Below are 69,769 nucleotides of genomic sequence, written 5' to 3' on the forward strand. Positions count from 1 at the left end.
TCCAAAATGCTAACATCTACAGATAGCTCGCAGCCAGAAGGGGCTAGCCAGGAAAGCTCTTGCTCAGCCTCATCTGCCCATGACACTGCTCGCACAGAGGCACAGAGACTGGGGCTGCTTGCTTGTCTTCCCACCTCAAACTTCAAACGTACCTTAGGTGTCCCGTGCCGGGCACCTCCGGTAGCCCTCTTCTGATAATGTGATCATCTACAAATAGCTCGCAGCCAGAAAGATCTAGCCTGGAAAGCTGTTGCTCAGCCTCGTCTGCCCATGGCACTGCTGGCACAGAGGCACAGAGACTGGTGCTGCTTGCTTGTCTTGCCCCCTCAAACTTCAAACATAGCTTAGGTGTTCCGTGCCGGGCGCCTCCGGCAGCCCTGCTTCAAAAATGCGAACATCTACAGATAGCTCGCAGCCAGAAAGAGCTAGCCTGGAAAGCTGTTGCTTAGCCTCATCTGCCCATGGCACTGCTCGCACAGAGGCACAGAGGCTGGGGCTGCTTGCTTGTCTTGCCACCTCAAACTTCAAACATAACTTTGGGAGTCGGTGCCGGGCGCCTCTGGCAGCCCTTCTCTGAAAATGCGAACGTCTGCAGATAGGTCGCAGCCAGAAAGATCTAGCCTGGAAAGCTGTTGCTCAGCCTCATCTGCCCATGGCACTGCTCACACAGAGGCACAGAGACTGGTGCTGCTTGCTTGACTTGCCCCCTCAAACTTCAAACGTAGCTAATGTGGTCCGTGCCGGGCGCCTCCTACAGCCCTGCTCTGAAAATGCGAACGTGTGCAGATAGCTGTCAGCCAGAAAGAGCTGGCCTGGAAAGCTGTTGCTTAGCCTCATCTGCTCATGGCACTGCTCACACAGAGGCACAGAGACTGGGGCTACTTGCTTGTCTTGCCACCTCAAACTTCAAACGTAGCTTTGGGGTTTCTTGCAGGGGTCCTTAGGCAGCCCTGCTCAGAAAATACGAAAGTCTGCAGATAGCTCGCAGCCAGAAAGAGCTAGCCTGTAATGCTCTTGCTCAGCCTCATCTGCCCATGGCACTGCTCACACAGAGGCACAGAGACTGGGGCTGCTTGCTTGTCTTGCCACCTCCAACTTCAAACGTAGCTTTGGGTTTTCTTGCAGGGGTCCTTAGGCAGCCCTGCTACCAAAATGCGAACGTCTGCATATAGCTCGCAGACAGAAGGGGCTAGCCAGGAATGCTCTTGCTCAGCCTCATCTGCCCATGGCACTGCTCGCACAGAGGCACAGAGACTGGGGCTGCTTGCTTGTCTTGCCACCTCCAACTTCAAACGTAGCTTAGGTGGTCTGTGCCGGGTGCCTCCGGCAGCCCTGCTCTAAAAATGCAAACGTCTGCAGATAGCTCTCAGCCAGAAAGAAATAGCCTGGAAAGCTGTTGCTCAGCCTCATCTGCCCATGGCACTGCTGGCACAGAGGCACAGAGACTGGGGCTGCTTGCTTGTCTTGCCCCCTCAAGCTTCAAACGTATCTTAGGTGTTCCGTGCCGGACGCCTCCGGCAGCCCTGCTCTGATAATGCGAACATCTACAGATACCTCGCAGACAGAAAGAGCTAGCCTGGAAAGCTGTTGCTCACCCTCATCTGCCCATGGCACTGCTCGCCCAGAGGCACAGAGACTGGGGCTGCTTTCTTGTTTTGCCACCTCAAACTTCAAACGTAGCATTGGGGTCCTTGCTGGGCGCCTCGGGCAGCCCTGCTCTAAAAATGCAAACGTCTGCAGATAGATCTAAGCCAGAAAGAACTAGCCTGGAAAGCTGTTGCTCAGCCGCATCTGCCCACGGCACTGCTCGCACAGAGGCACAGAGACTGGGGCTGCTTGCTTGTCTTCCCCCTCAAACTTCAAACGTATCTTAGGTGATCTGTGCTGGGCGCCTACGGCTGCCCTGCTCTAAAAATGCGAACATCTGCAGATAGCTCTCAGCCAGAAAGAGGTAGCCTGGAAAGCTGTTGCTCAACCTCATCTGCCCATGGCACTGCTGGCACAGAGGCACAGAGACTGGTGCTGCTTGCTTGACTTGCCCCCTCAAACTTCAAACGTAGCTAAGGTCTTCCGTGCCGGACGCCTCCGGCAGCCCTTCTCTGAAAATGCGAACGTCTGCAGATAGGTCGCAGCCAGAAAGATCTAGCCTGGAAAGCTGTTGCTCAGCCTCATCTGCCCATGGCACTGCTCACACAGAGGCACAGAGACTGGTGCTGCTTGCTTGACTTGCCCCCTCAAACTTCAAACGTAGCTAATGTGGTCCGTGCCGGGCGCCTCCTACAGCCCTGCTCTGAAAATGCGAACGTGTGCAGATAGCTGTCAGCCAGAAAGAGCTGGCCTGGAAAGCTGTTGCTTAGCCTCATCTGCTCATGGCACTGCTCACACAGAGGCACAGAGACTGGGGCTACTTGCTTGTCTTGCCACCTCAAACTTCAAACGTAGCTTTGGGGTTTCTTGCAGGGGTCCTTAGGCAGCCCTGCTCAGAAAATACGAAAGTCTGCAGATAGCTCGCAGCCAGAAAGAGCTAGCCTGTAATGCTCTTGCTCAGCCTCATCTGCCCATGGCACTGCTCACACAGAGGCACAGAGACTGGGGCTGCTTGCTTGTCTTGCCACCTCCAACTTCAAACGTAGCTTTGGGTTTTCTTGCAGGGGTCCTTAGGCAGCCCTGCTACCAAAATGCGAACGTCTGCATATAGCTCGCAGACAGAAGGGGCTAGCCAGGAATGCTCTTGCTCAGCCTCATCTGCCCATGGCACTGCTCGCACAGAGGCACAGAGACTGGGGCTGCTTGCTTGTCTTGCCACCTCCAACTTCAAACGTAGCTTAGGTGGTCTGTGCCGGGTGCCTCCGGCAGCCCTGCTCTAAAAATGCAAACGTCTGCAGATAGCTCTCAGCCAGAAAGAAATAGCCTGGAAAGCTGTTGCTCAGCCTCATCTGCCCATGGCACTGCTGGCACAGAGGCACAGAGACTGGGGCTGCTTGCTTGTCTTGCCCCCTCAAGCTTCAAACGTATCTTAGGTGTTCCGTGCCGGACGCCTCCGGCAGCCCTGCTCTGATAATGCGAACATCTACAGATACCTCGCAGACAGAAAGAGCTAGCCTGGAAAGCTGTTGCTCACCCTCATCTGCCCATGGCACTGCTCGCCCAGAGGCACAGAGACTGGGGCTGCTTTCTTGTTTTGCCACCTCAAACTTCAAACGTAGCATTGGGGTCCTTGCTGGGCGCCTCGGGCAGCCCTGCTCTAAAAATGCAAACGTCTGCAGATAGATCTAAGCCAGAAAGAACTAGCCTGGAAAGCTGTTGCTCAGCCGCATCTGCCCACGGCACTGCTCGCACAGAGGCACAGAGACTGGGGCTGCTTGCTTGTCTTCCCCCTCAAACTTCAAACGTATCTTAGGTGATCTGTGCTGGGCGCCTACGGCTGCCCTGCTCTAAAAATGCGAACATCTGCAGATAGCTCTCAGCCAGAAAGAGGTAGCCTGGAAAGCTGTTGCTCAACCTCATCTGCCCATGGCACTGCTGGCACAGAGGCACAGAGACTGGTGCTGCTTGCTTGACTTGCCCCCTCAAACTTCAAACGTAGCTAAGGTCTTCCGTGCCGGACGCCTCCGGCAGCCCTGCTCTGAAAATGCGAACATCTGCAGATAGCTCTCAGCCAGAAAGAACTAGCCTGGAAAGCTGTTCCTCAGCCTCATCTGCCCATGGCACTGCTGGCATAGAGGCACAGAGACTGCGGGCTGCTCGCTTGTCTTGCCCCCTCAAACTTCAAACGTAGCTTAGGTTTTCCGTGCCGGGCGCCTCCGGCAGCCCTGCTCTGAAAATGCGAACATCTACAGATAGCTCGCAGCCAGAAAGAGCTAGCCTGGTAAGCTGTTGCTCAGCCTCTACTGCCCATGGCACTGCTCGCACAGAGGCACAGAGACTGGGGCTGCTTGCTTGTCTTCCCACCTCCAACTTCAAAAGTAGCTTTAGGAGTCGGTGCCGGGCGCCTCTGGCAGCCCTACTCTGAAAATGCGAACGCCTGCAGATAGCTCGCAGCCAGAAAGATATAGCCTGGAAAGCTGTTGCTCACCCTCATCTGCCCATGGCACTGCTCACACAGAGGCACAGAGACTGGTGCTGCTTGCTTGACTTGCCCCCTCAAACTTCAAATGTAGCTTTGGGGTTTCTTGCAGGCGTCCTTAGGCAGCCCTGCTTCCAAAATGCTAACATCTACAGATAGCTCGCAGCCAGAAGGGGCTAGCCAGGAAAGCTCTTGCTCAGCCTCATCTGCCAATGACACTGCTCGCACAGAGGCACAGAGACTGGGGCTGCTTGCTTGTCTTCCCACCTCAAACTTCAAACGTACCTTAGGTGTTCCGTGCCGGGCACCTCCGGTAGCCCTCTTCTGATAATGTGATCATCTACAAATAGCTCGCAGCCAGAAAGATCTAGCCTGGAAAGCTGTTGCTCAGCCTCGTCTGCCCATGGCACTGCTGGCACAGAGGCACAGAGACTGGTGCTGCTTGCTTGTCTTGCCCCCTCAAACTTCAAACGTAGCTTAGGTGTTCCGTGCCGGGCGCCTCCGGCAGCCCTGCTTCAAAAATGCGAACATCTACAGATAGCTCGCAGCCAGAAAGAGCTAGCCTGGAAAGCTGTTGCTTAGCCTCATCTGCCCATGGCACTGCTCGCACAGAGGCACAGAGACTGGGGCTGCTTGCTTGTCTTGCCACCTCAAACTTCAAACATAACTTTGGGAGTCGGTGCCGGGCGCCTTTGGCAGCCCTTCTCTGAAAATGCGAACGTCTGCAGATAGCTCGCAGCCAGAAAGATCTAGCCTGGAAAGCTGTTGCTCAGCCTCATCTGCCCATGGCACTGCTCACACAGAGGCACAGAGACTGGTGCTGCTTGCTTGACTTGCCCCCTCAAACTTCAAACGTAGCTAATGTGGTCCGTGCCGGGCGCCTCCTACAGCCCTGCTCTGAAAATGCGAACGTGTGCAGATAGCTGTCAGCCAGAAAGAGCTGGCCTGGAAAGCTGTTGCTTAGCCTCATCTGCTCATGGCACTGCTCACACAGAGGCACAGAGACTGGGGCTACTTGCTTGTCTTGCCACCTCAAATTTCAAACGTAGCTTTGGGGTTTGTTGCAGGAGTCCTTAGGCAGCCCTGCTTCCAAAATGCGAACGTCTGCAGAGGGATCGCAGCCAGAAAGAGCTAGCCTGGAAAGCTGTTGCTCAGCCTCATCTGCCCATGGCACTGCTGGCACAGAGGCACAGAGACTGGGGCTGCTTGCTTGTTTTGCCACCTCAAAATACAGACGTAGCATTGGGGTCCTTGCTGGGAGCCTCCAGCAGCCCTGCTCTAAAAATGCGAACGTCTGCATATAGGTCTCAGCCAGAAAGTACTAGCCTGGAAAGCTATTGCTCAGCCTCATGTGCCCATGGCACTGCTCGCACAGAGGCACAGAGACTGGGGCTGCTTGCTTGTCTTGCCCCCTCAAACTTCAAACGTATCTTAGGTGTTCCGTTCCGGGCGCCTCCGGTAGGTCTGCTCTAAAAATGCGAACGTCTGCAGATAGCTCGCAGCCAGAAAGAACTAGCCTGGAAACCTGTTGCTCAGCCTCATCTGCCCATGGCACTGCTCACACAGAGGCACAGAGACTGGTGCTGCTTGCTTGACTTGCCCCCTCAAACTTCAAACGTAGCTTAGGTGGTCCGTGCCGGGCGCCTCCGGCAGCCCTGCTCTGAAAATGCGAACATCTGCAGATAGCTCGCAGCCAGAAAGAGCTAGCCTGGAAAGCTGTTGCTCAGCCTCATCTGCCCATGGCACTGCTGGCACAGAGGCACAGAGACTGGAGCTGCTTTCTTGTTTTGCCACCTCAAACTTCAGACGTAGCATTGGGGTCCTTGCTGGGCGCCTCCGGCAGCCCTGCTCTAAAAATGCGAACGTCTGCTGATAGCTCTCAGCCAGAAAGAACTAGCTTGGAAAGCTGTTGCTTAGTCTCATCTGCCCATGGCACTTCTCACACAGAGGCACAGAGACTGGGGCTGCTTGCTTGTCTTGCTCCCTCAAACTTCAAACGTAGCTTAGGTTTTCCGTGCCGGGCGCCTCCGGAAGCCCTGCTCTGAAAATGCGAACATCTACAGATAGCTCGCAGCCAGAAAGAGCTAGCCTGGTAAGCTGTTGCTCAGCCTCTACTGCCCATGGCACTGCTCGCACAGAGGCACAGAGACTGGGGCTGCTTGCTTGTCTTGCCACCTCAAACTTCAAACGTAGCTTTAGGAGTCGGTGCCGGGCGCCTCTGGCAGCCCTGCTCTGAAAATGCGAACGCCTGCAGATAGCTCGCAGCCAGAAAGATCTAGCCTGGAAAGTTGTTGCTCAGCCTCATCTGCCCATGGCACTGCTCACACAGAGGCACAGAGACTGGGGCTGCTTGCTTGACTTGCCCCCTCCAACTTCAAACGTAGCTTTGGGGTTTCTTGCAGGGATCCTTAGTCAGCCCCGCTTCCAAAATGCGAACATCTACAGATAGCTCGCAGCCAGAAACAGCTAGCCTGGAAAGCTGTTGCTTAGCCTCATCTGCCCATGGCACTGCTGGCACAGAGGCACAGAGACTGGGGCTGCTTTCTAGTCTTGCTCCCTCAAACTTCAAACGTAGCTTAGGTTTTCCGTGCCGGGCGCCTCCGGCAGCCCTGCTCTGAAAATGAGAACATGTACAGATAGCTCGCAACCAGAAAGATCTAGCCTGGTAAGCTGTTGCTCAGCCTCATCTGCCCATGGCACTGCTGGCACAGAGACTGGGGCTGCTTGCTTGTTTTGCCACCTCAAACTTCAAACGTAGCTTTAGGAGACGTTGCCGGGCGCCTCTGGCAGCCCTGCTCTGAAAATGCGAACGCCTGCAGATAGCTCGCAGCCAGAAAGATCTAGCCTGGAAAGCTGTTGCTCAGCGTCATCTGCCCATGGCACTGCTCACACAGAGGCACAGAGACTGGTGCTGCTTGCTTGTCTTGCCCCCTCAAACTTCAAACGTATCTTAGGTGTTCCGTGCCGGGCGCCTCCTACAGCCCTGCTCTGAAAATGCGAACGTCTGCAGATAGCTCGCAGCCAGAAAGAGCTAGCCTGGAAAGCTGTTGCTTAGCCTCATCTGCCCATGGCACTGCTCACACAGAGGCACAGAGACTGGGGCTGCTTGCTTGTCTTGCCACCTCCAACTTCAAACGTAGCTTTGGGGTTTCTTGCAGGGGTCCTTAGGCAGCCCTGCTTCCAAAATGCGAACGTCTGCATATAGCTCGCAGCCAGAAGGGGCTAGCCAGGAAAGCTCTTGCTCAGCCTCATCTGCCCATGGCACTGCTCGCACAGAGGCACAGAGACTGGGGCTGCTTGCTTGTCTTGCCACCTTCAACTTCAAACGTAGCTTAGGTGGTCCGTGCCGGGCGCCTCCAGCAGCCCTGCTCTGAAAATGCGAACATCTGCAGATAGCTCGCAGCCAGAAAGAGCTAGCCTGGAAAGCTGTTGCTCAGCCTCATCTGCCCATGGTACTGCTGGCACAGAGGCACAGAGACTGGGGGCTGCTTGCTTGTCTTGCCACCTCCAACTTCAAACGTAGCTTTGGGATTTCTTGCAGGGGTCCTTAGGCAGCCCTGCTTCCAAAATGCGAACGTCTGCAGAGAGCTCGCAGCCAGAAAGATCTAGCCTGGAAAGCTGTTGCTCAGCCTCTACTGCCCATGGCACTGCTGGCACAGAGGCACAGAGAGTGGGGGCTGCTTGCTTGTCTTGCCCCCTCCAACTTCAAACGTAGCTTAGGTGTTCTGTGCCGGGCGCCTCTCGCAGCCCTGCTCAGAAAATGCGAAAGTCTGCAGATAGCTCGCAGCCAGAAAGAGCTAGCCTGGAAAGCTGTTGCTTAGCCTCATCTGTCCATGGCACCGCTGGCACAGAGGCACAGAGACTGGGGCTGCTTGCTTGTCTTGCTCCCTCAAACTTCAAACGTAGCTTAGGTTTTCCGTGCCGTTCGCCTCCGGAAGCCCTACTCTGAAAATGCGAACATCTACAGATAGCTCGCAGCCAGAAAGAGCTAGCCTGGTAAGCTGTTGCTCAGCCTCTACTGCCCATGGCACTGCTCGCACAGAGGCACAGAGACTGGGGCTGCTTGCTTGTCTTGCCACCTCAAACTTCAAACGTAGCTTTAGGAGTCGGTGCCGGGCGCCTCTGGCAGCCCTGCTCTGAAAATGCGAACGCCTGCAGATAGCTCGCAGCCAGAAAGATCTAGCCTGGAAAGTTGTTGCTCAGCCTCATCTGCCCATGGCACTGCTCACACAGAGGCACAGAGCCTGGGGCTGCTTGCTTGACTTGCCCCCTCCAACTTCAAACGTAGCTTTGGGGTTTCTTGCAGGGATCCTTAGTCAGCCCCGCTTCCAAAATGCGAACATCTACAGATAGCTCGCAGCCAGAAACAGCTAGCCTGGAAAGCTGTTGCTTAGCCTCATCTGCCCATGGCAGTGCAGGCACAGAGGCACAGAGACTGGGGCTGCTTACTAGTCTTGCTCCCTCAAACTTCAAACGTAGCTTAGGTTTTCCGTGCCGGGCGCCTCCGGCAGCCCTGCTCTGAAAATGCGAACATGTACAGATAGCTCGCAACCAGAAAGAGCTAGCCTGGTAAGCTGTTGCTCAGCCTCTACTGCCCATGGCACTGCTGGCACAGAGACTGGGGCTGCTTGCTTGTTTTGCCACCTCAAACTTCAAACGTAGCTTTAGGAGTCGGTGCCGGGCGCCTCTGGCAGCCCTGCTCTGAAAATGCGAACGCCTGCAGATAGCTCGCAACCAGAAAGATCTAGCCTGGAAAGCTGTTGCTCAGCGTCATCTGCCCATGGCACTACTCACACAGAGGCACAGAGACTGGTGCTGCTTGCTTGTCTTGCCCCCTCAAACTTCAAACGTATCTTAGGTGTTCCGTGCCGGGCGCCTCCTACAGCCCTGCTCTGAAAATGCAAACGTCTGCAGATAGCTCGCAGCCAGAAAGAGCTAGCCTGGAAAGCTGTTGCTTAGCCTCATCTGCCCATGGCACTGCTCACACAGAGGCACAGAGACTGGGGCTGCTTGCTAGTCTAGCCACCTCCAACTTCAAACGTAGCTTTGGGGTTTCTTGCAGGGGTCCTTAGGCAGCCCTGCTTCCAAAATGCGAACGTCTGCATATAGCTCGCAGCCAGAAGGGGCTAGCCAGGAAAGCTCTTGCTCAGCCTCATCTGCCCATGGCACTGCTGGCACAGAGGCACAGAGACTGGGGCTGCTTGCTTGTCTTGCCACCTTCAACTTCAAACGTAGCTTAGGTGGTCCGTGCCGGGCGCCTCCAGCAGCCCTGCTCTGAAAATGCGAACATCTGCAGATAGCTCGCAGCCAGAAAGAGCTAGCCTGGAAAGCTGTTGCTCAGCCTCATCTGCCCATGGTACTGCTGGCACAGAGGCACAGAGACTGGGGGCTGCTTGCTTGTCTTGCCACCTCCAACTTCAAACGTAGCTTTGGGATTTCTTGCAGGGGTCCTTAGGCAGCCCTGCTTCCAAAATGCGAACATCTACGGATAGCTCGCAGCCAGAAAGAGCTAGCCTGGAAAGGTGTTGCTTAGCCTCATCTGCCCATGGCACTGCTGGCACAGAGGCACAGAGACTGGGGCTGCTTGCTTGTCTTGCCCCCTCAAACTTCAAACGTATGTTAGGTGTTCCGAGCTGGGCGCCTCCGGCAGGCCTGCTCTGATAATGCGAATGTCTGCAGATAGCTCGCAGCCAGAAAGAGCTAGCCTGGAAAGCTGTTGCTTAGCCTCATCTGCCCATGGCACTGCTCACACAGAGGCACAGAGACGGGGGGCTGCTTCCTTGTCTTGCCACCTCCAACTTCAAACGTAGCTTTGGGATTTCTTACAGGGGTCCTTAGGCAGCCCTGCTCTGAAAATGCGAACGTCTGCAGATAGCTCGCAGCCAGAATGATCTAGCCTGGAAAGCTGTTGCTCAGCCTCATCTGCCCATGGCACTGCTGGCACAGAGGCACAGAGACTGGGGGCTGCTTCCTTGTCTTGCCACCTCCAACTTCAAACGTAGATTTGGGGTTTCTTGCAGGAGTCCTTAGGCAGCCCTGCTTCCAAAATGCGAACGTCTACAGATAGCTCGGAGCCAGAAAGATCTAGCCTGGAAAGCTGTATCTCAGCCTCATCTGCCCATGGCACTGCTCACACAGAGGCACAGAGACTGGGACTACTTGCTTGTCTTGCCACCTCCAACTTCAAACGTAGCTTAGGTGGTCCGTGCGGGGTGCCTCCGGCAGCCCTGCTCTGAAAATGCGAACGTCTACAGATAGCTTGCAGCCAGAAAGAGCTAGCCTGGAAAGCTGTTGCTCAGCCTCATCTGCCCATGGCACTGCTCGCACAGAGGCACAGAGACTGGGGCTGCTTGCTTGTTTTGCCAGCTGAAACTTCAGACGTAGCATTGGGGTCCTTGCTGGGCGCCTCCGGCAGTCCTGCTCTAAAAATGCGAATGTCTGCTGATAGCGCTCAGCCAGAAAGAACTAGCCTGGAAAGCTGTTGCTCAGCCTCATCTGCCCATGGCACTGCTGGCACAGAGGCACAGAGACTGGGTCTGCTTGCTTGTCTTGCCCCCTCAAACTTCAAACGTATGTTAGGTGTTCCGAGCTGGGCGCCTCCGGCAGGCCTGCTCTGATAATGCGAATGTCTGCAGATAGCTCGCAGCCAGAAAGAGCTAGCCTGGAAAGCTGTTGCTTAGCCTCATCTGCCCATGGCACTGCTCACACAGAGGCACAGAGACGGGGGGCTGCTTCCTTGTCTTGCCACCTCCAACTTCAAACGTAGCTTTGGGATTTCTTACAGGGGTCCTTAGGCAGTCCTGCTCTGAAAATGCGAACGTCTGCAGATAGCTCGCAGCCAGAATGATCTAGCCTGGAAAGCTGTTGCTCAGCCTCATCTGCCCATGGCACTGCTGGCACAGAGGCACAGAGACTGGGGGCTGCTTCCTTGTCTTGCCACCTCCAACTTCAAACGTAGATTTGGGGTTTCTTGCAGGAGTCCTTAGGCAGCCCTGCTTCCAAAATGCGAACGTCTGCAGAGAGCTCTCAGCCAGAAAGATCTAGCCTGGTAAGCTGTTGCTCAGCCTCATCTGCCCATGGCACTGCTGGCACAGAGGCACAGAGACTGGGGCTGCTTGCTTGTTTTGCCACCTCAAACTTCAGACGTAGTATTGGGGTCCTTGCTGGGCGACTTCGGCAGCCCTGCTCTAAAAATGCGAACGTCTGCTGATAGCTCGCAGCCAGAAAGTACTAGCCCGGAAAGCTGTTGCTCAGCCTCATCTGCCCATGGCACTGCTCACACAGAGGCACAGAGACTGGGGCTGCTTGCTTGTCTTGCCCCCTCAAACTTCAAACGTATCTTAGGTGTTCCGTGCTGGGCGCCTCCGGCAGGCCTGCTCTGAAAATGCGAACGTCTGCAGATAGCTCGCAGCCAGAAAGAGCTAGCCTGGAAAGCTGTTGCTTAGCCTCATCTGCCCATGGCACTGCTCACACAGAGGCACAGAGACTGGGGCTGCTTGCTTGTCTTGCCACCTCCAACTTCAATCGCAGCTTTGGGGTTTCTTGCAGGGGTCCTTAGGCAGCCCTGCTTCCAAAATGCGAACGTCTGCATATAGCTCGCAGCCAGAAGGGGCTAGCCAGGAAAGCTCTTGCTCAGCCTCATCTGCCCATGGCACTGCTCGCACAGAGGCACAGAGACTGGGGCTGCTTGCTTGTCTTGCCCCCTCAAACTTCAAACGTATCTTAGGTGGTCCGAGCTGGGCGCCTCCGGCAGGCCTGCTCTGATAAAGCGAACGTCTGCAGATAGCTCGCAGCCAGAAAGATCTAGCCTGGAAAGATGTTGCTCAGCCTCATCTGCCCATGGCACTGCTGGCACAGAGGCACAGAGACTGGGGCTGCTTGCTTGTCTTGCCACCTCCAACTTCAATCGTAGCTTAGGGGTTTCTTGCAGGGGTCCTTAGGCAGCCCTGCTTCAAAAATGCGAACATCTACAGATAGCTCGCAGCCAGAAGGGGCTAGCCTGGAAAGCTGTTGCTCAGCCTCATCTGCCCATGGCACTGCTCACACAGAGGCACAGAGTCTGGGGGCTGCTTGCTTGTCTTGCCACCTCCAACTTCAAACGTAGCTTAGGTGTTCCGTTCCGGGTGCCTCTGGCAGCCCTGCTCTGAAAATGCGAACGTCTACAGATAGCTCGGAGCCAGAAAGATCTAGCCTGGAAAGCTGTATCTCAGCCTCATCTGCCCATGGCACTGCTGGCACAGAGGCACAGAGACTGGGGCTGCTTGCTTGTCTTGCCACCTCCAACTTCAATCGCAGCTTTGGGGTTTCTTGCAGGGGTCCTTAGGCAGCCCTGCTTCCAAAATGCGAATGTCTGCATATAGCTCGCAGACAGAAGGGGCTAGCCAGGAAAGCTGTTGCTCAGCCTCATCTGCCCATGGCACTGCTCGCACAGAGGCACAGAGACTGGGGCTGCTTGCTTGTCTTGACACCTCCAACTTCAAACGTAGCGTAGGTGGTCCGTGCTGGGCGCCTCCGGCAGCCCTGCTCTGAAAATGCAAACGTCTGCAGATAGCTCGCAGCCAGAAAGATCTAGCCTGGAAAGATGTTGCTCAGCCTCATCTGCCCATGGCACTGCTCGCACAGAGGCACAGAGACTGGGGCTGCTTGCTTGTCTTGCCACCTCCAACTTCAAACGTAGCTTTGGGTTTTCTTGCAGGGGTCCTTAGGCAGCCCTGCTTCCAAAATGCGAACATCTACACATAGCTCGCAGCCAGAAAGGGCTAGCCAGGTAAGCTCTTGCTCAGCCTCATCTGCCCATGGCACTGCTCGCACAGAGGCACAGAGACTGGGACTGCTTGCTTGTCTTGCCACCTCCAACTTCAAACGTAGCTTAGGTGGTCCGTGCCGGGTGCCTCCGTCAGCCCTGCTCTGAAAATGCGAACGTCTACAGATAGCTTGCAGCCAGAAAGAGCTAGCCTGGAAAGCTGTTGCTCAGCCTCATCTGCCCATGGCACTGCTCGCACAGATGCACAGAGACTGGGGCTGCTTGCTTGTTTTGCCACCTCAAACTTCAGACGTAGCATTGGGGTCCTTGCTGGGCGCCTCCGGCAGCCCTGCTCTAAAAATGCGAATGTCTGCTGATAGCTCTCAGCCAGAAAGAACTAGCCCGGAAAGCTGTTGCTCAGCCTCATCTGCCCATGGCACTGCTGGCACAGAGGCACAGAGACTGGGTCTGCTTGCTTGTCTTACCCCCTCAAACTTCAAACGTATCTTAGGTGTTCCGTGCCGGGCACCTCCGGTAGCCCTGCTCTGATAATGCGATCATCTACAGATAGCTCGCAGCCAGAAAGAGCTAGCCTGGAAAGCTGTTGCTCAGCCTCATCTGCCCATGGCACTGCTCGCACAGAGGCACAGAGACTGGTGCTGCTTGCTTGACTTGCCCCCTCAAACTTCAAACGTAGCTTAGGTGGTCCGTGCAGGGCGCCTCCGGCAGCCCTGCTGTAAAAATGCGAACGTCTGCAGATAGCTCGCAGCCAGAAAGAGCTAGCCTGGAAAGCTGTTGCTCAGCCTCATCTGCCCATGGCACTGCTCACACAGAGGCACAGAGACTGGGTCTGCTTGCTTGTCTTGCCCCCTCAAACTTCAAACGTATGTTAGGTGTTCCGAGCTGGGCGCCTCCGGCAGGCCTGCTCTGATAATGCGAATGTCTGCAGATAGCTCGCAGCCAGAAAGATCTAGCCTGGAAAGCTGTTGCTTAGCCTCATCTGCCCATGGCACTGCTCACACAGAGGCACAGAGACGGGGGGCTGCTTCCTTGTCTTGCCACCTCCAACTTCAAACGTAGCTTTGGGGTTTCTTGCAGGGGTCCTTAGGCAGCCGTGCTCTGAAAATGCGAACATCTGCAGATAGCTCGCAGCCAGAATGATCTAGCCTGGAAAGCTGTTGCTCAGCCTCATCTGCCCATGGCACTGCTGGCACAGAGGCACAGAGACTGGGGGCTGCTTCCTTGTCTTGCCACCTCCAACTTCAAAAGTAGATTTGGGGTTTCTTACAGGGGTCCTTAGGCAGCCCTGCTTCAAAAATGCGAACATCTACAGATAGCTCGCAGCCAGAAGGGGCTAGCCTGGAAAGCTGTTGCTCAGCCTCATCTGCCCATGGCACTGCTCACACAGAGGCACAGAGACTGGGGGCTGCTTGCTTGTCTTACCCCCTCAAACTTCAAACGTATCTTAGGTGTTCCGTGCCGGGCACCTCCGGTAGCCCTGCTCTGAAAATGCGAACGTCTACAGATAGCTCGGAGCCAGAAAGATCTAGCCTGGAAAGCTGTATCTCAGCCTCATCTGCCCATGGCACTGCTCACACAGAGGCACAGAGACTGGGACTACTTGCTTGTCTTGCCACCTCCAACTTCAAACGTAGCTTAGGTGGTCCGTGCGGGGTGCCTCCGGCAGCCCTGCTCTGAAAATGCGAACGTCTACAGATAGCTTGCAGCCAGAAAGAGCTAGCCTGGAAAGCTGTTGCTCAGCCTCATCTGCCCATGGCACTGCTCGCACAGAGGCACAGAGACTGGGGCTGCTTGCTTGTTTTGCCAGCTGAAACTTCAGACGTAGCATTGGGGTCCTTGCTGGGCGCCTCCGGCAGTCCTGCTCTAAAAATGCGAATGTCTGCTGATAGCGCTCAGCCAGAAAGAACTAGCCTGGAAAGCTGTTGCTCAGCCTCATCTGCCCATGGCACTGCTGGCACAGAGGCACAGAGACTGGGTCTGCTTGCTTGTCTTGCCCCCTCAAACTTCAAACGTATGTTAGGTGTTCCGAGCTGGGCGCCTCCGGCAGGCCTGCTCTGATAATGCGAATGTCTGCAGATAGCTCGCAGCCAGAAAGAGCTAGCCTGGAAAGCTGTTGCTTAGCCTCATCTGCCCATGGCACTGCTCACACAGAGGCACAGAGACGGGGGGCTGCTTCCTTGTCTTGCCACCTCCAACTTCAAACGTAGCTTTGGGATTTCTTACAGGGGTCCTTAGGCAGTCCTGCTCTGAAAATGCGAACGTCTGCAGATAGCTCGCAGCCAGAATGATCTAGCCTGGAAAGCTGTTGCTCAGCCTCATCTGCCCATGGCACTGCTGGCACAGAGGCACAGAGACTGGGGGCTGCTTCCTTGTCTTGCCACCTCCAACTTCAAACGTAGATTTGGGGTTTCTTGCAGGAGTCCTTAGGCAGCCCTGCTTCCAAAATGCGAACGTCTGCAGAGAGCTCTCAGCCAGAAAGATCTAGCCTGGTAAGCTGTTGCTCAGCCTCATCTGCCCATGGCACTGCTGGCACAGAGGCACAGAGACTGGGGCTGCTTGCTTGTTTTGCCACCTCAAACTTCAGACGTAGTATTGGGGTCCTTGCTGGGCGACTTCGGCAGCCCTGCTCTAAAAATGCGAACGTCTGCTGATAGCTCGCAGCCAGAAAGTACTAGCCCGGAAAGCTGTTGCTCAGCCTCATCTGCCCATGGCACTGCTCACACAGAGGCACAGAGACTGGGGCTGCTTGCTTGTCTTGCCCCCTCAAACTTCAAACGTATCTTAGGTGTTCCGTGCTGGGCGCCTCCGGCAGGCCTGCTCTGAAAATGCGAACGTCTGCAGATAGCTCGCAGCCAGAAAGAGCTAGCCTGGAAAGCTGTTGCTTCGCCTCATCTGCCCATGGCACTGCTCACACAGAGGCACAGAGACTGGGGCTGCTTGCTTGTCTTGCCACCTCCAACTTCAATCGCAGCTTTGGGGTTTCTTGCAGGGGTCCTTAGGCAGCCCTGCTTCCAAAATGCGAACGTCTGCATATAGCTCGCAGCCAGAAGGGGCTAGCCAGGAAAGCTCTTGCTCAGCCTCATCTGCCCATGGCACTGCTCGCACAGAGGCACAGAGACTGGGGCTGCTTGCTTGTCTTGCCCCCTCAAACTTCAAACGTATCTTAGGTGGTCCGAGCTGGGCGCCTCCGGCAGGCCTGCTCTGATAAAGCGAACGTCTGCAGATAGCTCGCAGCCAGAAAGATCTAGCCTGGAAAGATGTTGCTCAGCCTCATCTGCCCATGGCACTGCTGGCACAGAGGCACAGAGACTGGGGCTGCTTGCTTGTCTTGCCACCTCCAACTTCAAACGTAGCTTAGGGGTTTCTTGCAGGGGTCCTTAGGCAGCCCTGCTTCAAAAATGCGAACATCTACAGATAGCTCGCAGCCAGAAGGGGCTAGCCTGGAAAGCTATTGCTCAGCCTCATCTGCCCATGGCACTGCTCACACAGAGGCACAGAGTCTGGGGGCTGCTTGCTTGTCTTGCCACCTCCAACTTCAAACGTAGCTTAGGTGTTCCGTTCCGGGTGCCTCTGGCAGCCCTGCTCTGAAAATGCGAACGTCTACAGATAGCTCGGAGCCAGAAAGATCTAGCCTGGAAAGCTGTATCTCAGCCTCATCTGCCCATGGCACTGCTGGCACAGAGGCACAGAGACTGGGGCTGCTTGCTTGTCTTGCCACCTCCAACTTCAATCGCAGCTTTGGGGTTTCTTGCAGGGGTCCTTAGGCAGCCCTGCTTCCAAAATGCGAATGTCTGCATATAGCTCGCAGACAGAAGGGGCTAGCCAGGAAAGCTGTTGCTCAGCCTCATCTGCCCATGGCACTGCTCGCACAGAGGCACAGAGACTGGGGCTGCTTGCTTGTCTTGACACCTCCAACTTCAAACGTAGCGTAGGTGGTCCGTGCGGGGTGCCTCCGGCAGCCCTGCTCTGAAAATGCAAACGTCTGCAGATAGCTCGCAGCCAGAAAGATCTAGCCTGGAAAGATGTTGCTCAGCCTCATCTGCCCATGGCACTGCTCGCACAGAGGCACAGAGACTGGGGCTGCTTGCTTGTCTTGCCACCTCCAACTTCAAACGTAGCTTTGGGTTTTCTTGCAGGGGTCCTTAGGCAGCCCTGCTTCCAAAATGCGAACATCTACACATAGCTCGCAGCCAGAAAGGGCTAGCCAGGTAAGCTCTTGCTCAGCCTCATCTGCCCATGGCACTGCTCGCACAGAGGCACAGAGACTGGGACTGCTTGCTTGTCTTGCCACCTCCAACTTCAAACGTAGCTTAGGTGGTCCGTGCCGGGTGCCTCCGTCAGCCCTGCTCTGAAAATGCGAACGTCTACAGATAGCTTGCAGCCAGAAAGAGCTAGCCTGGAAAGCTGTTGCTCAGCCTCATCTGCCCATGGCACTGCTCGCACAGATGCACAGAGACTGGGGCTGCTTGCTTGTTTTGCCACCTCAAACTTCAGACGTAGCATTGGGGTCCTTGCTGGGCGCCTCCGGCAGCCCTGCTCTAAAAATGCGAATGTCTGCTGATAGCTCTCAGCCAGAAAGAACTAGCCCGGAAAGCTGTTGCTCAGCCTCATCTGCCCATGGCACTGCTGGCACAGAGGCACAGAGACTGGGTCTGCTTGCTTGTCTTACCCCCTCAAACTTCAAACGTATCTTAGGTGTTCCGTGCCGGGCACCTCCGGTAGCCCTGCTCTGATAATGCGATCATCTACAGATAGCTCGCAGCCAGAAAGAGCTAGCCTGGAAAGCTGTTGCTCAGCCTCATCTGCCCATGGCACTGCTCGCACAGAGGCACAGAGACTGGTGCTGCTTGCTTGACTTGCCCCCTCAAACTTCAAACGTAGCTTAGGTGGTCCGTGCAGGGCGCCTCCGGCAGCCCTGCTGTAAAAATGCGAACGTCTGCAGATAGCTCGCAGCCAGAAAGAGCTAGCCTGGAAAGCTGTTGCTCAGCCTCATCTGCCCATGGCACTGCTCACACAGAGGCACAGAGACTGGGTCTGCTTGCTTGTCTTGCCCCCTCAAACTTCAAACGTATGTTAGGTGTTCCGAGCTGGGCGCCTCCGGCAGGCCTGCTCTGATAATGCGAATGTCTGCAGATAGCTCGCAGCCAGAAAGATCTAGCCTGGAAAGCTGTTGCTTAGCCTCATCTGCCCATGGCACTGCTCACACAGAGGCACAGAGACGGGGGGCTGCTTCCTTGTCTTGCCACCTCCAACTTCAAACGTAGCTTTGGGGTTTCTTGCAGGGGTCCTTAGGCAGCCGTGCTCTGAAAATGCGAACATCTGCAGATAGCTCGCAGCCAGAATGATCTAGCCTGGAAAGCTGTTGCTCAGCCTCATCTGCCCATGGCACTGCTGGCACAGAGGCACAGAGACTGGGGGCTGCTTCCTTGTCTTGCCACCTCCAACTTCAAAAGTAGATTTGGGGTTTCTTACAGGGGTCCTTAGGCAGCCCTGCTTCAAAAATGCGAACATCTACAGATAGCTCGCAGCCAGAAGGGGCTAGCCTGGAAAGCTGTTGCTCAGCCTCATCTGCCCATGGCACTGCTCACACAGAGGCACAGAGACTGGGGGCTGCTTGCTTGTCTTACCCCCTCAAACTTCAAACGTATCTTAGGTGTTCCGTGCCGGGCACCTCCGGTAGCCCTGCTCTGATAATGCGATCATCTACAGATAGCTCGCAGCCAGAAAGAGCTAGCCTGGAAAGCTGTTGCTCAGCCTCATCTGCCCATGGCACTGCTCGCACAGAGGCACAGAGACTGGGACTGCTTGCTTGTCTTGCCACCTCCAACTTCAAACGTAGCTTAGGTGGTCCGTGCCGGGTGCCTCCGTCAGCCCTGCTCTGAAAATGCGAACGTCTACAGATAGCTTGCAGCCAGAAAGAGCTAGCCTGGAAAGCTGTTGCTCAGCCTCATCTGCCCATGGCACTGCTCGCACAGATGCACAGAGACTGGGGCTGCTTGCTTGTTTTGCCACCTCAAACTTCAGACGTAGCATTGGGGTCCTTGCTGGGCGCCTCCGGCAGCCCTGCTCTAAAAATGCGAATGTCTGCTGATAGCTCTCAGCCAGAAAGAACTAGCCCGGAAAGCTGTTGCTCAGCCTCATCTGCCCATGGCACTGCTGGCACAGAGGCACAGAGACTGGGTCTGCTTGCTTGTCTTACCCCCTCAAACTTCAAACGTATCTTAGGTGTTCCGTGCCGGGCACCTCCGGTAGCCCTGCTCTGATAATGCGATCATCTACAGATAGCTCGCAGCCAGAAAGAGCTAGCCTGGAAAGCTGTTGCTCAGCCTCATCTGCCCATGGCACTGCTCGCACAGAGGCACAGAGACTGGGGCTGCTTGCTTGACTTGCCCCCTCAAACTTCAAACGTAGCTTAGGTGGTCCGTGCAGGGCGCCTCCGGCAGCCCTGCTGTAAAAATGCGAACGTCTGCAGATAGCTCGCAGCCAGAAAGAGCTAGCCTGGAAAGCTGTTGCTCAGCCTCATCTGCCCATGGCACTGCTCACACAGAGGCACAGAGACTGGGGCTGCTTGCTTGTCTTGCCACCTCCAACTTCAAACGTAGCTTTGGGGTTTCTTGCAGGGGTCCTTAGGCAGCCCTGCTCTGAAAATGCGAACATCTGCAGATAGCTCGCAGCCAGAATGATCTAGCCTGGAAAGCTGTTGCTCAGCCTCATCTGCCCATGGCACTGCTGGCACAGAGGCACAGAGACTGGGGGCTGCTTCCTTGTCTTGCCACCTCCAACTTCAAACGTAGATTTGGGGTTTCTTACAGGGGTCCTTAGGCAGCCCTGCTTCAAAAATGCGAACATCTACAGATAGCTCGCAGCCAGAAGGGGCTAGCCTGGAAAGCTGTTGCTCAGCCTCATCTGCCCATGGCACTGCTCACACAGAGGCACAGAGACTGGGGGCTGCTTGCTTGTCTTGCCACCTCCAACTTCAAACGTAGCTTAGGTGGTCCGTTCCGGGTGCCTCTGGCAGCCCTGCTCTGAAAATGCGAAAGTCTACAGATAGCTCGGAGCCAGAAAGATCTAGCCTGGAAAGCTGTTGCTCAGCCTCATCTGTCCATGGCACTGCCGGCACAGAGGCACAGAGACTGGGGCTGCTTGCTTGTCTTGCCCCCTCAAACTTCAAACGTAGCTTAGGTGGTCTGTGCAGGGCGCCTCCGGCTGCCCTGCTCTGAAAATGCGAACGTCTGCAGATAGCTCTCAGCCAGAAAGAACTAGCCTGGAAAGCTGTTGCTTAGCCTCATCTGCCCATGGCACTGCTCACACAGAGGCACAGAGACTGGGGCTGCTTGCTTGTCTTGCCACCTCCAACTTCAAACGTAGCTTTGGGTTTTCTTGCAGGGGTCCTTAGGCAGCCCTGCTTCCAAAATGCGAACATCTACAGATAGCTCGCAGCCAGAAAGGGCTAGCCAGGTAAGCTCTTGCTCAGCCTCATCTGCCCATGGCACTGCTCGCACAGAGGCACAGAGACTGGGACTGCTTGCTTGTCTTGCCACCTCCAACTTCAAACGTAGCTTAGGTGGTCCGTGCCGGGTGCCTCCGGCAGCCCTGCTCTGAAAATGCGAACGTCTACAGATAGCTTGCAGCCAGAAAGAGCTAGCCTGGAAAGCTGTTGCTTAGCCTCATCTGCCCATGGCACTGCTCGCACAGAGGCACAGAGACTGGGGCTGCTTGCTTGTTTTGCCACCTCAAACTTCAGACGTAGCATTGGGGTCCTTGCTGGGCGCCTCCGGCAGCCCTGCTCTAAAAATGCGAATGTCTGCTGATAGCTCTCAGCCAGAAAGAACTAGCCTGGAAAGCTGTTGCTCAGCCTCATCTGCCCATGGCACTGCTGGCACAGAGGCACAGAGACTGGGTCTGCTTGCTTGTCTTACCCCCTCAAACTTCAAACGTATCTTAGGTGTTCCGTGCCGGGCACCTCCGGTAGCCCTGCTCTGATAATGCGAACATCTACAGATAGCTCGCAGCCAGAAAGAGCTAGCCTGGAAAGCTGTTGCTCAGCCTCATCTGCCCATGGCACTGCTAGCACAGAGGCACAGAGACTGGGGCTGCTTGCTTGACTTGCCCCCTCAAACTTCTAAAGTAGCTTAGGTGGTCCGTGCAGGGCGCCTCCGGCAGGCCTGCTGTAAAAATGCGAACGTCTGCAGATAGCTCGCAGCCAGAAAGAGCTAGCCTGGAAAGCTGTTGCTTAGCCTCATCTGCCCATGGCACTGCTGGCACAGAGGCACAGAGACTGGGGCTGCTTGCTTGTCTTGCCCCCTCAAACTTCAAACTTATCTTAGGTGGTCTGTGCAGGGCGCCTCCGGCTGCCCTGCTCTAAAAATGCGAACGTCTGCAGATAGCTCTCAGCCAGAAAGAACTAGCCTGGAAAGCTGTTGCTCAGCCGCATCTGCCCATGGCACTGCTCGCACAGAGGCACAGAGAATGGGGCTGCTTGCTTGTCTTGCCCCCTCAAACTTCAAACGTATCTTAGGTGTTCCGTGACGGGCGTCTCCGGCAGCCCTGCTCTGATAATGCGAACATCTACAGATAGCTCGCAGCCAGAAAGAGCTAGCCTGGTAAGCTGTTGCTCAGCCTCATCTGCCCATGGCACTGCTCGCACAGAGGCACAGAGACTGGGGCTGCTTGCTTGTTTTGCCACCTCAAACTTCAGACGTAGCATTGTGGTCCTTGCTTGGCGCCTCTGGCAGCCCTGCTCTAAAAATGCGAACGTCTGCTGATAGCTCTCAGCCAGAAAGTACTAGCCTGGAAAGCTGTTGCTCAGCCTCATCTGCCCATGGCACTGCTCGCACAGAGGCACAGAGACTGGGGCTGCTTGCTTGTCTTGCCCCCTCAAACTTCAAACGTATCTTAGGTGTTCCGAGCTGGGCGCCTCCGGCAGGCCTGCTCTGATAATGCGAATGTCTGCAGATAGCTCGCAGCCAGAAAGATCTAGCCTGGAAAGCTGTATCTCAGCCTCATCTGCCCATGGCACTGCTCGCACAGAGGCACAGAGACTGGGGCTGCTTCCTTGTCTTGCCACCTCCAACTTCAAACGTAGCTTTGGGGTTTCTTGCAGGGGTCCTTAGGCAGCCCTGCTTCCAAAATGCGAACATCTACAGATAGCTCGCAGCCAGAATGATCTAGCCTGGAAAGCTGTTGCTCAGCCTCATCTGCCCATGGCACAGCTGGCACAGAGGCACAGAGACGGGGGGCTGCTTCCTTGTCTTGCCACCTCCAACTTCAAACGTAGATTTGGGGTTTCTTGCAGGGGTCCTTAGGCAGCCCTGCTTCCAAAATGCGAACATCTACAGATAGCTCGCAGCCAGAAAGAGCTAGCCTGGAAAGCTGTTGCTCAGCCTCATCTGCCCATGGCACTGCTGGCACAGAGGCACAGAGACTGGTGCTGCTTGCTTGACTTGCCCCCTCAAACTTCAAACGTAGCTTAGGCGGTCCGTGCCGGGCGCCTCTGGCAGCCCTGCTCTAAAAATGCGAATGTCTGCTGATAGCTCTCAGCCAGAAAGAACTAGTCTAGAAAGCTGTTGCTCAGCCTCATCTGCCCATGGCACTGCTGGCACAGAGGCACAGAGACTGGGGGCTGCTTCCTTGTCTTGCCACCTCCAACTTCAAAAGTAGATTTGGGGTTTCTTACAGGGGTCCTTAGGCAGCCCTGCTTCAAAAATGCGAACATCTACAGATAGCTCGCAGCCAGAAGGGGCTAGCCTGGAAAGCTGTTGCTCAGCCTCATCTGCCCATGGCACTGCTCACACAGAGGCACAGAGACTGGGGGCTGCTTGCTTGTCTTACCCCCTCAAACTTCAAACGTATCTTAGGTGTTCCGTGCCGGGCACCTCCGGTAGCCCTGCTCTGATAATGCGATCATCTACAGATAGCTCGCAGCCAGAAAGAGCTAGCCTGGAAAGCTGTTGCTCAGCCTCATCTGCCCATGGCACTGCTCGCACAGAGGCACAGAGACTGGGACTGCTTGCTTGTCTTGCCACCTCCAACTTCAAACGTAGCTTAGGTGGTCCGTGCCGGGTGCCTCCGTCAGCCCTGCTCTGAAAATGCGAACGTCTACAGATAGCTTGCAGCCAGAAAGAGCTAGCCTGGAAAGCTGTTGCTCAGCCTCATCTGCCCATGGCACTGCTCGCACAGATGCACAGAGACTGGGGCTGCTTGCTTGTTTTGCCACCTCAAACTTCAGACGTAGCATTGGGGTCCTTGCTGGGCGCCTCCGGCAGCCCTGCTCTAAAAATGCGAATGTCTGCTGATAGCTCTCAGCCAGAAAGAACTAGCCCGGAAAGCTGTTGCTCAGCCTCATCTGCCCATGGCACTGCTGGCACAGAGGCACAGAGACTGGGTCTGCTTGCTTGTCTTACCCCCTCAAACTTCAAACGTATCTTAGGTGTTCCGTGCCGGGCACCTCCGGTAGCCCTGCTCTGATAATGCGATCATCCACAGATAGCTCGCAGCCAGAAAGAGCTAGCCTGGAAAGCTGTTGCTCAGCCTCATCTGCCCATGGCACTGCTCGCACAGAGGCACAGAGACTGGGGCTGCTTGCTTGACTTGCCCCCTCAAACTTCAAACGTAGCTTAGGTGGTCCGTGCAGGGCGCCTCCGGCAGCCCTGCTGTAAAAATGCGAACGTCTGCAGATAGCTCGCAGCCAGAAAGAGCTAGCCTGGAAAGCTGTTGCTCAGCCTCATCTGCCCATGGCACTGCTCACACAGAGGCACAGAGACTGGGGCTGCTTGCTTGTCTTGCCACCTCCAACTTCAAACGTAGCTTTGGGGTTTCTTGCAGGGGTCCTTAGGCAGCCCTGCTCTGAAAATGCGAACATCTGCAGATAGCTCGCAGCCAGAATGATCTAGCCTGGAAAGCTGTTGCTCAGCCTCATCTGCCCATGGCACTGCTGGCACAGAGGCACAGAGACTGGGGGCTGCTTCCTTGTCTTGCCACCTCCAACTTCAAACGTAGATTTGGGGTTTCTTACAGGGGTCCTTAGGCAGCCCTGCTTCAAAAATGCGAACATCTACAGATAGCTCGCAGCCAGAAGGGGCTAGCCTGGAAAGCTGTTGCTCAGCCTCATCTGCCCATGGCACTGCTCACACAGAGGCACAGAGACTGGGGGCTGCTTGCTTGTCTTGCCACCTCCAACTTCAAACGTAGCATAGGTGGTCCGTTCCGGGTGCCTCTGGCAGCCCTGCTCTGAAAATGCGAAAGTCTACAGATAGCTCGGAGCCAGAAAGATCTAGCCTGGAAAGCTGTTGCTCAGCCTCATCTGTCCATGGCACTGCCGGCACAGAGGCACAGAGACTGGGGCTGCTTGCTTGTCTTGCCCCCTCAAACTTCAAACGTAGCTTAGGTGGTCTGTGCAGGGCGCCTCCGGCTGCCCTGCTCTGAAAATGCGAACGTCTGCAGATAGCTCTCAGCCAGAAAGAACTAGCCTGGAAAGCTGTTGCTTAGCCTCATCTGCCCATGGCACTGCTCACACAGAGGCACAGAGACTGGGGCTGCTTGCTTGTCTTGCCACCTCCAACTTCAAACGTAGCTTTGGGTTTTCTTGCAGGGGTCCTTAGGCAGCCCTGCTTCCAAAATGCGAACATCTACAGATAGCTCGCAGCCAGAAAGGGCTAGCCAGGTAAGCTCTTGCTCAGCCTCATCTGCCCATGGCACTGCTCGCACAGAGGCACAGAGACTGGGACTGCTTGCTTGTCTTGCCACCTCCAACTTCAAACGTAGCTTAGGTGGTCCGTGCCGGGTGCCTCCGGCAGCCCTGCTCTGAAAATGCGAACGTCTACAGATAGCTTGCAGCCAGAAAGAGCTAGCCTGGAAAGCTGTTGCTTAGCCTCATCTGCCCATGGCACTGCTCGCACAGAGGCACAGAGACTGGGGCTGCTTGCTTGTTTTGCCACCTCAAACTTCAGACGTAGCATTGGGGTCCTTGCTGGGCGCCTCCGGCAGCCCTGCTCTAAAAATGCGAATGTCTGCTGATAGCTCTCAGCCAGAAAGAACTAGCCTGGAAAGCTGTTGCTTAGCCTCATCTGCCCATGGCACTGCTGGCACAGAGGCACAGAGACTGGGGCTGCTTGCTTGTCTTGCCCCCTCAAACTTCAAACTTATCTTAGGTGGTCTGTGCAGGGCGCCTCCGGCTGCCCTGCTCTAAAAATGCGAACGTCTGCAGATAGCTCTCAGCCAGAAAGAACTAGCCTGGAAAGCTGTTGCTCAGCCGCATCTGCCCATGGCACTGCTCGCACAGAGGCACAGAGAATGGGGCTGCTTGCTTGTCTTGCCCCCTCAAACTTCAAACGTATCTTAGGTGTTCCGTGACGGGCGTCTCCGGCAGCCCTGCTCTGATAATGCGAACATCTACAGATAGCTCGCAGCCAGAAAGAGCTAGCCTGGTAAGCTGTTGCTCAGCCTCATCTGCCCATGGCACTGCTCGCACAGAGGCACAGAGACTGGGGCTGCTTGCTTGTTTTGCCACCTCAAACTTCAGACGTAGCATTGTGGTCCTTGCTTGGCGCCTCTGGCAGCCCTGCTCTAAAAATGCGAACGTCTGCTGATAGCTCTCAGCCAGAAAGTACTAGCCTGGAAAGCTGTTGCTCAGCCTCATCTGCCCATGGCACTGCTCGCACAGAGGCACAGAGACTGGGGCTGCTTGCTTGTCTTGCCCCCTCAAACTTCAAACGTATCTTAGGTGTTCCGAGCTGGGCGCCTCCGGCAGGCCTGCTCTGATAATGCGAATGTCTGCAGATAGCTCGCAGCCAGAAAGATCTAGCCTGGAAAGCTGTATCTCAGCCTCATCTGCCCATGGCACTGCTCGCACAGAGGCACAGAGACTGGGGCTGCTTCCTTGTCTTGCCACCTCCAACTTCAAACGTAGCTTTGGGGTTTCTTGCAGGGGTCCTTAGGCAGCCCTGCTTCCAAAATGCGAACATCTACAGATAGCTCGCAGCCAGAATGATCTAGCCTGGAAAGCTGTTGCTCAGCCTCATCTGCCCATGGCACAGCTGGCACAGAGGCACAGAGACGGGGGGCTGCTTCCTTGTCTTGCCACCTCCAACTTCAAACGTAGATTTGGGGTTTCTTGCAGGGGTCCTTAGGCAGCCCTGCTTCCAAAATGCGAACATCTACAGATAGCTCGCAGCCAGAAAGAGCTAGCCTGGAAAGCTGTTGCTCAGCCTCATCTGCCCATGGCACTGCTGGCACAGAGGCACAGAGACTGGTGCTGCTTGCTTGACTTGCCCCCTCAAACTTCAAACGTAGCTTAGGCGGTCCGTGCCGGGCGCCTCTGGCAGCCCTGCTCTAAAAATGCGAATGTCTGCTGATAGCTCTCAGCCAGAAAGAACTAGTCTAGAAAGCTGTTGCTCAGCCTCATCTGCCCATGGCACTGCTGGCACAGAGGCACATAGGCTGGGTCTGCTTGCTTGTCTTACCCCCTCAAACTTCAAACGTATCTTAGGTGTTCCGTGCCGGGCACCTCCGGTAGCCCTGCTCTGATAATGCGATCATCTACAGATAGCTCGCAGCCAGAAAGAGCTAGCCTGGAAAGCTGTTGCTCAGCCTCATCTGCCCATGGCACTGCTCACACAGAGGCACAGAGACTGGGGCTGCTTGCTTGTCTTGCCCCCTCAAACTTCAAACGTAGCTTAGGTGGTCCGTGCAGGGCGCCTCCGGCAGCCCTGCTCTGAAAATGCGAATGTCTGCTGATAGCTCTCAGCCAGAAAGAACTAGCCTGGAAAGCTGTTGCTCAGCCTCATCTGCCCATGGCACTGCTGGCACAGAGGCACAGAGACTGGGTCTGCTTGCTTGTCTTACCCCCTCAAACTTCAAACGTATCTTAGGTGTTCCGTGCCGGGCACCTCCGGTAGCCCTGCTCTGATAATGCGATCATCTACAGATAGCTCGCAGCCAGAAAGAGCTAGCCTGGAAAGCTGTTGCTCAGCCTCATCTGCCCATGGCACTGCTGGCACAGAGGCACAGAGACTGGTGCTGCTTGCTTGACTTGCCCCCTCAAACTTCAAACGTAGCTTAGGTGGTCCGTGCAGGGCGCCTCCGGCAGGCCTGCTGTAAAAATGCGAACGTCTGCAGATAGCTCGCAGCCATCAAGAGCTAGCCTGGAAAGCTGCTGCTTAGCCTCATCTGCCCATGGCACTGCTGGCACAGAGGCACAGAGACTGGGGCTACTTGCTTGTCTTGCCCCCTCAAACTTCAAACTTATCTTAGGTGGTCTGTGCAGGGCGCCTCCGGCTGCCCTGCTCTAAAAATGCGAACGTCTGCAGATAGCTCTCAGCCAGAAAGAACTAGCCTGGAAAGCTGTTGCTCACCCTCATCTGCCCATGGCACTGCTCGCACAGAGGCACAGAGACTGGGGCTGCTTGCTTGTTTTGCCACCTCAAACTTCAAACGTAGCATTGTGGTCCTTGCTTGGCGCCTCCGGCAGCCCTGCTCTAAAAATGCGAACGTCTGCTGATAGATCTCAGCCAGAAAGTACTAGCCTGGAAAGCTGTTGCTCAGCCGCATCTGCCCATGGCACTGCTCGCACAGAGGCACAGAGACTGGGGCTGCTTGCTTGTTTTGCCACCTCAAACTTCAAACGTAGATTTGGGGTTTCTTGCAGGGGTCCTTAGGCAGCCCTGCTTCCAAAATGCGAACATCTACAGATAGCTCGAAACCAGAAGGGGCTAGCCAGGAAAGCTGTTGCTCAGCCTCATCTGCCCATGGCACTGCTCACACAGAGGCACAGAGAATGGGGCTGCTTGCTTGACTTGCCCCCTCAAACTTAAAACGTAGCTTAGGTGTTCCGCGCCGGGCGCCTCCGGCAGCCCTGCTCTGATAATGCGAACATCTACAGAGAGCTCGCAGCCAGAAAGAGCTAGCCTGGAAAGCTGTTGCTTAGCCTCATCTGCCCATGGCACTGCTCACACAGAGGCACAGAGACTGGGGCTGCTTGCTTGTCTTGCCACCTCCAACTTCAAACGTAGCTTTGGGGTTTCTTGCAGGGGTCCTTAGGCAGCCGTGCTTCCAAAATGCGAACATCTACAGATAGCTCGCAGCCAGAAGGGGCTAGCCTGGAAAGCTGTTGCTCAGCCTCATCTGCCCATGGCACTGCTCGCATAGAGGCACAGAGACTGGGGGCTGCTTGCTTGTCTTGCCACCTCCAACTTCAAACGTAGCTTAGGTGGTCCGTTCCGCGTGCCTCTGGCAGCCCTGCTCTGAAAATGCGAACATCTACAGATAGCTCGCAGCCAGAAAGAGCTAGCCTGGAAAGCTGTTGCTCAGCCTCATCTGCCCATGGCACTGCTAGCACAGAGGCACAGAGACTGGGGCTGCTTGCTTGACTTGCCCCCTCAAACTTCAAAAGTAGCTTAGGTGGTCCGTGCAGGGCGCCTCCGGCAGCCCTGCTGTAAAAATGCGAACGTCTGCAGATAGCTCGCAGCCAGAAAGAGCTAGCCTGGAAAGCTGTTGCTTAGCCTCATCTGCCCATGGCACTGCTGGCACAGAGGCACAGAGACTGGGGCTGCTTGCTTGTCTTGACCCCTCAAACTTCAAACTTATTTTAGGTGGTCTGTGCAGGGCGCCTCCGGCTGCCCTGCTCTAAAAATGCGAACGTCTGCAGATAGCTCTCAGCCAGAAAGAACTAGCCTGGAAAGCTGTTGCTCAGCCGCATCTGCCCATGGCACTGCTCGCACAGAGGCACAGAGAATGGGGCTGCTTGCTTGTCTTGCCCCCTCAAACTTCAAACGTATCTTAGGTGTTCCGTGACGGGCGTCTCCGGCAGCCCTGCTCTGATAATGCGAACATCTACAGATAGCTCGCAGCCAGAAAGAGCTAGCCTGGTAAGCTGTTGCTCAGCCTCATCTGCCCATGGCACTGCTCGCACAGAGGCACAGAGACTGGGGCTGCTTGCTTGTTTTGCCACCTCAAACTTCAGACGTAGCATTGTGGTCCTTGCTTGGCGCCTCTGGCAGCCCTGCTCTAAAAATGCGAACGTCTGCTGATAGCTCTCAGCCAGAAAGTACTAGCCTGGAAAGCTGTTGCTCAGCCTCATCTGCCCATGGCACTGCTCGCACAGAGGCACAGAGACTGGGGCTGCTTGCTTGTCTTGCCCCCTCAAACTTCAAACGTATCTTAGGTGTTCCGAGCTGGGCGCCTCCGGCAGGCCTGCTCTGATAATGCGAATGTCTGCAGATAGCTCGCAGCCAGAAAGATCTAGCCTGGAAAGCTGTATCTCAGCCTCATCTGCCCATGGCACTGCTCGCACAGAGGCACAGAGACTGGGGCTGCTTCCTTGTCTTGCCACCTCCAACTTCAAACGTAGCTTTGGGGTTTCTTGCAGGGGTCCTTAGGCAGCCCTGCTTCCAAAATGCGAACATCTACAGATAGCTCGCAGCCAGAATGATCTAGCCTGGAAAGCTGTTGCTCAGCCTCATCTGCCCATGGCACTGCTGGCACAGAGGCACAGAGACGGGGGGCTGCTTCCTTGTCTTGCCACCTCCAACTTCAAACGTAGATTTGGGGTTTCTTGCAGGGGTCCTTAGGCAGCCCTGCTTCCAAAATGCGAACATCTACAGATAGCTCGCAGCCAGAAAGATCTAGCCTGGAAAGCTGTTGCTCAGCCTCATCTGCCCATGGCACTGCTGGCACAGAGGCACAGAGACTGGTGCTGCTTGCTTGACTTGCCCCCTCAAACTTCAAACGTAGCTTAGGTGGTCCGTGCCGGGCGCCTCTGGCAGCCCTGCTCTGAAAATGCGAACGTCTGCAGATAGCTCGCAGCCAGAAAGATCTAGCCTGGAAAGCTGTTTCTTAGCCTCATCTGCCCATGGCACTGCTCGCACAGATGCACAGAGACTGGGGCTGCTTGCTTGTTTTGCCACCTCAAACTTCAGACGTAGCATTGGGGTCCTTGCTGGGCGCCTCCGGCAGCCCTGCTCTAAAAATGCGAATGTCTGCTGATAGCTCTCAGCCAGAAAGAACTAGCCCGGAAAGCTGTTGCTCAGCCTCATCTGCCCATGGCACTGCTGGCACAGAGGCACAGAGACTGGGTCTGCTTGCTTGTCTTACCCCCTCAAACTTCAAACGTATCTTAGGTGTTCCGTGCCGGGCACCTCCGGTAGCCCTGCTCTGATAATGCGATCATCTACAGATAGCTCGCAGCCAGAAAGAGCTAGCCTGGAAAGCTGTTGCTCAGCCTCATCTGCCCATGGCACTGCTCGCACAGAGGCACAGAGACTGGGGCTGCTTGCTTGACTTGCCCCCTCAAACTTCAAACGTAGCTTAGGTGGTCCGTGCAGGGCGCCTCCGGCAGCCCTGCTGTAAAAATGCGAACGTCTGCAGATAGCTCGCAGCCAGAAAGAGCTAGCCTGGAAAGCTGTTGCTCAGCCTCATCTGCCCATGGCACTGCTCACACAGAGGCACAGAGACTGGGGCTGCTTGCTTGTCTTGCCACCTCCAACTTCAAACGTAGCTTTGGGGTTTCTTGCAGGGGTCCTTAGGCAGCCCTGCTCTGAAAATGCGAACATCTGCAGATAGCTCGCAGCCAGAATGATCTAGCCTGGAAAGCTGTTGCTCAGCCTCATCTGCCCATGGCACTGCTGGCACAGAGGCACAGAGACTGGGGGCTGCTTCCTTGTCTTGCCACCTCCAACTTCAAACGTAGATTTGGGGTTTCTTACAGGGGTCCTTAGGCAGCCCTGCTTCAAAAATGCGAACATCTACAGATAGCTCGCAGCCAGAAGGGGCTAGCCTGGAAAGCTGTTGCTCAGCCTCATCTGCCCATGGCACTGCTCACACAGAGGCACAGAGACTGGGGGCTGCTTGCTTGTCTTGCCACCTCCAACTTCAAACGTAGCTTAGGTGGTCCGTTCCGGGTGCCTCTGGCAGCCCTGCTCTGAAAATGCGAAAGTCTACAGATAGCTCGGAGCCAGAAAGATCTAGCCTGGAAAGCTGTTGCTCAGCCTCATCTGTCCATGGCACTGCCGGCACAGAGGCACAGAGACTGGGGCTGCTTGCTTGTCTTGCCCCCTCAAACTTCAAACGTAGCTTAGGTGGTCTGTGCAGGGCGCCTCCGGCTGCCCTGCTCTGAAAATGCGAACGTCTGCAGATAGCTCTCAGCCAGAAAGAACTAGCCTGGAAAGCTGTTGCTTAGCCTCATCTGCCCATGGCACTGCTCACACAGAGGCACAGAGACTGGGGCTGCTTGCTTGTCTTGCCACCTCCAACTTCAAACGTAGCTTTGGGTTTTCTTGCAGGGGTCCTTAGGCAGCCCTGCTTCCAAAATGCGAACATCTACAGATAGCTCGCAGCCAGAAAGGGCTAGCCAGGTAAGCTCTTGCTCAGCCTCATCTGCCCATGGCACTGCTCGCACAGAGGCACAGAGACTGGGACTGCTTGCTTGTCTTGCCACCTCCAACTTCAAACGTAGCTTAGGTGGTCCGTGCCGGGTGCCTCCGGCAGCCCTGCTCTGAAAATGCGAACGTCTACAGATAGCTTGCAGCCAGAAAGAGCTAGCCTGGAAAGCTGTTGCTTAGCCTCATCTGCCCATGGCACTGCTGGCACAGAGGCACAGAGACTGGGGCTGCTTGCTTGTCTTGCCCCCTCAAACTTCAAACTTATCTTAGGTGGTCTGTGCAGGGCGCCTCCGGCTGCCCTGCTCTAAAAATGCGAACGTCTGCAGATAGCTCTCAGCCAGAAAGAACTAGCCTGGAAAGCTGTTGCTCAGCCGCATCTGCCCATGGCACTGCTCGCACAGAGGCACAGAGAATGGGGCTGCTTGCTTGTCTTGCCCCCTCAAACTTCAAACGTATCTTAGGTGTTCCGTGACGGGCGTCTCCGGCAGCCCTGCTCTGATAATGCGAACATCTACAGATAGCTCGCAGCCAGAAAGAGCTAGCCTGGTAAGCTGTTGCTCAGCCTCATCTGCCCATGGCACTGCTCGCACAGAGGCACAGAGACTGGGGCTGCTTGCTTGTTTTGCCACCTCAAACTTCAGACGTAGCATTGTGGTCCTTGCTTGGCGCCTCTGGCAGCCCTGCTCTAAAAATGCGAACGTCTGCTGATAGCTCTCAGCCAGAAAGTACTAGCCTGGAAAGCTGTTGCTCAGCCTCATCTGCCCATGGCACTGCTCGCACAGAGGCACAGAGACTGGGGCTGCTTGCTTGTCTTGCCCCCTCAAACTTCAAACGTATCTTAGGTGTTCCGAGCTGGGCGCCTCCGGCAGGCCTGCTCTGATAATGCGAATGTCTGCAGATAGCTCGCAGCCAGAAAGATCTAGCCTGGAAAGCTGTATCTCAGCCTCATCTGCCCATGGCACTGCTCGCACAGAGGCACAGAGACTGGGGCTGCTTCCTTGTCTTGCCACCTCCAACTTCAAACGTAGCTTTGGGGTTTCTTGCAGGGGTCCTTAGGCAGCCCTGCTTCCAAAATGCGAACATCTACAGATAGCTCGCAGCCAGAATGATCTAGCCTGGAAAGCTGTTGCTCAGCCTCATCTGCCCATGGCACAGCTGGCACAGAGGCACAGAGACGGGGGGCTGCTTCCTTGTCTTGCCACCTCCAACTTCAAACGTAGATTTGGGGTTTCTTGCAGGGGTCCTTAGGCAGCCCTGCTTCCAAAATGCGAACATCTACAGATAGCTCGCAGCCAGAAAGAGCTAGCCTGGAAAGCTGTTGCTCAGCCTCATCTGCCCATGGCACTGCTGGCACAGAGGCACAGAGACTGGTGCTGCTTGCTTGACTTGCCCCCTCAAACTTCAAACGTAGCTTAGGCGGTCCGTGCCGGGCGCCTCTGGCAGCCCTGCTCTAAAAATGCGAATGTCTGCTGATAGCTCTCAGCCAGAAAGAACTAGTCTAGAAAGCTGTTGCTCAGCCTCATCTGCCCATGGCACTGCTGGCACAGAGGCACATAGGCTGGGTCTGCTTGCTTGTCTTACCCCCTCAAACTTCAAACGTATCTTAGGTGTTCCGTGCCGGGCACCTCCGGTAGCCCTGCTCTGATAATGCGATCATCTACAGATAGCTCGCAGCCAGAAAGAGCTAGCCTGGAAAGCTGTTGCTCAGCCTCATCTGCCCATGGCACTGCTCACACAGAGGCACAGAGACTGGGGCTGCTTGCTTGTCTTGCCCCCTCAAACTTCAAACGTAGCTTAGGTGGTCCGTGCAGGGCGCCTCCGGCAGCCCTGCTCTGAAAATGCGAATGTCTGCTGATAGCTCTCAGCCAGAAAGAACTAGCCTGGAAAGCTGTTGCTCAGCCTCATCTGCCCATGGCACTGCTGGCACAGAGGCACAGAGACTGGGTCTGCTTGCTTGTCTTACCCCCTCAAACTTCAAACGTATCTTAGGTGTTCCGTGCCGGGCACCTCCGGTAGCCCTGCTCTGATAATGCGATCATCTACAGATAGCTCGCAGCCAGAAAGAGCTAGCCTGGAAAGCTGTTGCTCAGCCTCATCTGCCCATGGCACTGCTGGCACAGAGGCACAGAGACTGGTGCTGCTTGCTTGACTTGCCCCCTCAAACTTCAAACGTAGCTTAGGTGGTCCGTGCAGGGCGCCTCCGGCAGGCCTGCTGTAAAAATGCGAACGTCTGCAGATAGCTCGCAGCCATCAAGAGCTAGCCTGGAAAGCTGCTGCTTAGCCTCATCTGCCCATGGCACTGCTGGCACAGAGGCACAGAGACTGGGGCTGCTTGCTTGTCTTGCCCCCTCAAACTTCAAACTTATCTTAGGTGGTCTGTGCAGGGCGCCTCCGGCTGCCCTGCTCTAAAAATGCGAACGTCTGCAGATAGCTCTCAGCCAGAAAGAACTAGCCTGGAAAGCTGTTGCTCACCCTCATCTGCCCATGGCACTGCTCGCACAGAGGCACAGAGACTGGGGCTGCTTGCTTGTTTTGCCACCTCAAACTTCAAACGTAGCATTGTGGTCCTTGCTTGGCGCCTCCGGCAGCCCTGCTCTAAAAATGCGAACGTCTGCTGATAGATCTCAGCCAGAAAGTACTAGCCTGGAAAGCTGTTGCTCAGCCGCATCTGCCAATGGCACTGCTCGCACAGAGGCACAGAGACTGGGGCTGCTTGCTTGTTTTGCCACCTCAAACTTCAAACGTAGATTTGGGGTTTCTTGCAGGGGTCCTTAGGCAGCCCTGCTTCCAAAATGCGAACATCTACAGATAGCTCGAAACCAGAAGGGGCTAGCCAGGAAAGCTGTTGCTCAGCCTCATCTGCCCATGGCACTGCTCACACAGAGGCACAGAGAATGGGGCTGCTTGCTTGACTTGCCCCCTCAAACTTAAAACGTAGCTTAGGTGTTCCGCGCCGGGCGCCTCCGGCAGCCCTGCTCTGATAATGCGAACATCTACAGAGAGCTCGCAGCCAGAAAGAGCTAGCCTGGAAAGCTGTTGCTTAGCCTCATCTGCCCATGGCACTGCTCACACAGAGGCACAGAGACTGGGGCTGCTTGCTTGTCTTGCCACCTCCAACTTCAAACGTAGCTTTGGGGTTTCTTGCAGGGGTCCTTAGGCAGCCGTGCTTCCAAAATGCGAACATCTACAGATAGCTCGCAGCCAGAAGGGGCTAGCCTGGAAAGCTGTTGCTCAGCCTCATCTGCCCATGGCACTGCTCGCATAGAGGCACAGAGACTGGGGGCTGCTTGCTTGTCTTGCCACCTCCAACTTCAAACGTAGCTTAGGTGGTCCGTTCCGCGTGCCTCTGGCAGCCCTGCTCTGAAAATGCGAACATCTACAGATAGCTCGCAGCCAGAAAGAGCTAGCCTGGAAAGCTGTTGCTCAGCCTCATCTGCCCATGGCACTGCTAGCACAGAGGCACAGAGACTGGGGCTGCTTGCTTGACTTGCCCCCTCAAACTTCAAAAGTAGCTTAGGTGGTCCGTGCAGGGCGCCTCCGGCAGCCCTGCTGTAAAAATGCGAACGTCTGCAGATAGCTCGCAGCCAGAAAGAGCTAGCCTGGAAAGCTGTTGCTTAGCCTCATCTGCCCATGGCACTGCTGGCACAGAGGCACAGAGACTGGGGCTGCTTGCTTGTCTTGACCCCTCAAACTTCAAACTTATTTTAGGTGGTCTGTGCAGGGCGCCTCCGGCTGCCCTGCTCTAAAAATGCGAACGTCTGCAGATAGCTCTCAGCCAGAAAGAACTAGCCTGGAAAGCTGTTGCTCAGCCGCATCTGCCCATGGCACTGCTCGCACAGAGGCACAGAGAATGGGGCTGCTTGCTTGTCTTGCCCCCTCAAACTTCAAACGTATCTTAGGTGTTCCGTGACGGGCGTCTCCGGCAGCCCTGCTCTGATAATGCGAACATCTACAGATAGCTCGCAGCCAGAAAGAGCTAGCCTGGTAAGCTGTTGCTCAGCCTCATCTGCCCATGGCACTGCTCGCACAGAGGCACAGAGACTGGGGCTGCTTGCTTGTTTTGCCACCTCAAACTTCAGACGTAGCATTGTGGTCCTTGCTTGGCGCCTCTGGCAGCCCTGCTCTAAAAATGCGAACGTCTGCTGATAGCTCTCAGCCAGAAAGTACTAGCCTGGAAAGCTGTTGCTCAGCCTCATCTGCCCATGGCACTGCTCGCACAGAGGCACAGAGACTGGGGCTGCTTGCTTGTCTTGCCCCCTCAAACTTCAAACGTATCTTAGGTGTTCCGAGCTGGGCGCCTCCGGCAGGCCTGCTCTGATAATGCGAATGTCTGCAGATAGCTCGCAGCCAGAAAGATCTAGCCTGGAAAGCTGTATCTCAGCCTCATCTGCCCATGGCACTGCTCGCACAGAGGCACAGAGACTGGGGCTGCTTCCTTGTCTTGCCACCTCCAACTTCAAACGTAGCTTTGGGGTTTCTTGCAGGGGTCCTTAGGCAGCCCTGCTTCCAAAATGCGAACATCTACAGATAGCTCGCAGCCAGAATGATCTAGCCTGGAAAGCTGTTGCTCAGCCTCATCTGCCCATGGCACTGCTGGCACAGAGGCACAGAGACGGGGGGCTGCTTCCTTGTCTTGCCACCTCCAACTTCAAACGTAGATTTGGGGTTTCTTGCAGGGGTCCTTAGGCAGCCCTGCTTCCAAAATGCGAACATCTACAGATAGCTCGCAGCCAGAAAGAGCTAGCCTGGAAAGCTGTTGCTCAGCCTCATCTGCCCATGGCACTGCTGGCACAGAGGCACAGAGACTGGTGCTGCTTGCTTGACTTGCCCCCTCAAACTTCAAACGTAGCTTAGGTGGTCCGTGCCGGGCGCCTCTGGCAGCCCTGCTCTGAAAATGCGAACGTCTGCAGATAGCTCGCAGCCAGAAAGATCTAGCCTGGAAAGCTGTTTCTTAGCCTCATCTGCCCATGGCACTGCTCACACAGAGGCACAGAGACTGGGGCTGCTTGCTTGTCTTGCCACCTCCAACTTCAGACGTAGCATTGGGGTCCTTGCTGGGCGCCTCCAGCAGCCCTGCTCTAAAAATGCGAATGTCTGCTGATAGCTCTCAGCCAGAAAGAACTAGTCTAGAAAGCTGTTGCTCAGCCTCATCTGCCCATGGCACTGCTGGCACAGAGGCACATAGGCTGGGTCTGCTTGCTTGTCTTACCCCCTCAAACTTCAAACGTATCTTAGGTGTTCCGTGCCGGGCACCTCCGGTAGCCCTGCTCTGATAATGCGATCATCTACAGATAGCTCGCAGCCAGAAAGAGCTAGCCTGGAAAGCTGTTGCTCAGCCTCATCTGCCCATGGCACTGCTCACACAGAGGCACAGAGACTGGGGCTGCTTGCTTGTCTTGCCCCCTCAAACTTCAAACGTAGCTTAGGTGGTCCGTGCAGGGCGCCTCCGGCAGCCCTGCTCTAAAAATGCGAATGTCTGCTGATAGCTCTCAGCCAGAAAGAACTAGCCTGGAAAGCTGTTGCTCAGCCTCATCTGCCCATGGCACTGCTGGCACAGAGGCACAGAGACTGGGTCTGCTTGCTTGTCTTACCCCCTCAAACTTCAAACGTATCTTAGGTGTTCCGTGCCGGGCACCTCCGGTAGCCCTGCTCTGATAATGCGATCATCTACAGATAGCTCGCAGCCAGAAAGAGCTAGCCTGGAAAGCTGTTGCTCAGCCTCATCTGCCCATGGCACTGCTGGCACAGAGGCACAGAGACTGGTGCTGCTTGCTTGACTTGCCCCCTCAAACTTCAAACGTAGCTTAGGTGGTCCGTGCAGGGCGCCTCCGGCAGGCCTGCTGTAAAAATGCGAACGTCTGCAGATAGCTCGCAGCCAGAAAGAGCTAGCCTGGAAAGCTGTTGCTTAGCCTCATCTGCCCATGGCACTGCTGGCACAGAGGCACAGAGACTGGGGCTGCTTGCTTGTCTTGCCCCCTCAAACTTCAAACTTATCTTAGGTGGTCTGTGCAGGGCGCCTCCGGCTGCCCTGCTCTAAAAATGCGAACGTCTGCAGATAGCTGTCAGCCAGAAAGAACTAGCCTGGAAAGCTGTTGCTCAGCCGCATCTGCCCATGGCACTGCTCGCACAGAGGCACAGAGACTGGGGCTGCTTGCTTGTTTTGCCACCTCAAACTTCAAACGTAGCATTGTGGTCCTTGCTTGGCGCCTCCGGCAGCCCTGCTCTAAAAATGCGAACGTCTGCTGATAGATCTCAGCCAGAAAGTACTAGCCTGGAAAGCTGTTGCTCAGCCGCATCTGCCCATGGCACTGCTCGCACAGAGGCACAGAGACTGGGGCTGCTTGCTTGTTTTGCCACCTCAAACTTCAAACGTAGATTTGGGGTTTCTTGCAGGGGTCCTTAGGCAGCCCTGCTTCCAAAATGCGAACATCTACAGATAGCTCGAAACCAGAAGGGGCTAGCCAGGAAAGCTGTTGCTCAGCCTCATCTGCCCATGGCACTGCTCACACAGAGGCACAGAGAATGGGGCTGCTTGCTTGACTTTCCCACTCAAACTTAAAACGTAGCTTAGGTGTTCCGTGCCGGGCGCCTCTGGCAGCCCTGCTCTGATAATGCGAACATCTACAGAGAGCTCGCAGCCAGAAAGAGCTAGCCTGGAAAGCTGTTGCTTAGCCTCATCTGCCCATGGCACTGCTCACACAGAGGCACAGAGACTGGGGCTGCTTGCTTGTCTTGCCACCTCCAACTTCAAACGTAGCTTTGGGGTTTCTTGCAGGGGTCCTTAGGCAGCCGTGCTTCCAAAATGCGAACATCTACAGATAGCTCGCAGCCAGAAGGGGCTAGCCTGGAAAGCTGTTGCTCAGCCTCATCTGCCCATGGCACTGCTCGCATAGAGGCACAGAGACTGGGGGCTGCTTGCTTGTCTTGCCACCTCCAACTTCAAACGTAGCTTAGGTGGTCCGTTCCACGTGCCTCTGGCAGCCCTGCTCTGAAAATGCGAACGTCTACAGAGAGCTCGGAGCCAGAAAGATCTAGCCTGGAAAGCTGTTGCTCAGCCTCATCTGCCCATGGCACTGCTGGCACAGAGGCACAGAGACTGGGGCTGCTTGCTTGTCTTGCCCCCTCAAACTTCAAACGTAGCTTAGGTGGTCTGTGCAGGGCGCCTCCGGCTGCCCTGCTCTGAAAATGCGAACGTCTGCAGATAGCTCTCAGCCAGAAAGAACTAGCCTGGAAAGCTGTTGCTTAGCCTCATCTGCCCATGGCACTGCTCACACACAGGCACAGAGACTGGGGCTGCTTGCTTGTCTTGCCACCTCCAACTTCAAACGTAGCTTTGGGTTTTCTTGCAGGGGTCCTTAGGCAGCCCTGCTTCCAAAATGCGAAAATCTACAGATAGCTCGCAGCCAGAAAGGGCTAGCCAGGTAAGCTCTTGCTCAGCCTCATCTGCCCATGGCACTGCTCGCACAGAGGCACAGAGACTGGGACTGCTTGCTTGTCTTGCCACCTCCAACTTCAAACGTAGCTTAGGTGGTCCGTGCCGGGTGCCTCCGGCAGCCCTGCTCTGAAAATGCGAACGTCTACAGATAGCTTGCAGCCAGAAAGAGCTAGCCTGGAAAGCTGTTGCTCAGCCTCATCTGCCCATGGCACTGCTCGCACAGAGGCACAGAGACTGGGGCTGCTTGCTTGTTTTGCCACCTCAAACTTCAGACGTAGCATTGGGGTCCTTGATGGGCGCCTCCGGCAGCCCTGCTCTGAAAATGCGAATGTCTGCTGATAGCTCTCAGCCAGAAAGAACTAGTTAGGAAAGCTGTTGCTCAGCCTCTTCTACCCATGGCACTGCTGGCACAGAGGCACAGAGACTGGGTCTGCTTGCTTGTCTTGCCCCCTCAAACTTCAAACGTATCTTAGGTGTTCCGTGCCGGGCACCTCCGGTAGCCCTGCTCTGATAATGCGATCATCTACAGATAGCTCGCAGCCAGAAAGAGCTAGCCTGGAAAGCTGTTGCTCAGCCTCATCTGCCCATGGCACTGCTGGCACAGAGGCATAGAGACTGGTGCTGCTTGCTTGACTTGCCCCCTCAAACTTCAAACGTATATTAGGTGGTCCGTGCAGGGCGCCTCCGGCAGCCCTGCTGTAAAAATGCGAACGTCTGCAGATAGCTCGCAGCCAGAAAGAGCTAGCCTGGAAAGCTGTTGCTTAGCCTCATCTGCCCATGGCACTGCTGGCACAGAGGCACAGAGACTGGGGCTGCTTGCTTGTCTTGCCCCCTCAAACTTCAAACGTATCTTAGGTGGTCTGTGCAGGGCGCCTCTGGCTGCCCTGCTCTGATAATGCGAACATCTGCAGATAGCTCGCAGCCAGAAAGAGCTAGCCTGGAAAGCTGTTGCTTAGCCTCATCTGCCCATGGCACTGCTCGCACAGAGGCACAGAGACTGGGGCTGCTTGCTTGTCTTGCCACCTCCAACTTCAGTCGTAGCTTTGGGGTTTCTTGCAGGGGTCCTTAGGCAGCCCTGCTTCCAAAATGCGAACATCTACAGATAGCTTGCAGCCAGAAGGGGCTAGCCTGGAAAGCTGTTGCTCATCCTCATCTGCCCATGGCACTGCTCGCACAGAGGCACAGAGACTGGGGGCTGCTTGCTTGTCTTGCCACCTCCAACTTCAAACGTAGCTTAGGTGGTCCGTTCCGGGTGCCTCTGGCAGCCCTGCTCTGAAAATGCGAACGTCTACAGAGAGCTCGGAGCCAGAAAGATCTAGCCTGGAAAGCTGTTGCTCAGCCTCATCTGCCCATGGCACTGCTCGCACAGAGGCACATAGACTGGGGCTGCTTGCTTGTCTTGCCCCCTCAAACTTCAAACGTAGCTTAGGTGGTCTGTGCAGGGCGCCTCCGGCTGCCCTGCTCTGAAAATGCGAACGTCTGCAGATAGATCTCAGCCAGAAAGAACTAGCCTGGAAAGCTGTTGCTTAGCCTCATCTGCCCATGGCACTGCTCACACAGAGGCACAGAGACTGGGGCTGCTTGCTTGTCTTGCCCCCTCAAACTTCAAACGTAGCTTTGGGTTTTCTTGCAAGGGTCCTTAGGCAGCCCTGCTTCCAAAATGCGAACATCTACAGATAGCTTGCAGCCAGAAAGAGCTAGCCTGGAAAGCTGTTGCTCAGCCTCTTCTGCCCATGGCACTGCTGGCACAGAGGCACAGAGACTGGGTCTGCTTGCTTGTCTTGCCCCCTCAAACTTCAAACGTATCTTAGGTGTTCCGTGCCGGGCACCTCCGGTAGCCCTGCTCTGATAATGCGATCATCTACAGATAGCTCGCAGCCAGAAAGAGCTAGCCTGGAAAGCTGTTGCTCAGCCTCATCTGCCCATGGCACTGCTGGCACAGAGGCACAGAGAGTGGTGCTGCTTGCTTGACTTGCCCCCTCAAACTTCAAACGTAGCTTAGGTGGTCCGTGCAGGGCGCCTCCGGCAGCCCTGCTGTAAAAATGCGAACGTCTGCAGATAGCTCGCAGCCAGAAAGAGCTAGCCTGGAAAGCTGTTGCTTAGCCTCATCTGCCCATGGCACTGCTGGCACAGAGGCACAGAGACTGGGTCTGCTTGCTTGTCTTGCCCCCTCAAACTTCAAACGTAGCTTAGGTGGTCTGTGCAGGGCGCCTCCGGCTGCCCTGCTCTAAAAATGCGAACGTCTGCAGATATCTCGCAGCCAGAAAGAACTAGCCTGGAAAGCTGTTGCTCAGCCGCATCTGCCCATGGCACTGCTGGCACAGAGGCACAGAGACTGGGCCTGCTTGCTTGTCTTGCCCCCTCAAACTTCAAACGTATCTTAGGTGTTCCGTGCCGGGCGCCTCCGGCAGCCCTGCTCTGATAATGCGAACGTCTGCAGATAGCTCTCAGCCAGAAAGAGCTAGCCTGGAAAGCTGTTGCTCAGCCTCATCTGCCCATGGCACTGCTCGCACAGAGGCACAGAGACTGGGGCTGCTTGCTTGTTTTGCCACCTCAAACTTCAGACGTAGCATTGTGGTCCTTGCTTGGCGCCTCCGGCAGCCCTGCTCTAAAAATGCGAACGTCTGCTGATAGCTCTCAGCCAGAAAGTACTAGCCTGGAAAGCTGTTGCTCAGCCTCATCTGCCCATGGCACTGCTCGCACAGAGGCACAGAGACTGGGTCTGCTTGCTTGTCTTGCCCCCTCAAACTTCAAACGTATCTTAGGTGTTCCGAGCTGGGCGCCTCCGGCAGCCCTGCTCTGATAATGCGAATGTCTGCAGATAGCTCGCAGCCAGAAAGAGCTAGCCTGGAAAGCTGTTGCTTAGCCTCATCTGCCCATGGCACTGCTCGCACAGAGGCACAGAGACTGGGGCTGCTTCCTTGTCTTGCCACCTCCAACTTCAAACGTAGCTTTGGGGTTTCTTGCAGGGGTCCTTAGGCAGCCCTGCTTCCAAAATGCGAACATCTACAGATAGCTCGCAGCCAGAAAGAGCTACCCTGGAAAGCTGTTGCTCAGCCTCATCTGCCCATGGCATTGCTCGCAGAGAGGCACAGAGACTGGTGCTGCTTGCTTGACTTGCCCCCTCAAACTTCAAACGTAGCTTAGGTGGTCCGTGCCGGGCGCCTCCGGCAGCCCTGCTCTGAAAATGCGAACGTCTGCAGATAGCTCGCAGCCAGAAAGATCTAGCCTGGAAAGCTGTTTCTTAGCCTCATCTGCCCATGGCACTGCTCACACAGAGGCACAGAGACTGGGGCTGCTTGCTTGTCTTGCCACCTCCAACTTCATACATAGATTTCGGGTTTCTTGCAGGGGTCCTTAGGCAGCCCTGCTTCCAAAATGCGAACATCTACAGATAGCTCGAAACCAGAAGGGGCTAGCCAGGAAAGCTGTTGCTTAGCCTCATCTGCCCATGGCACTGCTCGCACAGAGGCACAGAGAATGGGGCTGCTTGCTTGACTTGCCTCCTCAAACTTCAAACGTAGCTTAGGTGTTCCGTGCCGGGCGCCTCCGGCAGCCCTGCTCTGATAATGCGAACATCTACAGATAGCTCGCAGCCAGAAAGAGCTAGCCTGGAAAGATGTTGCTCAGCCTCATCTGCCCATGGCACTGCTCGCACAGAGGCACAGAGACTGGGGCTGCTTGCTTGACTTGCCCCCTCCAACTTCAAACGTAGCTAAGGTGGTCCGTGCCGGGTGCCTCCGGCAGCCCTGCTCTGAAAATGCGAACGTCTGCAGATAGCTCGCAGCCAGAAAGAGCTAGCCTGGAAAGCTGTTGCTTAGCCTCATCTGCCCATGGCACTGCTGGCACAGAGGCACAGAGACTGGGGCTGCTTGCTTGTCTTGCCACCTCCAACTTCAAACGTAGCTTTGGGGTTTGTTGCAGGAGTTCTTAGGCAGACCTGCTTCCAAATAGCGAACGTGTGCAGAGAGCTCGCAGCAACAAAGATCTACCCTGGAAAGCTGTTGCTCAGCCTCATCTGCCCATGGCACTGCTGGCACAGAGGCACAGAGACTGGGGCTGTTTGCTTGTCTTGCTCCCTTAAACTTCAAACGTAGCTTAGGTTTTCCGTGTCGGGCGCCTCCGGCAGCCCAGCTCTGAAAATGCAAACATCTACAGATAGCTCGCAGCCAAAAAGAGCTAGCCTGGAAAGCTGTTGATCAGCCTCTACTGCCCATGGCACTGCTCACACAGAGGCACAGAGACTGGGGCTGCTTGCTTGTCTTGCCCCCTCAAGCTTCAAACGTATCTTAGGTGTTCCGTGCCGGACGCCTCCGGCAGCCCTGCTCTGAAAATGCAAACGTCTGCAGATAGCTCGCAGCCAGAAAGATCTAGCCTGGAAAGGTGTTGCTTAGCCTCATCTGCCCATGGCACTGCTCACACAGAGGCACAGAGACTGGGGCTGCTTGCTTGTCTTGCCACCTCCAACTTCAAACGTAACTTTGGGGTTTCTTGCAGGGGTCCTTAGGCAGCCCTGCTTCCAAAATGCGAACATCTACAGATAGCTCGCAACCAGAAGGGGCTAGCCAGGAAAGCTGATGCTTAGCCTCATCTGCCCATGGCACTACTCACACAGAGGCACAGAGACTGGGGCTGTTTGCTTGTCTTGCTCCCTATAACTTCAAACGTAGCTTAGGTGGTCCGTGCCGGGCGCCTCCGGCAGCCCTGCTCTGAAAATGCCAAAGTCTGCAGATAGCTGGTAGCCAGAAAGAGCTAGCCTGGAAAGCTGTTGCTCAGCCTCATCTGCCCATGGCACTGCTCGCACAAAGGCACAGAGACTGGGGCTGCTTGCTTGTCTTGCCACCTCAAACTTCAAACGTAACTTTGGGAGTCCGTGCCGGGCGCCTATGGCAGCCCTGCTCTGAAAATGCGAACGTCTGCAGATAACTCGCAGCCAGAAAGAGCTAGCCTGGAAAGCTGTTGCTCAGCCTCATCTGCCCATGGCACTGCTCACACAGAGGCACACAGACTGGTGCTGCTTGCTTGACTTGCCCCCTCAAACTTCAAACGTATCTTAGGTGGTCCGTGCCGGGCGCCTCCGGCAGCCCTGCTCTGAAAAGGCAAACGTCTGCAGATAGTCTGCAGCCAGAAAGAGCTAGCCTGGAAAGCTGTTGCTTAGCCTCATCTGCCCATGGCACTGCTCACACAGAGGCACAGAGACTGGGGCTGCTTGCTTGTCTTGCCACCTCCAACTTCAAACGTAGCTTTGGGGTTTCTTGCAGGGGTCCTTAGGCAGCCCTGCTTCCAAAATGCGAACATCTACAGATAGCTCGCAGCCAGAAGGGGCTAGCCAGGAAAGCTCTTGCTCAGCCTCATCTGCCCATGGCACGGCTTGCACAGAGGCACAGAGACTGGGGCTGCTTGCTTGTCTTGCCACCTCCAACTTCAAACGTAGCTTTGGGGTTTGTTGCAGGAGTCCTTAGGCAGACCTGCTTCCAAGTATCGAACGTCTGCAAAGAGCTCGCAGCAAGAAAGATCTACCCTGGAAAGCTGTTGCTCAGCCTCATCTGCCCATGGCACTGCTGGCACAGAGGCACAGAGACTGGGGCTGCTTGCTTGTCTTGCTCCCTCAAACTTCAAACGTAGCTTAGGTTTTCCGTGACGGACACCTCTGGCAGCCCTGCTCTGAAAATGCAAACATCTACAGATAGCTTGAAACCAGAAGGGGCTAGCCAGGAAAGCTGTTGCTTAGCCTCATCTGCCCATGGCACTGCTTGCGCAGAGGCACAGAGACTGGGGCTGCTTGCTTGTCTTGCCACCTCCAACTTCAAACGTAGCTTCGGTGGTCCGTGCCGGGTGCCTCCGGCAACCCTGCTCTGAAAATGCGAACATCTACCGATAGCTCTCAGCCAGAAAGAGCTAGACTGGAAAGCTGTTGCTCAGCCTCATCTGCCCATGGCACTGCTCACACAGAGGCACAGAGACTGGTGCTGCTTGCTTGTCTTGCCCCCTCAAACTTCAAACGTATCTTAGGTGGTCTGTGCAGGGCGCCTCCGGCTGCCCTGCTCTAAAAATGCGAACGTCTGCAGATAGCACTCAGCCAGAAAGAACTAGCCTAGAAAGCTGTTGCTCAGCCTCATCTGCCCATGGCGCTGCTGGCACAGAGGCACAGAGACTGGGGGCTGCTTGCTTGTCTTGCCACCTCAAACTTCAAACGTAGCTTTGGGGTTTCTTGCAGGGGTCCTTACGCAGCCCTGCTTCCAAAATGCGAACGTCTACAGATAGCTCGCAGCCAGAAAGAGCTAGCCTGGAAAGCTATTGCTCATCCTCATCTGATTATGGCACTGCTGGCACAGAGGCACAGAGACTGGTGCTGCTTGCGTGACTCGCACCCTCAAACTTCAAACGTAGCTTAGGTGGTCCGTGCCGGTCGCCTCCGGCAGCCCTGCTCTGAAAATGCGAACGTCTGCAGATAGCTCGCAGCCAGAAAGATCTAGCCTGGAAAGGTGTTGCTTAGCCTCATCTGCCCATGGCACTGCTCACACAGAGACACAGAGACTGGGGCTGCTTGCTTGTCTTGCCACCTCCAACTTCAAACGTACCTTTGGGGTTTCTTGCTGGGGTCCTTAGGCAGCCCTGCTTCCAAAATGCGAACATCTACAGATAGCTCGCAACCAGAAGGGGCTAGCCAGGAAAGCTGATGCTTAGCCTCATCTGCCCACGGCACTACTCGCACAGAGGCACAGAGACTGGGGCTGCTTGCTTGTCTTGCCACCTCCAACTTCAAACGTAGCTTACTGGTCCGTGCCGGGTGCCTCCGGCAGCCCTGCTCTGAAAATGCGAACATCTACAGATAGCTCGCAGCAAGAAAGAGCTACCCTGGAAAGCTGTTGCTCAGCCTCATATGCCCATGGCACTGCTCGCACAGAGGCACAGAGACTGGGGCTGCTTGCTTGTCTTGCCCCCTCAAACTTCAAACGTATCTTAGGTGTTCCGTGCTGGGCACCTCCGGCAGCCCTGCTCTGATAATGCGATCATCTACAGATAGCTCTCAGCCAGAAAGAGCTAGCCTGGAAAGCTGTTGCTCAGCCTCATCTGCCCATGGCACTGCTCGCACAGAGGCACAGAGACTGGGGCTGCTTGCTTGACTTGCCCCCTCAAACTTCAAACGTAGCTTAGGTGGTCTGTGCCGGGCGCCTCCGGCAGCCCTGCTCTGAAAAAGCGAACGTCTGCAGATAGCTCGCAGCCAGAAAGAACTAGCCTGGAAAGCTGTTGCTCAGCCTCATCTGCCCATGGCACTGCTCACACAGAGGCACAGAGACTGGGGCTGCTTGCTTGTCTTGCCACCTCCAACTTCAAACGTAGATTTGGGGTTTCTTGCAGGGGTCCTTAGGCAGCCCTGCTTCCAAAATGAGAACGTCTGCATATAGCTCACAGCCAGAAGGGGCTAGCCAGGAAAGCTCCTGCTCAGCCTCATCTGCCCATGGCACTGCTCGCACAGAGGCACAGAGACTGGGGCTGCTTGCTTGTCTTGGCACCTCCAACTTCAAACGTAGCTTAGGTGGTCCGTGCCGGGCGCCTCCGGCAGCCCTGCTGTAAAAATGCGAACGTCTGCAGATATCTCGCAGCCAGAAGGAGCTAGCCTGGAAAGCTGTTGCTTAGCCTCATCTGCCCATGGCACTGCTCGCATAGAGGCACAGAGACTGGGGCTGCTTGCTTGACTTGCCCCCTCAAACTTCAAACGTAGCTTAGGTGGTCCGTGCCGGGCGCCTCCGGCAGCCCTGCTCTGAAAAGGCAAACGTCTGCAGATAGCTTGCAGCCAGAAAGAGCTAGCCTAGAAAGCTGTTGCTTAGCCTCATCTGCCCATGGCACTGCTCACACAGAGGCACAGAGACTGGGGCTGCTTGCTTGTCTTGCCACCTCCAACTTCAAACGTAGCTTTGGGGTTTCTTGCAGCGGTCCTTAGGCAGCCCTGCTTCCAAAATGCGAACATCTACAGATAGCTCGCAGCCAGAAGGGGCTAGCCAGGAAAGCTCTTGCTCAGCCTCATCTGCCCATGGCACTGCTGGCACAGAGGCACAGAGACTGGGGCTGCTTGCTTGTCTTGCCACCTCCAACTTCAAACGTAGCTTCGGTGGTCCGTGCCGGGTGCCTCCGGCAGCCCTGCTCTGAAAATGCGAACGTCTACAGATAGCTCGCAGCAAGAAGTTTTAGACTGGAAAGCTGTTGCTCAGCCTCATCTGCCCATGGCACTGCTTGCACAGAGGCACAGAGACTGGTGCTGCTTGCTTGACTTGCCCCCTCAAACTTCAAACGTAGCTTAGGTGGTCCGTGCCGGGCGCCTCCGGCAGCCCTGCTGTAAAAATGCGAACGTCTGCAGATAGCTCGCAGCCAGAAAGAGCTAGCCTGGAAAGCTGTTGCTTAGCCTCATCTGCCCATGGCACTGCTCGCACAGAGGCACAGAGACTGGGGCTGCTTGCTTGTCTTGCCCCCTCAAACTTCAAACGTATCTTAGGTGGTCTGCGCAGGGCGCCTTCGGCTGCCCTGCTCTAAAAATGCGAACGTCTGCAGATTGCACTCAGCCAGAAAGAACTAGCCTAGAAAGCTGTTGCTCAGCCTCATCTGCCCATGGCACTGCTGGCACAGAGGCACAGAGACTGGGGGCTGCTTGCTTGTCTTGCCGCCTCAAATTTCAAACGTACCTTTGGGAGTCCGTGCAGGGGGCCTCCGGCAGCCCTGCTCTGAAAATGCGAACGTCTGCAGATAGCTCGCAGCCAGAAAGAGCTAGCCTGGAAAGCTGTTGCTCAGCCTCATCTGCCCATGGCACTGCTCCACAGAGGCACAGAGACTGGTGCTGCTTGCTTGACTTGCCCCCTCAAACTTCAAACGTAGCTTAGGTGGTCCGTGCCGGGCGCCTCCGGCAGCCCTGCTCTGAAAAGGCGAACGTCTGCAGATAGCTCGCAGCCAGAAAGAGCTAGCCTGGAAAGCTGTTGCTTAGCCTCATCTGCCCATAGCACTGCTCACACAGAGGCACAGAGACTGGGGCTGCTTGCTTGTCTTGCCACCTCCAACTTCAAACGTAGCTTTGGGGTTTCTTGCAGGGGTCCTTAGGCAGACCTGCTTCCAAAATGCGAACATCTACAGACAGCTCGCAGCCAGAAGGGGCTAGTCAGGAAAGCTCTTGCTCAGCCTCATCTGCCCATGGCACTGCTCGCACAGAGGCACAGAGACTGGGGCTGCTTGCTTGTCTTGCTCCCTATAGCTTCAAACGTAGCTTAGGTGGTCCGTGCCGGGTGCCTCCGGCAGCTCTGCTCTGAAAATGCGAACGTCTGCAGATAGCTCGCAGCCAGAAAGAGCTAGCCTGGAAAGCTGTTGCTTAGCCTCATCTGCCCATGGCACTGCTGGCACAGAGGCACAGAGACTGGGGCTGCTTGCTTGTCTTGCCACCTCCAACTTCAAACGTAGCTTTGGGGTTTGTTGCAGGAGTCCTTAGGCAGACCTGCTTCCAAATAGCGAACGTCTGCAGAGAGCTCGCAGCAAGAAAGATCTACCCTGGAAAGCTGTTGCTCAGCCTCATCTGCCCATGGCACTGCTGGCACAGAGGCACAGAGACTGGGGCTGTTTGCTTGTCTTGCTCCCTTAAACTTCAAACGTAGCTTAGGTTTTCCGTGTCGGGCGCCTCCGGCAGCCCAGCTCTGAAAATGCAAACATCTACAGATAGCTCGCAGCCAAAAAGAGCTAGCCTGGAAAGCTGTTGATCAGCCTCTACTGCCCATGGCACTGCTCACACAGAGGCACAGAGACTGGGGCTGCTTGCTTGTCTTGCCCCCTCAAGCTTCAAACGTATCTTAGGTGTTCCGTGTCGGACGCCTCCGGCAGCCCTGCTCTGAAAATGCAAACGTCTGCAGATAGCTCGCAGTCAGAAAGAGCTAGCCTGGAAAGCTGTTGCTCAGCCTCATCTGATTATGGCACTGCTGGCACAGAGGCACAGAGACTGGTGCTGCTTACTTGACTTGCCCCCTCAAACTTCAAACGTAGCTTAGGCGGTACGTGCCGGTCGCCTCCGGCAGCCCTGCTCTGAAAATGCGAACGTCTGCAGATAGCTCGCAGCCAGAAAGATCTAGCCTGGAAAGCTGTTGCTTAGCCTCATCTGCCCATGGCACTGCTCACACAGAGGCACAGAGACTGGGGCTGCTTGCTTGTCTTGCCACCTCCAACTTCAAACGTAACTTTGGGGTTTCTTGCAGGGGTCCTTAGGCAGCCCTGCTTCCAAAATGCGAACATCTACAGATAGCTCGCAACCAGAAGGGGCTAGCCAGGAAAGCTGATGCTTAGCCTCATCTGCCCATGGCACTACTCGCACAGAGGCACAGAGACTGGGGCTGTTTGCTTGTCTTGCTCCCTATAACTTCAAACGTAGCTTAGGTGGTCCGTGCCGGGCGCCTCCGGCAGCCCTGCTCTGAAAATGCCAACGTCTGCAGATAGCTCGCAGCCAGAAAGAGCTAGCCTGGAAAGCTGTTGCTTAGCCTCATCTGCCCATGGCACTGCTCGCACAGAGGCACAGAGACTGGGGCTGCTTGCTTGTCTTGCCACCTCCAACTTCAAATGTATCTTAGGTGGTCTGTGCACGGCGCCTCCGGCTGCCCTGCTCTAAAAATGCGAACGTCTGCAGATAGCTCGCAGCCAGAAAGAGCTAGCCTGGAAAGCTGTTGCTCAGCCTCATCTGCCCATGGCACTGCTCACACAGAGGCACAGAGACTGGTGCTGCTTGCTTGACTTGCCCCCTCAAACTTCAAACGTAGCTTAGGTGGTCCGTGCCGGGCGCCTCCGGCAGCCCTGCTCTGAAAAGGCAAACGTCTGCAGATAGCCTGCAGCCAGAAAGAGCTAGCCTGGAAAGCTGTTGCTCAGCCTCATCTGCCCATGGCACTGCTCACACAGAGGCACAGAGACTGGGGCTGCTTGCTTGTCTTGCCACCTCCAACTTCAAACGTAGCTTTGGGGTTTGTTGCAGGAGTCCTTAGGCAGCCCTGCTTCCAAAATGCGAACATCTACAGATAGCTCGCAGCCAGAAGGGGCTAGTCAGGAAAGCTCTTGCTCAGCCTCATCTGCCCATGGCACTGCTGGCACAGAGGCACAGAGACTGGGGCTGCTTGCTTGTCTTGCTCCCTCAAACTTCAAACGTAGCTTAGGTTTTCCGTGACGGGCGCCTCTGGCAGCCCTGCTCTGAAAATGCAAACATCTACAGATAGCTTGAAACCAGAAGGGGCTAGCCAGGAAAGCTGTTGCTTAGCCTCATCTGCCCATGGCACTGCTTGCGCAGAGGCACAGAGATTGGGGCTGCTTGCTTGTCTTGCCACCTCCAACTTCAAACGTAGCTTCGGTGGTCCGTGCCGGGTGCCTCCGGCAACCCTGCTCTGAAAATGCGAACGTCTACAGATAGCTCGCAGCAAGAAAGATTTAGACTGGAAAGCTGTTGCTCAGCCTCATCTGCCCATGGCACTGCTCACACAGAGGCACAGAGACTGGTGCTGCTTGCTTGACTTGCCCCCTCAAACTTCAAACGTAGCTTAGGTGGTCCGTGCCGGGCGCCTCCGGCAGCCCTGCTGTAAAAATGCGAACGTCTGCAGATAGCTCGCAGCCAGAAAGAGCTAGCCTGGAAAGCTGTTGCTTAGCCTCATCTGCCCATGGCACTGCTCGCACAGAGGCACAGAGACTGGGGCTGCTTGCTTGTCTTGCCCCCTCAAACTTCAAACGTATCTTAGGTGGTCTGTGCAGGGCGCCTTCGGCTGCCCTGCTCTAAAAATGCGAACGTCTGCAGATAGCACTCAGCCAGAAAGAACTAGCCTAGAAAGCTGTTGCTCAGCCTCATCTGCCCATGGCACTGTTGGCACAGAGGCACAGAGACTGGGGGCTGCTTGCTTGTCTTGCCGCCTCAAACTTCAAACGTACCTTTGGGAGTCCGTGCAGGGGGCCTCCGGCAGCCCTGCTCTGAAAATGCGAACGTCTGCAGATAGCTCGCAGCCAGAAAGAGCTAGCCTGGAAAGCTGTTGCTCAGCCTCATCTGCCCATGGCACTGCTCCACAGAGGCACAGAGACTGGTGCTGCTTGCTTGACTTGCCCCCTCAAACTTCAAACGTAGCTTAGGTGGTCCGTGCCGGGCGCCTCCGGCAGCCCTGCTCTGAAAAGGCGAACGTCTGCAGATAGCTCGCAGCCAGAAAGAGCTAGCCTGGAAAGCTGTTGCTTAGCCTCATCTGCCCATAGCACTGCTCACACAGAGGCACAGAGACTGGGGCTGCTTGCTTGTCTTGCCACCTCCAACTTCAAACGTAGCTTTGGGGTTTCTTGCAGGGGTCCTTAGGCAGACCTGCTTCCAAAATGCAAACATCTACAGACAGCTCGCAGCCAGAAGGGGCTAGTCAGGAAAGCTCTTGCTCAGCCTCATCTGCCCATGGCACTGCTCGCACAGAGGCACAGAGACTGGGGCTGCTTGCTTGACTTGCCCCCTCCAACTTCAAATGTATCTTAGGTGGTCTGTGCAGGGTGCCTCCGGCTGCCCTGCTCTAAAAATGCGAACGTCTGCAGATAGCTCGCAGCCAGAAAGAGCTAGCCTGGAAAGTTGTTGCTCAGCCTCATCTGCCCATGGCACTGCTCACACAGAGGCACAGAGACTGGTGCTGCTTGCTTGACTTGCCCCCTCAAACTTCAAACGTAGCTTAGGTGGTCCGTGCCGGGCGCCTCGGGCAGCCCTGCTCTGAAAAGGCAAACGTCTGCAGATAGCCTGCAGCCAGAAAGAGCTAGCCTGGAAAGCTGTTTCTTAGCCTCATCTGCCCATGGCACTGCTCACACAGAGGCACAGAGACTGGGGCTGCTTGCTTGTCTTGCCACCTCCAACTTCAAACGTAGCTTTGGGGTTTCTTGCAGCGGTCCTTAGGCAGCCCTGCTTCCAAAATGCGAACATCTACAGATAGCTCGCAGCCAGAAGGGGCTAGTCAGGAAAGCTCTTGCTCAGCCTCATCTGCCCATGGCACTGCTGGCACAGAGGCACAGAGACTGGGGCTGCTTGCTTGTCTTGCCCCCTCAAACTTCAAACGTAGCTTAGGTTTTCCGTGACGGGCGCCTCTGGCAGCCCTGCTCTGAAAATGCAAACATCTACAGATAGCTTGAAACCAGAAGGGGCTAGACAGGAAAGCTGTTGCTTAGCCTCATCTGCCCATGGCACTGCTTGCGCAGAGGCACAGAGATTGGGGCTGCTTGCTTGTCTTGCCACCTCCAACTTCAAACGTAGCTTCGGTGGTCCGTGCCGGGCGCCTCCGGCAGCCCTGCTGTAAAAATGCGAACGTCTGCAGATAGCTCGCAGCCAGAAAGAGCTAGCCTGGAAAGCTGTTGCTTAGCCTCATCTGCCCATGGCACTGCTCGCACAGAGGCACAGAGACTGGGGCTGCTTGCTTGTCTTGACCCCTCAAACTTCAAACTTATCTTAGGTGGTCTGTGCAGGGCGCCTCCGGCTGCCCTGCTCTAAAAATGCGAACGTCTGCAGATAGCACTCAGCCAGAAGGAACTAGCCTAGAAAGCTGTTGCTCAGCCTCATCTGCCCATGGCGCTGCTGGCACAGAGGCACAGAGACTGGGGGCTGCTTGCTTGTCTTGCCACCTCAAACTGCAAACGTAACTTTGGGAGTCAGTGCTGGGCGCCTCCGTCAGCCCTGCTCTGAAAATGCGAACGTCTACAGATAGCTCGCAGCCAGAAAGAGCTAGCCTGGAAAGCTGTTGCTCAGCCTCATCTGATTATGGCACTGCTGGCACAGAGGCACAGAGACTGGTGCTGCTTACTTGACTTGCCCCCTCAAACTTCAAACGTAGCTTAGGTGGTTCGTGCCGGTCGCCTCCGGCAGCCCTGCTCTGAAAATGTGAACGTCTGCAGATAGCTCGCAGCCAGAAAGATCTAGCCTGGAAAGCTGTTGCTTAGCCTCATCTGCCCATGGCACTGCTCACACAGAGGCACATAGACTGGGGGCTGCTTGCTTGTCTTGCCACCTCAGACTTCAAACGTAGCTTTGGGGTTTGTTGCAGGGGTCCTTAGGCAGACCTGCTTCCAAATACTGAACGTCTGCAGATAGCTCGCAGCAAGAAAGATCTACACTGGAATGCTGTTGCTCAGCCTCATCTGCCCATGGCACTGCTCGCACAGAGGCACAGAGACTGGGGCTGCTTGCTTGTCTTGCCACCTCCAACTTCAAAAGTAGCTTAGGTGGTCTGTGCCGGGCGCCTCTCGCAGCCCTGCTCTAAAAATGCGAACATCTGCAGATAGCTCGCAGCCAGAAAGATCTAGCCTGGAAAGCTGTTGCTCAGCCTCATCTGCCCATGGCACTGCTGGCACAGAGGCACAGAGACTGGGGCTGCTTGCTTGTCTTGCCCCCTCAAACTTCAAACGTAGCTTCGGTGTTCCGTGCCGGGCGGTCCGGCAGCCCTGCTCTGATAATGCGAACATCTACAGATAGCTCGCAGCCAGAAAGAGCTAGCCTGGAAAGCTGTTGCTTAGCCTCATCTGCCCATGGCACTGCTCGCACAAAGGCACAGAGACTGGGGGCTGCTTGCTTGTCTTGCCACCTCAAACTTCAAACGTAACTTTGGGAGTCCGTGCCGGGCGCCTCTGGCAGCCCTGCTCTGAAAATGCGAATGTCTGCAGATAGCTCACAGCCAGAAAGTGGTAGCCTGGAAAACTGTTGCTCAGCCTCATCTGCCCATGGCACTGCTCACACAGAGGCACAGAGACTGGTGCTGCTTGCTTGACTTGCCCCCTCAAACTTCAAACGTAGCTTAGGTGGTCCGTGCCGGGCGCCTACGGCAGCCCTGCTCTGAAAAGGCGAACGTCTGCAGATAGCTTGCAGCCAGAAAGAGCTAGCCTGGAAAGCTGTTGCTTAGCCTCATCTGCCCATGGCACTGCTCGCACAGAGGCACAGAGACTGGGGCTGCTTGCTTGTCTTGCCCCCTCAAACTTCAAACGTAGCTTAGGTGGTCTGTGCAGGGCGCCTCCGACTGCCCTGCTCTGAAAATGCAAACGTCTGCAGATAGCTCTCAGCCAGAAAGATCTAGCCTGGAAAGCTGTTGCTCAGCCTCATCTGCCCATGGCACTGCTGGCACAGAGGCACAGAGGCTGGGGCTGCTTGCTTGTCTTGCCCCCTCAAACTTCAAACGTAGCTTAGGTGTTCCGTGCCGGGCGCCTCCGGCAGCCCTGCTCTGAAAATGCGAACATCTACAGATAGCTCGCAGCCAGAAAGAGCTAGCCTGGAAAGCTGTTTCTTAGCCTCATCTGCCCATGGCACCGCTCGCACAGAGGCACAGAGACTGGGGCTGCTTGCTTGTCTTGTCACCTCAAACTTCAAACGCAGCTTTGGGGTTTGTTGCAGGAGTCCTTAGGCAGCCCCGCTTCCAAAATGAGAACGTCTGCAGATAGCTCGCAGCCAGAAAGATCTAGCCTGGAAAGCTGTTGCTCAGCCTCATCTGCCCATGGCACTGCTGGCACAGAGGCACAGAGACTGGGGCTGCTTGCTTGTCTTGCCCCCTCAAACTTCAAACGTAGCTTCGGTGTTCCGTGCCGGGCGGTCCGGCAGCCCTGCTGTGATAATGCGAACATCTACAGATAGCTCGCAGCCAGAAAGAGCTAGCCTGGAAAGCTGTTGCTTAGCCTCATCTGCCCATGGCACTGCTCGCACAAAGGCACAGAGACTGGGGGCTGCTTGCTTGTCTTGCCACCTCAAACTTCAAACGTAACTTTGGGAGTCCGTGCCGGGCGCCTCTGGCAGCCCTGCTCTGAAAATGCGAATGTCTGCAGATAGCTCACAGCCAGAAAGTGGTAGCCTGGAAAGCTGTTGCTCAGCCTCATCTGCCCATGGCACTGCTCACACAGAGGCACAGAGACTGGTGCTGCTTGCTTGACTTGCCCCCTCAAACTTCAAACGTAGCTTAGGTGGTCCGTGCCGGGCGCCTACGGCAGCCCTGCTCTGAAAAGGCGAACGTCTGCAGATAGCTTGCAGCCAGAAAGAGCTAGCCTGGAAAGCTGTTGCTTAGCCTCATCTGCCCATGGCACTGCTCACACAGAGGCACAGAGACTGGGGCTGCTTGCTTGTCTTGCCACCTCCAACTTCAAACGTAGCTTTGGGATTTCTTGCAGGGGTCCTTAGGCAGCCCTGCTTCCAAAATGCGAACATCTACAGATAGCTCGCAGCCAGAAGGGGCTAGCCAGGAAAGCTCTTGCTCAGCCTCATCTGCCCATGGCACTGCTGGCACAGAGGCACAGAGACTGGGGCTGCTTGCTTGTCTTGCCACCTCCAACTTCAAACGTAGCTTTGGGGTTTGTTGCAGGAGTCCTTAGGCAGACCTGCTTCCAAGTAGCGAACGTCTGCTGAGAGCTCGCAGCAAGAAAGATCTACCCTGGAAAGCTGTTGCTCAGCCTCATCTGCCCATGGCACTGCTGGCACAGAGGCACAGAGACTGGGGCTGCTTGCTTGTCTTGCTCCCTCAAACTTCAAACGTAGCTTAGGTTTTCCGTGCCGGGCGCCTCCGGCAGCCCAGCTCTAAAAATGCAAACATCTACAGATAGCTCGCCGCCAAAAAGAGCTAGCCTGGAAAGCTGTTGCTCAGCCTCTACTGCCCATGGCACTGCTCGCACAGAGGCACAGAGACTGGGGGCTGCTTGCTTGTTTTGCCACCTCGAACTTCAAACGTAGCTTTGGGGTCTCTTAGAGGGGTCCTTAGGCAGCCCTGCTTCCAAAATGCTAACATCTACAGATAGCTTGAAACCAGAAGGGGCTAGCCAGGAAAGCTGTTGCTTAGCCTCATCTGCCCATGGCACTGCTTGTGCAGAGGCACAGAGACTGGGACTGCTTGCTTGTCTTGCCACCTCCATCTTGAAACGTATCTTCGGTGGTCCGTGCCGGGTGCCTCCGGCAGCCCTGCTCTGAAAATGCGAACATCTACAGATAGCTTGCAGCAAGAAAGAGCTAGACTGGAAAGCTGTTGCTCAGCCTCATCTGCCCATGGCACTGCTCACACAGAGGCACAGAGACTGGTGCTGCTTGAGTGACTTGCCCCCTCAAACTTCAAACGTAGCATAGGTGGTCCGTGCCGGGCGCCTCCGGCAGCCCTGCTGTAAAAATGCGAACGTCTGCAGATAGCTCGCAGCCAGAAAGAGCTAGCCTGGAAAGCTGTTGCTTAGCCTCATCTGCCCATGGCACTGCTCGCACAGAGGCACAGAGACTGGGGCTGCTTGCTTGTCTTGCCCCCCCAAACTTCAAACGTATATTAGGTGGTCTGTGCTGGGCGCCTCCGGCTGCCCTGCTCTAAAAATGCGAACGTCTGCAGATAGCACTCAGCCAGAAAGAACTAGCCTAGAAACCTGTTGCTCAGCCTCATCTGCCCATGGCACTGCTGGCACAGAGGCACAGAGACGGGGGTGTTTGCTTGTCTTGCTCCCTTAAACTTCAAACGTAGCTTAGGTTTTCCGTGCCGGGCGCCTCCGGCAGCCAAGCTCTGAAAATGCAAACATCAACAGATAGCTCGCAGCCAGAAAGAGATAGGCTGGAAAGCTGTTGCTCAGCCTCTACTGCCCATGGCACTGCTCCCACAGAGGCACAGAGACTGGGGGCTGCTTGCTTCTTTTGCCACCTCAAACTTCAGACGTAGAATTGGGGACCTTGCTGGGCGCCTCGGGCAGCCTTGCTCTAAAAATGCGAACGTCTACTGATAGCTCGCAGCCAGAAAGAGCTAGCCTGGAAAGCTGTTGCTCAGCCTCATCTGCCCATGGCACTGCTGGCACAGAGGCACAGAGACTGGGGCTGCTTCCTTGTCTTGCCCCCTCAAGCTTCAAACGTATCTTAGGTGTTCCGTGCCGGACGCCTCCGGCAGCCCTGCTCTGAAAATGCGAACGTCTACTGATAGCTCGCAGCCAGAAAGAGCTAGCCTGGAAAGCTGTTGCTCAGCCTCATCTTATTATGGCACTGCTGGCACAGAGGCACAGAGACTGGTGCTGCTTACTTGACTTGCCCCCTCAAACTTCAAAAGTAGCTTAGGTGTTCCGTGCCGGTCGCCTCCGGCAGCCCTGCTCTGAAAATGCGAACGTCTGCAGATAGCTCGCAGCCAGAAAGATCTAGCCTGGAAAGCTGTTGCTTAGCCTCATCTGCCCATGGCACTGCTGGCACAGAGGCACAGAGACTGGGGGTGCTTGCTTGTCTTGCCACCTCAAACTTCAAACATAACTTTGGGAGTTCGTGCCGGGCGCCTCCGGCAGCCCTGCTCTGAAAATGCGAACGTCTGCAGATAGCTCTCAGCCAGAAAGAGCTAGCCTGGAAAGCTGTTGCTTAGCCTCATCTGCCCATGGCACTGCTCGCACAGAGGCACAGAGACTGGGTCTGCTTGCTTGTCTTGCCACCTCAAACTTCAAACGCAGCTTTGGGGTTTGTTGCAGGAGTCCTTAGGCAGACCTGCTTCCAAATAGCGAACGTCTGCAGATAGCTCGCAGCAAGAAAGATCTACACTGGAAAGCTGTTGCTCAGCCTCATCTGCCCATGGCACTGCTCGCACAGAGGCACAGAGACTGGGGCTGCTTGCTTGTCTTGCCCCCTCAAACTTCAAACGTAGCTTAGGTGGTCTGTGCAGGGCGCCTCCGACTGCCCTGCTCTGAAAATGCAAACGTCTGCAGATAGCTCTCAGCCAGAAAGATCTAGCCTGGAAAGCTGTTGCTCAGCCTCATCTGCCCATGGCACTGCTGGCACAGAGGCACAGAGACTGGGGCTGCTTGCTTGTCTTGCCCCCTCAAACTTCAAACGTAGCTTAGGTGTTCCGTGCCGGGCGCCTCCGGCAGCCCTGCTCTGAAAATGCGAACATCTACAGATAGCTCGCAGCCAGAAAGAGCTAGCCTGGAAAGCTGTTTCTTAGCCTCATCTGCCCATGGCACCGCTCGCACAGAGGCACAGAGACTGGGGCTGCTTGCTTGTCTTGTCACCTCAAACTTCAAACGCAGCTTTGGGGTTTGTTGCAGGAGTCCTTAGGCAGCCCCGCTTCCAAAATGAGAACATCTACAGATAGCTCGCAGCCAGAAAGAGCTAGCCTGGAAAGCTGTTGCTCAGCCTCATCTGCCCATGGCACTGCTGGCACAGAGGCACAGAAATAGGGGGCTGCTTGCTTGTCTTGCCCCCTCTAACTTCAAACGTAGCTTAGGTGTTCTGTGCCGGGCGCCTCTCGCAGCCCTGCTCTGATAATGCGATCATCTACAGATAGCTCGCAGCCAGAAAGAGCTAGCCTGGAAAGCTGTTGCTTAGCCTCATCTGCCCATGGCACTGCTCGCACAGAGGCACAGAGACTGGGGGTTGCATGCTTGTCTTGCCACCTCAAACTTCAAATGTAACTTTGGGAGTCCGTGCCGGGCGCCTCCGGCAGCCCTGCTCTGAAAATGCGAACGTCTGCAGATAGCTCTCAGCCACAAAGATCTAGCCTGGAAAGATGTTGCTCAGCCTCATCTGCCCATGGCACTGCTCGCACAGAGGCACAGAGACTGGGGCTGCTTGCTTGACTTGCCCCCTCAAGCTTCAAGCTTATCTTAGGTGTTCCGAGCTGGGCGCCTACGGCAGGCCTGCTCTGATAATGCGAACGTCTGCAGATAGCTCGCAGCCAGAAAGAGCTAGCCTGGAAAGCTGTTGCTTAGCCTCATCTGCCCATGGCACTGCTCACACAGAGGCACAGAGACTGGGGCTGCTTGCTTGTCTTGCCACCTCCAACTTCAAACGTAGCTTTGGGTTTTCTTGCAGGGGTCCTTAGGCAGCCCTGCTTCCAAAATGCGAACATCTACAGATAGCTCTCAGCCAGAAAGAACTAGACTGGTAAGCTGTTGCTTAGCCTCATCTGCCCATGGCACTGCTCGCACAGAGGCACAGAGGCTGGGGCTGCTTGCTTGTCTTACCCCCTCAAATTTCAAACATAACTTTGGGAGTCCGTGCCGGGCGCCTCCGGCAGCTCTGCTCTGAAAATGCGAACGTCTGCAGATAGCTCGCAGCCAGAAAGAGCTAGCCTGGAAAGCTGTTGCTTAGCCTCATCTACCCATGGCACTGCTCACACAGAGGCACAAAGACTGGGGCTGCTTGCTTGTCTTGCCACCTCCAACTTCAAACGTAGCTTTGGGTTTTCTTGCAGGGATCCTTAGGCAGCCCTGCTTCCAAAATGCGAACATCTACAGATAGCTCTCAGCCAGAAAGAACTAGCCTGGAAAGCTGTTGCTCAGCCTCATCTCCCCATGGCACTGCTCGCACAGAGGCACTGAGACTGGGGCTGCTTGCTTGTCTTGCCCCCTCAAATTTCAAACATAACTTTGGGAGTCCGTGCCGGGCGCCTCCGGCAGCCCTGCACTGAAAATGCGAACGTCTGCAGATAGCTCGCAGCCAGAAAGAGCTAGCCTGGAAAGCTGTTGCTCAGCCTCATCTGCCCATGGCACTGCTCTCACAGAGGCACAGAGAATTGGGCTGCTTGCTTGTCTTGCCCCCTCAAACTTCAAACGTAGCTTAGGTGGTCCGTGCCGGGCGCCTCCGGCAGCCCTGCTGTAAAAATGCAAACGTCTGCAGATAGCTCGCAGCCAGAAATATCTAGCCTGGAAAGCTGTTGCTCAGCCTCATCTGCCCATGGCACTGCTGGCACAGAGGCACAGAGACTGGGGCTGCTTGCTTGTCTTGCCCCCTCAAACTTCAAACGTAGCTTTGGGGTTTCTTGCAGGGGTCCTTAGGCAGCCCTGCTTCCAAAATGAGAACGTCAGCATATAGCTCACAGCTAGAAAGATCTAACCTGGAAAGCTGTTGCTCAGCCTCATCTGCCCATGGCACTGCTCTCACAGAGGCACAGAGAATTGGGCTGCTTGCTTGTCTTGCCCCCTAAAACTTCAAACGTAGCTTAGGTGGTCTGTGCAGGGCGCCTCCGGCTGCCCTGCTCTAAAAATGCGAACGTCTAAAGATAGCTGGCAGCCAGAAATAGCTAGCCAGGAAAGCTGTTGCTCAGCCTCATCTGCCCATGGCACTGCTCACACAGAGGCACAGAGACTGGGGCTGCTTGCTTGTCTTGCCACCTCCAACTTCAAACGTAGCTTTGGGGTTTCTTGCAGGGGTCCTTAGGCAGCTCTGCTTCCAAAATGAGAACGTCTGCATATAGCTCACAGCCAGAAGGGGCTAGCCAGGAAAGCTCCTGCTCAGCCTCATCTGCCCATGGCAGTGCTCGCACAGAGGCACAGAGACTGGGGCTGCTTGCTTGTCTTGCCCCCTCAAACTTCAAACGTATATTAGTTGTTCCGTGCCGGGCGCCTCCGGTAGCCCTGCTCTGATAATGCGATCATCTACAGATAGCTCGCAGCCAGAAAGAGCTAGCCTGGAAAGCTGTTGCTTAGCCTCATCTGCCCATGGCACTGCTCGCACAAAGGCACAGAGACTGGGGGCTACTTGCTTGTCTTGCCACCTCAAACTTCAAAGATAACTTTGGGAGTCCGTGCCGGGTGCCTCCGGCAGCCCTGCTCTGAAAATGCGAATGTCTGCAGATAGCTCGCAACCAGAAAGGTCTAGCCTGGAAAGATGTTGCTCAGCCTCATCTGCCCATGGCACTGCTCACACAGAGGCACAGAGACTGGTGCTGCTTGCTTGACTTGCCCCCTCAAACTTCAAACGTAGCTTAGGTGGTCCGTGACGGGCGCCTCCGGCAGCCCTGCTGTAAAAATGCGAACGTCTGCAGATAGCTCGCAGCCAGAAAGATCTAGCCTGGAAAGCTGTTGCTCAGCCTCATCTGCCCATGGCACTGCTCGCAGAGAGGCACAGAGACTGGGGCTGCTTGCTTGTCTTGCCCCCTCAAACTTCAAATGTAGCTTAGGTGGTCGGTGCAGGGCGCCTCCGGCTGCCCTGCTCTAAAAATGCGAACGTCTGCAGATAGCTCTCAGCCAGAAAGAACTAGCCTGGAAAGCTGTTGCTCAGCCTCATCTGCCCATGGCACTGCTGGCACAGAGGCACAGAGACTGGGGCTGCTTGCTTGTCTTGCCACATCAAACTTCAAACGTAACTTTGGGAGTCCGTGCCGGGCGCCTCCGGCAGCCCTGCTCTGAAAATGCAAACGTCTGCAGATAGCTAGCAGCCAGAAATATCTAGCCTGGAAAGCTGTTGCTTAGCCTCCTCTGTCCATGGCACTGCTCACACAGAGGCACAGAGACTGGGGCTGCTTGCTTGTCTTGCCACCTCCAACTTCAAACGTAGCTTTGGGGTTTCTTGCAGGGGTCCTTACGCAGCCCTGCTTCCAAAATGCGAACGTCTGCATATAGCTCGCAGCCAGAAAGGGCTAGCCTGGAAAGTTCTTGCTCAGCCTCATCTGCCCATGGCACTGCTCGCACAGAGGCACAGAGACTGGGGCTGCTTGCTTGTCTTGCCACCTACAACTTCAAACGTAACTTTGGGAGTCCGTGCCGGGCGCCTCCGGCAGCACTGCTCTGAAAATGCGAACGTCTGCAGATAGCTAGCAGCCAGAAAGATCTAGCCTGGAAAGCTGTTTCTCAGCCTCATCTGCCCATGGCACTGCTCGCACAGAGGCACAGAGAATGGGGCTGCTTGCTTGACTTGCCACCTCCAACTTCAAATGTATCTTAGGTGTTCCGAGCTGGGCGCCTACGGCAGGCCTGCTCTGAAAATGCGAACGTCTGCAGATAGCTCGCAGCCAGAAAGAGCTAGCCTGGAAAGCTGTTGCTTAGCCTCATCTGCCCATGGCACTGCTCGCACAGAGGCACAGAGACTGGGGCTGCTTGCTTGTCTTGCCACCTCCAACTTCAAACGTAGCTTAGGTGGTCTGTGCAGGGTGCCTCCGGCTGCCCTGCTCTAAAAATGCGAACGTCTGCAGATAGCTCACAGCCAGAAGGGGCTAGCCAGGAAAGCTCTTGCTCAGCCTCATCTGCCCATGACACTGCTGGCACAGAGGCACAGAGACTGGGGCTGCTTGCTTGTCTTGCCACCTCCAACTTCAAACGTAGCTTTGGGGTTTCTTGCAGGGGTCCTTAGGCAGCCCTTCTTCCAAAATGCGAACATCTACAGATAGCTCACAGCCAGAAAGAACTAGCCTGGAAAGCTGTTGCTCAGCCTCATCTGCCCATGGCACTGCTGGCACAGAGGCACAGAGACTGGGGCTGCTTGCTTGTCTTGCCCCCGCAAACTTCAAACGTAGCTTAGGTGGTCTGTGCAGGGTGCTTCCGGCTGCCCTGCTCTAAAAATGCGAACGTCTGCAGATAGCTCGCAGCCAGAAGGGGCTAGCCAGGAAAGCTGTTGGTCAGCCTCATCTGCCCATGACACTGCTGGCACAGAGGCACAGAGACTGGGGCTGCTTGCTTGTCTTGCCACCTCCAACTTCAAACGTAGCTTTGGGGTTTCTTGCAGGGGTCCTTAGGCAGCCCTGCTTCCAAAATGAGAACGTCTGCATATAGCTCACAGCCAGAAAGATCTAACCTGGAAAGCTGTTGCTCAGCCTCATCTGCCCATGGCACTGCTCGCACAGAGGCACAGAGACTGGGGCTGCTTGCTTGTCTTGACCCCTCAAACTTCAAACGTAGCTTAGGTGGTCTGTGCAGGGCGCCTCCGGCTGCCCTGCTCTAAAAATGCGAACGTCTGCAGATAGCTCTCAGCCAGAAAGAACTAGCCTGGAAAGCTGTTGCTCAGCCTCATCTGCCCATGGCACTGCTGGCACAGAGGCACAGAGACTGGGGCTGCTTGCTTGTCTTGCCCCCTCAAACTTCAAAGATAACTTTGGGATTCCTTGCCGGGCACCTCTGGCAGCCCTGCTCTTAAAATGCGAACGTCTGCAGATAGCTGGCAGCCAGAAATAGCTAGCCAGGAAAGCTGTTGCTCAGCCTCATCTGCCCATGGCACTGCTCACACAGAGGCACAGAGACTGGGGCTGCTTGCTTGTCTTGCCACCTCCAACTTCAAACGTAGCTTTGGGTTTTCTTGCAGGGGTCCTTAGGCAGCCCTGCTTCCAAAATGAGAACGTCTGCATATAGCTCACAGCCAGAAGGGGCTAGCCAGGAAAGCTCCTGCTCAGCCTCATCTGCCCATGGCAGTGCTCGCACAGAGGCACAGAGACTGGGGCTGCTTGCTTGTCTTGCCCCCTCGAACTTCAAACGTATCTTAGGTGTTCCGTGCCGGGCGCCTCCGATAGCCCTTCTCTGAAAATGCGAACATCTACAGATAGCTCGCAGCCAGAAAGAGCTAGCCTGGAAAGCTGTTGCTTAGCCTCATCTGCCCACGGCACTGCTGGCACAAAGGCACAGAGACTGGGGGCTGCTTGCTTGTCTTGCCACCTCAAACTTCAAACGTAACTTTGGGAGTCTGTGCCGGGTGCCTCCGGCAGCCCTGCTCTGAAAATGCGAATGTCTGCAGATAGCTCGCAGCCAGAAAGATCTAGCCTGGAAAGCTGTTGCTCAGCCTCATCTGCCCATGGCACTGCTCGCACAGAGGCACAGAGACTCTAGCTGCTTGCTTGTCTTGCCCCCTCAAACTTCAAGTGTAGCTTAGGTGGTCCGTGCATGGCGCCTCCGGCTGCCCTGCTCTAAAGATGCGAACGTCTGCAGATAGCTCTCAGCCAGAAAGATCTAGCCTGGAAAGCTGTTGCTCAGCCTCATGTGCCCATGGCACTGCTCGCACAGAGGCACAGAGACTGGGGCTGCTTGCTTGTCTTGCCCCCTAAAACTTCAAACGTAGCTTAGGTGGTCTGTGCAGGGCGCCTCCGGCTGCCCTGCTCTAAAAATGCAAACGTCTGCAGATAGCTCTCAGCCAGAAAGAACTAGTCTGGAAAGCTGTTGCTCAGCCTCATCTGCCCATGGCACTGCTGGCACAGAGGCACAGAGACTGGGGCTGCTTGCTTGTCTTGCCCCCTCAGAATTCAAACGTAGCTTAGGTGTTCCGTGCCGGGCGCCTCTGGCAGCCCTGCTCTGAAAATGCGAACATCTACAGATAGCTCGCAGCCAGAAAGAGCTAGCCTGGAAAGCTGTTGCTTAGCCTCATCTGCCCATGGCACTGCTCGCATAGAGGCACAGAGACTGGGGCTGCTTGCTTGTCTTGCCCCCTCAAACTTCAAACGTAGCTTTGGGAGTCAGTTGCTGGCGCCTCTGGCAGCCCTGCTCTTAAAATGCGCACGTCTGCAGATAGCTCGCAGCCAGAAAGAGCTAGCCAGGAAAGCTGTTGCTCAGCTTCATCTGCCCATGGCACTGCTCGCACAGAGGCTCAGAGACTGGTGCTGCTTGCTTGTCTTGCCACCTCCAACTTCAAACGTAACTTAGGTGGTCTGTGCCGGGCGCCTCCGTCAGCCCTGCTCTAAAAATGCGAACGTCTGCAGATAGCTCTCAGCCAGAAAGAACTAGCCTGGAAAGCTGTTGCTCAGCCTCTTCTGCCCATGGCACTGCTGGCACAGAGGCACAGAGACTGGGGCTGCTTGCTTGTCTTGCCCCCTCAAACTTCAAACGTAACTTTGGGAGTCGGTGCCGGGCGCCTCTGGCAGCCCTGCTCTGAAAATGCGAACGTCTGCAGATAGCTCGCAGCCAGAAAGAGCTAGCCAGGAAAGCTGTTGCTCAGCCTCATCTGCCCATGGCACTGCTCATACAGAGGCACAGAGGCTGGGGCTGCTTGCTTGTCTTGCCACCTCCAACTTCAAACGTAGCTTTGGGGTTTCTTGCAGGGGTCCTTAGGCAGCCCTGCTTCCAAAATGAGAAAGTCTGCATATAGCTCACAGCCAGAAGGGGCTAGCCAGGAAAGCTCTTGCTCAGCCTCATCTGCCCATGGCACTGCTCGCACAGAGGCACAGAGACTGGGGCTGCTTGCTTGTCTTGCCACCTCCAACTTCAAACGTAGCTTTGGGTTTTCTTGCAGGGATCCTTAGGCAGCCCTGCTTCCAAAATGCGAACATCTACAGATAGCTCTCAGCCAGAAAGAACTAGCCTGGAAAGCTGTTGCTCAGCCTCATCTGCCCATGGCACTGCTTGCACAGAGGCACAGAGACTGGGGCTGCTTGCTTGTCTTGCCCCCTCAAACTTCAAACGTAGCTTACGTTTTCTGTGCCGGGCGCCTCCGGCAGCTCTGCTCTGAAAATGCGAACGTCTGCAGATAGCTCGCAGCCAGAAAGAGCTAGCCTGGAAAGCTGTTGCTCAGCCTCATCTGCCCATGGCACTGCTCTCACGGAGGCACAGAGACTGGGGCTGCTTGCTTGACTTGCCCCCTCAAACTTCAAATGTAGCTTAGGTGGTCCGTGCCGGGCGCCTCCGGCAGCCCTGATGTAAAAATGCAAACGTCTGCAGGTAGCTCGCAGCCAGAAATATCTAGCCTGGAAAGCTGTTGCTCAGCCTCATCTGCCCATGGCACTGCTGGCACAGAGGCACAGACACTGGGGCTGCTTGCTTGTCTTGCCACCTCCAACTTCAAACGTAGCTTTGGGGTTTCTTGCAGGGGTCCTTAGGCAGCCCTGCTTCCAAAATGAGAACGTCTGCATACAGCTCACAGCCAGAAAGATCTAGCCTGGAAAGCTGTTGCTCAGCCTCATCTGCCCATGCCACTGCTCGCACAGAGGCACAGAGACTGGGGGCTGCTTGCTTGTCTTGCCCCCTAAAACTTCAAACGTAGCTTAGGTGGTCTGCGCAGGGCGCCTCCGGCTGCCCTGCTCTAAAAATGCGAACGTCTGCAGATAGCTCTCAGCCAGAAAGAACTAGCCTGGAAAGCTGTTGCTCAGCCTCATCTGCCCATGGCACTGCTGGCACAGAGGCACAGAGACTGGGGCTGCTTGCTTGTCTTGCCCCCTCAAACTTCAAACGTAACTTTGGGAGTCAGTTGCCGGCGCCTCTGGCAGCCCTGCTCTGAAAATGCGAACATCTACAGGTAGCTCGCAGCCAGAAAGATCTAGAATGGAAAGCTGTTGCTCAGCCTCATCTGCCCATGGCACTGCTCACACAGAGGCACAGAGACTGGGGCTGCTTGCTTGTCTTTCCACCTCAAACTTCAAACGTAACTTTGGGAGTCAGTTGCCGGCGCCTCTGGCAGCCCTGCTCTTAAAATGCGCACGTCTGCAGATAGCTCGCAGCCAGAAAGAGCTAGCCAGGAAAGCTGTTGCTCAGCTTCATCTGCCCATGGCACTGCTCACACAGAGGCACAGATACTGGGGCTGCTTGCTTGTCTTGCCACCTCCAACTTCAAACGTAGCTTAGGTGGTCTGTGCAGGGCGCCTCCGGCTGCCCTGCTCTAAAAATGCGAACGTCTGCAGATAGCTCTCAGCCAGAAAGAACTAGCCTGGAAAGCTGTTGCTCAGCCTCATCTGCCCATGGCACTGCTGGCACAGAGGCACAGAGACTGGGGCTGCTTGCTTGTCTTGCCCCCTCAAACTTCAAACGTAACTTTGGGAGTCGGTGCCGGGTGCCTCTGGCAGCCCTGCTCTGAAAATGCGAACGTCTGCAGATAGCACGCAGCCAGAAAGAGCTAGCCTGGAAAGCTGTTGCTCAGCCTCATCTGCCCATGGCACTGCTCACACAGAGGCACAGAGGCTGGGGCTGCTTGCTTGTCTTGCCACCTCCAACTTCAAACGTAGCTTTGGGGTTTCTTGCAGGGGTCCTTAGGCACCCCTGCTTCCAAAATGAGAACGTCTGCATATAGCTCACAGCCAGAAGGGCCAAGCCGGGAAAGCTCTTGCTCAGCCTCATCTGCCCAATGCAGTGCTCGCACAGAGGCACAGAGACTGGGGCTGCTTGCTTGTCTTGCCCCCTCAAACTTCAAACGTATCTTAGGTGTTTCGTGCCGGGCGCCTCTGGCAGCCCTGCTGTAAAAATGCAAACGTCTGCAGATAGCTCGCAGCCAGAAAGATCTAGCCTGGAAAGCTGTTGCTCAGCCTCATCTGCCCATGGCACTGCTCGCACAGAGGCACAGAGACTGGGGCTGCTTGCTTGTCTTGCCCCCTCAAACTTCAAATGTAGCTTAGGTGGTCTGTGCAGGGCGCCTCCGGCTGCCCTGCTCTAAAAATGCGAACGTCTGCAGATAGCTCTCAGCCAGAAAGAACTAGAATGGAAAGCTGTTGCTCAGCCTCATCTGCCCATGGCACTGCTGGCACATAGGCACAGAGACTGGGGCTGCTTGCTTGTCTTGCCCCCTCAAACTTCAAACGTAACTTTGGGAGTCGGTGCCGGGCGCCTCTGGCAGCCCTGCTCTGAAAATGCGAACGTCTGCAGATAGCTCACAGCCAGAAAGAGCTAGCCAGGAAAGCTGTTGCTCAGCCTCATCTGCCCATGGCACTGCTCGCACAGAGGCACAGAGACTGGGGCTGCTTGCTTGTCTTGCCCCCTCAAACTTCAAACGTAGCTTAGGTGGTCCGTGACGGGCGCCTCCGGCAGCCCTGCTCTGAAAATGGGAACGTCTGCAGATAACTCTCAGCCAGAAAGAGCTAGCCTGGAAAGCTGTTGCTCAGCCTCATCTGCCCATGGCACTGCTCGCACAGAGGCACAGAGACTGGGGGCTGCCTGCTTGTCTTGCCACCTTAAACTTCAAACGTAACTTTGGGAGTCCGTGCCAGGCGCCTCCGGCAGCCCTGCTCTGAAAATGCGAACGTCTGCAGATAGCTCGCAGCCAGAAATATCTAGCCTGGAAAGCTGTTGATCAGCCTCATCTGCCCATGGCACTGCTCACAAAGAGGCACAGAGACTGGGGCTGCTTGCTTGACTTGCCCCCTCAAACTTCAAACGTAGCTTAGGTGGTCCGTGCCGGGCGCCTCCGGCAGCCCTGCTCTGAAAATGCCAACGTCTGCAGATAGCTCGCAGCCAGAAAGAGCTAGCTTGGAAAACTGTTGCTTAGCCTCATCTGCCCATGGCACTGCTCGCACAAAGGCACAGAGACTGGGGGCTGCTTGCTTGTCTTGCCACCTCAAACTTCAAACATAACTTTGGGAGTCCGTGCCGGGCGCCTCCGGCAGCCCTGCTCTGAAAATGCGAACGTCTGCTGATAGCTCTCAGCCAGAAAGATCTAGCCTGGAAAGCTGTTGCTCAGCCTCATCTGCCCATGGCACTGCTCGCACAGAGGCACAGAGACTGGGGCTGCTTGCTTGTCTTGCCCCCTCAAACTTCAAACGTATCTTTGGGGTTTCTTGCAGGCGTCCTTAGGCAGCCCTGCTTCCAAAATGCGAACATCTACAGATAGCTCGCAGCCAGATGGGGCTAGCCAGGAAAGCTCTTGCTCAGCCTCATCTGCCCATGGCACTGCTCGCACAGAGGCACAGAGATTGGTGCTGCTTGCTTGTCTTGCCACCTCAAACTTCAAACGTAGCTTAGGTGGTCCGTGCCGGGTGCCTCCGGCAGCCCTGCTCTGAAAATGCGAACTTCTGCAGATAGCTCGCAGCCAGAAAGAGCTAGCCTGGAAAGCTGTTGCTCAGCCCCATCTGCCCATGGCACTGCTGGCACAGAGGCACAGAGACTGAGGCTGCTTGCTTGTTTTGCCACCTCAAACTTCAGACATATCATTGGGGTCCTTGTGGGCGCCTCCGGCAGCCCTGCTCTAAAAATGCGAACGTCTGCTGACACCTCTCAGCCAGAAAGAACTAGCCTGGAAAGTCGTTGCTCAGCCTCATCTGCCCATGGCACTGCTCGCACAGAGGCACAGAGACTGGTGCTGCTGACTTGACTTGCCCTCTTAAACTTCCAACGTAGCTTAGGTGGTCCGTGCCGGGCGCCTCCGGCAGCCCTGCTCTGAAAATGCGAACGTCTGCAGATAGCTCGCAGCCAGAAAGAGCTAGCCTGGAAAGCTGTTGCTCAGCCTCATCTGCCCATGGCACTGCTCACACAGAGGCACAGAGACGGGGGCTGCTTGCTTGTTTTGCCACCTCAAACTTCAGACGTAGCATTGGGGTCCTTGCTGGGCGCCTCCGGCAGCCCTGCTCTAAAAATGCGAAATCTGCTGATAGCTCTCAGCCAGAAAGAACTAGCCTGGAAAGCTGTTGCTCAGCCACATCTGCCCATGGCACTGCTCGCATAGAGGCACAGAGACTGGGGCTGCTTGCATGTCTTGCCCCCTCAAACTGCAAACGTAGCTTTGGGGGTCCGTGCCGGGCGCATCCGACAGCACTGCTCAGAAAATGCGAAAGTCTGCTGATAGCTCTCAGCCAGAAAGATCTAGCCTGGAAAGCTGTTGCTCAGCCTCATCTGCCCATGGCACTGCTCGCACAGAGGCACAGAGACTGGGGCTGCTTGCTTGTCTTGCCCCCTCAAACTTCAAACGTATCTTTGGGGTTTCTTGCAGGGGTCCTTAGGCAGCCCTGCTTCCAAAATGCTAACATCTACAGACAGCTCGCAGCCAGATGGGGCTAGCCAGGAAAGCTGTTGCTCAGCCTCATCTGCCCATGGCACTGCTCGCACAGAGGCACAGAGACTGGGGCTGCTTGCTTGTCTTGCCATTTCCGACTTCAAACGTAGCTTAGGTGTTCCGTGCCGGGTGCCTCCGGCAGCCCAGCTCTGAAAATGCGAACGTCTTCAGATAGCTCGCAGCCAGAAAGGTCTAGCGTGGAAAGCTGTTGCTCAGCCTCATCTGTCGAAGGCTCTGCTCGCACAGAGGCACAGAGACTGGGGCTGCTTGCTTATCTTGCCACCTCAAACTTTAGACGTAGCATTGGGGTCCTTGCCGGGCGCCTCCGGCAGCCCTGCTCTGAAAATGCGAACGTCTGCTGACAGCTCTCAGCCATAAAGAACTAGCCTGGAAAGTCGTTGCTCAGCCTCATCTGCCCATGGCACTGCTCACACAGAGGCACAGAGACTGGGGCTGCTTGCTTGTCTTGCCCCCTCAAACTTCAAACGTATCTTAGGTTTTCCGTGCCGGGCGCCTCCGGTAGCCCTGCTCTGATAATGCGATCATCTAGAGATAGCTCGCAGCCAGAAAGAGGTAGCCTGGAAAGCTGTTGCTTAGCCTCATCTGGCCATGGCACTGCTCGCACAAAGGCACAGAGACTGGGGGCACCTTGCTTGTTTTGCACCTCAAACTTCAAACATAACTTAGGGAGTCCGTGCCGGGCGCCTCCGGCAGCCCTGCACTGAAAATGCGAACGTCTGCAGATAGCTCGCAGCCAGAAAGGTCTAGCCTGGAAAGATGT

The sequence above is a fragment of the Opisthocomus hoazin genome, chromosome W (assembly GCF_030867145.1).
Source record: "Opisthocomus hoazin isolate bOpiHoa1 chromosome W, bOpiHoa1.hap1, whole genome shotgun sequence".
Classification (NCBI taxonomy): Eukaryota; Metazoa; Chordata; class Aves; order Opisthocomiformes; family Opisthocomidae; genus Opisthocomus; species Opisthocomus hoazin.